The sequence below is a fragment of the Tursiops truncatus genome, chromosome 5 (assembly GCF_011762595.2).
Source record: "Tursiops truncatus isolate mTurTru1 chromosome 5, mTurTru1.mat.Y, whole genome shotgun sequence".
NCBI classification, from domain to species: Eukaryota; Metazoa; Chordata; class Mammalia; order Artiodactyla; family Delphinidae; genus Tursiops; species Tursiops truncatus.
Window position 1 is genome coordinate 9,518,060 of NC_047038.1, and position 72,089 is coordinate 9,590,148.

A 72,089-nucleotide genomic window follows, 5' to 3' on the forward strand; every position below is an offset into this window, starting at 1 on the left:
TGAAGAGTGTTTAAGGTTTGGATTGGCATCACACTGTGTCAACACTGGGAAGAGTCAGCAATGTGAGTTATGTGCAGAAGAGGAGAAGCCTATGGAGAGCGTAGTCTGAGTTGGCCATATAGTCAGTCATTTCAAAGGGATATTTCTGTACACCTGTAGAAAGCATTCTGGCATAAAAGACTGTCAACAAGTTTCTTTTTCTCTTTCTCAATCTCTCCCTCTTTTTATTTACTGTCTCTATTTCATTCCTTCCTTCTCTGCCTCAGTATTTTTTAAGCTTCTATCTTGGTGGGTTTTTTTTTTTGGAATGAGGTCATTGCACCTGAATCAAATTCTCTAGATAATTCTTAAGTTTGGTTCTATGTTTCAGGAAAACAAATAATATTAACTTTTAGGTTCACATTTCTAGTGGTCACGCATAATGCAAACATTGTGCCATTATTTATCACATTCATCTCCCTGAATGAATGTGATAAATCAATCACTTTTAATAGTTTTTTTTTTTTTTTTAGATGTTGGGGGTAGGAGTTTATTAATTAATTAATTTATTTTTGCTGTGTTGGATCTTCGTTTCTGTGCGAGGGCTTTCTCTAGTTGTGGCAAGCAGGGGCCACTCTTCATCGCGGTGCACGAGCCTCTCACTATCGCGGCCTCTCTTGTTGCGGAGCACAGGCTCCAGACGCGCAGGCTCAGTAGTTGTGGCTCACGGGATTAGTTGCTCCGCAGCATATGGGAATCCTCCCAGACCAGGGCTCGAACCCGTGTCCCCTGCATTAGCAGGCAGACTCCCAACCACTGCGCCACCAGGGAAGCCCTCAATCACTTTTAAAATAATATCAGAAGCAAGAACTTATATAAGTTCTAAATCCTAAATCTTTAATGCTCCTCCTACCCTACCCGCTCTGTTATACCGAGTCAGGCCTGGTGAACTAGATCAAAGACTGCTCCAAACCATTGTCACTTCAATTTTTCTCCCCATTTGTCCACCAATCCACTGAGCTTTTCTTTTTTTCCCCAGGTGGTTCTCTATTGAGTTTATATAACAAAATTCATTATTTCAGTAAATCTCTAGTCAACACACTCAAGCATTTCTTCTCTTCTTCCATATTAATATAATATATGCATATAAAATATTCAATTAAATATAAAATAAAAAATTATGAAAGAGAGAAGAAAAGTAAAATCTTTCTATTTTTGATGATTTCCTACTTTCCAACTGGACAAGTCGAAATATACACTTAGGGTCTAGTCCAGCAATAAAGATCACAGGGGTGTATGTATGTATGTTTAAAATAATCTTGATAATTCACTTTTTGGCTGACATCATGTCAGAGATGATTAGATTAGACAATTATTTTTTCCAACCATTATTATATTGTACTTTGATCTTATGTTATTAGTAGTATATTCAATATTTTTGGAAAAAAGATTTTAGACCATTTATTCATTAATGAGTCTTAACTTAGCTAACCCTAGATAATGTAATATAAATGTATTTTACTGGGAGCATGTGAATTTCTAAATGATGCTATTCACCGTGAGAAATAAAAAGAGCAAACATGACACTTTTCCCCACTGTATTCTACAGAACTTCTTTTTTCTCAAGATATTTTACTTCATATATACTCTTCTTGATCTCCATAGATTAGAGAAACCAGTAATATATAAGAATTTCCCTTTCCTCATATCCCTAACAATAGTTAGCATTCTCAGACATTTTGAATTATATCAATATGGTGGATATAGGCTGGTGTCTCAATAAAGTGTTACTTTATACTTACCTGATTATTAAATCAAGTTACTTTTCATGTTTATTCACAAGCTCTTCAGCTTAATCTACGTCTTCACTGAGTAGAAGATCAAGGTCACATATCTTATAAACATGAGTGTGTTAAAACCCCATTCTCCATTCATAAGTCCTGTCTCTTGAGCTGTCATGTTGTCAGCTCAGAATTGCTATTCTGACTTGTGTTTTTGAATCCCCTCTTAGTTTCTGGTCGCTCCATAAAGAAGCCTTTCCTCATTACTCCTTCTGATTGGGCTAGCATGCTGTTTTTTCTTCATTTATTTCTGAAAACCATTCTGAATACATATTACGTGCCAGGCACTACATCTTTTCTACTTTCTCAGAGCACACTGAGAAAAACAGCTTTAAAATGTTATTATATAGCAATACTTATCATCTTGTTAAATTTCTTGTTTATGTCCTTGTGTCCTCATTGGACCCTATGCTACTTCAAGTTATAGTCATCGTCCTTTAGGTGTTTATCATTGTAGTGACCTAGTGAAAATCCAGTATTAAAAGAATTAGCTATAAAAAGAGATTCAATATATATGCACGTCATTTGGTGTAGTTAATAGTGCTTCTGTTTCTGACATGCAAATACTATTTCATATGATACTCAATAAAGCATCAAATTGTTTTAATTACCTTCCTTTCATCCCATTGTTAAGGGAGGGGTTTCCACCCTAGGGTTATGAGGATGGCCAGACCTGACACACTGCATGGGACAGATGAGACTGACAGCAGGTGATTAGTCACGTATACTCACAGGTCAGAGGAAGAGGACACCATGTACTAGGCAGGGCCATATGGGGTTGTACTTGAGAACAAGGTAAACCAGGGGCTATGGGAGGTTGCTGGCTTTGTAGTGTCAAGGGGGTGGGGTGCCCCTGTTTCCTATGGAAGGATGTGATTAGCTTGTCTGAATAATTCCAGAGACTGGCAGAGAACTGAAACTCACTACTCATGTATAAGCAGGAATTGTGTCTCACCCCTTAAATAAGGAGGGTTGTTTTTCTGGGGAACCTTATCCGTGGGAACAGAGTGGGGAGGCCTACTTGAAGTTAGGCCATTTGAGGCCATCCCAATTTTACTAACTGTCAAGGCAGCACATAATATTGACCTTAGTTTTAGGCCTTAAACATCACACAAATCCAGATATATAAACTGAGTTTATTCTAATTAATGTTATTTTCATGCAGAGATTAACAGGTTTTTGGTTTCTAGCATTGGTTAGAATTTTCAGTGACCACAAACTAGAAACATTATATGGAATTTTATTTAAATTTTGTTCCTATAGAAGGAGTGTATTTCCACAAATTAAAATCATTCATAAATAAAGTTTTCTTCTTCTTAGTTGGTCTTTACAAATCCACATGATTGTAGAGAAAGCTGCTCTCTGACAGTTGTTGAAAGCTGCCTCTCAAGGTGAAGAATATACACAAGCTAAAAAAATAATACCAGATACACATTAGTTATCAGAACGAACGCTGTACAGGCACTGAAGGAGGAGAAGTTCCCAATATCCACAACTGTTCCCTGAACACCATTCAATGAATAAAAGTACCTGTGAAATTGCTGAGTCTCTAGAAGAACTGAATATAAATAAAAGATTTATGCCATTTTCAGGGCACTACAGAAACATAGTAGAAAGAAAAGTTTGCACAATTCAAATTTGGATGATACAATGAATAGTCAGGGGAGCATAGTAAGAAGGCTACATACTTGTAAATTGATAAAACAATGTCATAACAATAAATGGGTATTGGAAATACATGAGCAAAATCCAATGGAAATAGCAATGAAACATTTAGTTCATTTTTATTTTTGTCAGACTCAGAAGGCAAGTTCTGTTCAGTCTAAATTGATTGCTATTTTGTTGGATTACATCTTACAAAGTTAACCAATGTGCAAAATATAAAACAAAAATATAGTATATTCAATGGGGAAATTAATTTGTGGGGATAAGGTACTATAACAAAACTCAAATTCTGAGAGGAACACAAAACGTGTGGAATTAAAATAACTGTGTTGAAGGGATAGAGGACATGACAATTTACACAAGATCATACACTAAATCAGATATTGAATAATTACTTTCTATAGAAATTCTAGATATATAATTAGCTTTAAGTAATATTTCTTGATTTTTTAAATTTGCTCAGTCATTTCTTCTACCACTAATTCATGAAGGGTTTACTATGCATAGACTTTCTGATTAAAAAAACTGCAAACAAAGTAGAGATGGTTTCTATTGTCATGAAATGTACAGTATAATATGAAATTTATGACTGTAGTTTAGGAATCAGATAGCTGTGGTTAAAGTTTCAGGTTACTTACTATTTCTATCTCATTAAATAGCCAAATAGAATCTTTGTGATGATGGAATGTTCTAAACCTGTTTTGTCCACTAATACTGAGCACTTGAAATGTCACTAGTCAGACTGAAACTTTAATTTTGTTTAATTTTAGTGGTTACTGACTACCACACTGGACTGAGCTGTAGAACTACTGTAAATATCAAATATGCATATAGCAGTTAATACAGTGCTTAGTACATAGTAAGTGCTTATTATCAAGTAACTATTAACATCCATGATGATAACGATAATGTAATTTGGGGGGAAAGAGTTTAAACAGTTTCAAAATGAGAAAACTTCTCACAAAACCAGCTAGATATTAAAGTTCAGTAATAGACATTGATTTCTGAGGAATCACAAGCTAAATATTTATCACTGATGCTTATAGTCACAGTACTGAAATTTCATATGCATACAATGAGTATATTAAAAAAAACACAATAAAACATAATCCTTGAGTGGCCAAAAATTATGTCAGATGCCAATAGCATTCAAGCATTGGGGCAGATACTGATATCCACAGATGGGAGTCCTGAAAATTCTTTTCCCATTCAAAAAAAGGGATATCTATAGAAACACCTCTCCAAAGAGCAATAGAATTATTCATCTTCTTCAAGTCTCAGCACTGCAATTTACATTGGTGTAGTGATGCAATGCCTCAAAATCTCCTACCATGTAATGAAAATGTTCAATAATTATTAGAAATAGGTCACACTGTGTGTGTGCTAGCTTTGTAATGTTTGGAAATTGTTCATCTCTTCAATGATACTGTTTCTTAGAGTATAATTATTCTATAAGGTAAGCAGATTTTCAAAACAGCATGATATCTAAACTGGCTCAAACTTGAACTAGAGAACATTCTTCACAAAATGGTACACACCGAAAAGGACTGTCACTTTCTTCATCCATACACTTTTCTAACTTTAGAAATGTATAAAGGACTTCAATCTTTCTCTTGGAAACCTTCTGCAATCTGCTCCAACTCCACCATCCATACATCACCATCATGGTCTGTGTCCCAGAAAACAGTTCTGTTCTGACTAAACTCCCTAATCCTTTGGTTTACGTTTGGGATTTGGAAAATAAGAAACTCCAGAAAGAGATCGGGGGGTGGGAAGAACGAATCCTTACCCTATATTTTCAGGGCTAAGGAAGGTAAAATTTCCCTTATTTCATAGCCTTAGGATATCGTATTGGTAGTCTTAAACCTTGTTCATAAGTTTTAAAACTTTTGCTTATTAAATTTGTCTCAATTACTTTACAAGTGTGAATTGTTTGCTGCTAAGCCCCTGACTGATACAAGAACCAGTCTTGGTATAAAATTGTGATTTTTAACTCATGGAGAACCAGGATAAAATATTGGACACATGTCTGCATGAACAGACCTTTAAGAATTTCTTCCAAATCTGTGCTTTTGAGATTATAAATCTTAACTGGATAAAGAGCACATTTTTATACAAGACAGTTTGCCAAACAGCTAGATCGTAAGACAGAGAACCAAAATATGGACAAAGAAAAAGAAGAAAGAGACTGAATAAGATCAAGTGGAGATGAACATTACGGCAGGGCCATCATCACGATAGGTCTAGAGCAGAAAAGTCATCGGGATATTGAGAATGAGACAGCAGGTGATTACGTGTAAAGGAAGACAAGGTAATTGTATCATTAAAATTTGTAACTACAGGCATAAATAAAATATAAGGAGACATAGAAGAAGAATAAAAGTAAAGCTTAGGCCTAGATAATTATTATTTTTATATATTCTTGTTTGTTCATATACCCAGAACTTCCATGTACAGTAGAACAAGTTGTGTGGTATTTCAGGTTAAGTGAAAAGTCAAAGTAACAATGAAAAATATTAATTTGCATATTGACCTATTTTGTGAACCACTAGAGTATATGAAAATTAATTTTAATTCCAGATATAGAATAAATAGAAAGTATGTGATGGTATATGTATATTTACTTTATCCTATGAATTAAAATAACTTTATGTCATAATTCTAATCATGACAACTCTTCCCATTCAAACCACTCCATCTTAAGACCCAGGACAACTGAAAAAAGAAATTTTTGGTCAATGTTGCAAGTTCCTCCACAAATTATATTTCCACAGGTTTTTCTCTCTTATACTGAACAACACAAAATGTAAGGCATTCTAGCAATACTATAGTACACTGCTAGAGATAGACTCTGAAGCCAGATGTTTTGGTTTAGAGATAGACTCTGAAGCCAGATGTCTTAGTTTACTTTCCAGTCCATAGTTGCTATGCTTCATTGGTAAAGTTACCTAAGCTCTCCATTTCCTTATTTAGAAAACAGAGATTATAGTAGTCCTAAACTCTAGTGTTGTTATGATTATTCAAGTTACTTCATATAAAACCACTATAAATATTAGTTATTGTTTTAATTTTGGCACCATTACAAAGGGCTGAATTTCCAGAGTCACGATACACAAGCCTTATTCAACTCTGAGCTTTACTCATAATTAGCAAAGTATGCTATTAATAGGGAACCACAACAAAGCTGCATCACTAATCACAGGGCTCTGAATTTGTCAAATGCAGCTTCCTAAAAGCACTTTTCTCCTCAGGATGTGTTTTGGGTTCACAGAGATGAGCACCAATCATGCATGGTACAGTCAGTGGTGGAATTTCTACTTTTTCATGTATTGCTAGTCATAGCTAGAGATATGATAGTTTCTTTCAGTAGTATGCTGTGCAGCATGGAAAATGAATAAACTATAGCAATATATGTCTTCAATGCATGAATCTAATAAATGTATAAGTTAAAGAATAAAGAGGCAAAAGCATACTTAATGTATATTTTCATTTATAAAAGGTTTGGAAGTAGACAAAATAAAGCTCTAATGTAATGCATATTCAGATATAATCTTGGAAAGAAAGAAGTGATTACTTTAAGCCTAGATAGTGATTTCCTTTAGGGAGAGTGATGGATTTATGTTTGGTGGGAGAAAGTAGATTGCTTCTGGGGTTCTATTTCTTATTTTAGGTGATAATGACATGGGAGGGGTTCTTTTTGGAGAAGGGGTATGATTTTAAGTAATCCATATTACACTGGACTTTCACATTTTCCAATTTTCTCTACATAGATCTTACTTCTCAATAAAAGAGCCAAAAATAATAGACTAAATTTATAAAAAGGAACAGGGAGGGTATTTTTTTCATAAAAATAGATGTATATTGAATATAATTCAATATACAACTGAATATAATTTTTAGTCACATCTCTGGTTGGTCTGGAAATCCACTTTTGAAATGTTTTTTTGACTTGATAGGGTAAAGGTTTGCATTGGAGTAAATACGCAGATTAGTTGTCTGCATTTGTGTGGTTTGTTTTGTTGCAATGGCCATTTATTGCTTTTGCAGTCTGAAAATAATCGACAATAAAATATTTAGAGAGAGGTTCTGATTGACAACTATCTCAGACTTTTACAGTGACTTATCTTTAAATATCGTGTCTCTATACCATAGGAAGACAGTGGATACTGTTGTCTGCTTCACTCATCTGCTACTACATCATTGTTTTGCAGCCTTGTAGTATGAGTGAGTTTGATTCCATCTCCCATCTCCAAGAAGGACCATGATGGCACATCTTTTCACAAAGTTTTTACTTCAGAATCTGATCCTAAATTATTCTAAATGGAATCAAGCCCAGAATGTTGGTTAATGGTTGGAAAAAATGAAGTTTTCTCTTCTGGACAGTGTGTAAAAGGAATGTGAGATCTTAAGTTGCAGCATCAATTTTACTACTAGCATATAAACCAGCCTGTGGATGAAGGTAGCACCTAGAAGAGTTCAGAGATGAGATAATTTCAGTGATCTTGAGTGGTCACTTGTTCTAAAATAATCTGGGTCTTTAGTGATTTGTAAGTTGGAAAAGATCATTTCTGTGGACCCTGTTCTTTGTGAGAATATGAGGCACATACCTAAATATCCTTTGTCATTTGTCAGTGTGAGTTGGATTTTCTGTTGTTTGCAATTGATCATATTTTACCTGATGTAATGAAGACTGGGTAGTGAACAGAACATCGTCTATTATGCTTTCATACATTTTAGATTTTATATTTGTGGATCTTTAAATTGTTTGAGAGAGACTTAGATTTTCAGTAAACAAACATTATTTTTTATTCACATCTGAATAAAATCACAATGGTATAGGATACATAATAAGTAAACAAATGCTAATCTAAAAACTCTCTGCTATAGGTGATTCAACTCCATAATCTTCAGATTTTGACCTATTTTGTCTTTAAGCTATGTTTCAAGTTTGAAAAAAAGAAAATATCTCTGAATGGTAAATATAAAATCCTTGATAAGTCCAAATGAATATAAAAGGCTTTCTATGAAACTAAATGATTTTTGGCATGTGTGCAGTTGTTCATCACAATTTTATAAAATAATATTTGTATTATGTGAAGCATAGATGCAGTTATTTATTCCTGCCAGCCCTGACATCTCAGACATTAAAAAATGTAACCATATGTTCCTGCCCCAAATCCCTTTCATACATGTCTTCATAGCTCTAGCCCCACTCCTATGACCTAAAAGAAGACTGTCTCATTTGAATTCACAATGGTATTTGTACAAAAATCTAACTTTTCAGGAAATATTAGAGATTGCCTCAAGAGACAGAGCTTAACAAGAATGTTTTGCAATTGTAGTAAAGTCCTGGTTCTTAAAATTGGCCACTGAGTGAAGCCAGAGTGGGCAACAAAGTGAGTAACTATAGGCATAACCTTGTTCCAAAATGTAGGTAAATAATGGAAACCGAACTATTAAAAAAGACTAGTACATTTCAGTAGAAATACATGCCTCAGTCTGAATTGAAAAATTAATTCTAGGATTTGTTAGATATGTTAATTGGTTCAAATCGCAATTAACATATGAAAAGGAAAGGAAAAGACACTGAAAATAGACTGAATTAAAGCAGCAAAAGAAGTAATAGAAATAAACCTTACATGTGACAGCTTGTCACCTCCATAAAATAGGGCTGTGTGGCAATATGGCAGCCATTGCAAAGCACTGTGACACTGATATTCAAGAACCACACCAATGTAGGTCACATAGACATTTTCTTTGCAAATATTCATGTCATTAATCTTCTTTCAAAAATCGCTGAGGTATAAACATGAGCCAGACTTGCATTTGTGCACAAAGAATGCGCACAAAAATGAGTGTGTTACACTCACTTTTACTGTTTCTGTTTTACATACATTATAGCAAGTATATGCAATATGAGATGAGGCCAGATGTTCTGAATAATTGGTTTACCTGCCATATACATAGAGCTCACAATGTATATTAAGAAATTCAGAAACTCATGATTTGGTATGTACTATGTCTTTTGTTTGTTTTACAAAGTCTTTCCTAGAATGGGATCTAAATGAGATTTGCATTATAGCAATCCCATTTATTTCTATATTGTGGTATAATAAACTATTCATTACTTATGTAAACATATACCCACAGCTATAGATGGAGGGAGGGAGAGAGAGAAAAATTATTCAAATAAAATTTAAAAACACAGCACACAATAGAAAACACAATACATATTCATTAATGTATACAGTTAGCAAATATCTACGTATATGCTCAAAGCACTGTGTAAGAAGCTAAAGAAGAAAGATGAATTCCTGCAGAGACTCATCATCTCGGATTCCAAACAAAACGAAGAAATCAAATGGAATCCTGTTGGTGCTCTTTTTGGGGTGTAAGCAAAACATTATTGAGGTAGAGAGGAGAGAATCTGTTTTAAGAAATGGCAAAAGGCTTTGTAGAAATTTCCATGAAAGAAAAGGCATGTGCAATTCAGGTAGAGACACAGTATATGGGGCAGATAGTCTTATGTCCAGGCTATTACGAGTAGCTTATTCTGGCTCTGATATAGTTTGCAAGATGATTCTGGACAGCTTTGCTTGACCCAATCACAAAGAGTTTTTATATCTCCTGGGGAGTCTGAAAGATCACAGTAGGTTGAAACAAGGGCAAATGCACACACTAAACTCATTTTAACTGCAATGCTAAAGACTAAATGCGGCAGTACAGGAAGGTGGCAGAGAACCTATTAAGACATTAGTGTTATTGTAAGTGAAACTTGACAGGGGCTCTGAGTAGGACAGGGGCAGTGGGGATGAAATAAATAGAAATGTTTGAAGAAGGTATTTAGAATTGAGCACCCACGGGATTTAAAGTTACGTTTAGGAGTCAAGGGAAGGAAAGGCACTCATGACCATCCAGGTTCTAACTAAAGTGACTATAGGGTGATGATAAGAAACACTAGACATGAAATATTTTTTAAGGAAAACTAAAATGAGTTTAGACTTCGGACGTACATATTGAGATTCTTATGGGACATATGTGGTTGTGATTGGTTTTCAGTTAGTAATAATTTCTGAAATTTGAGGCACAGTTTAGCTCTCATATAGAGGCATTAAAGTTATTACTAAATTATATATATAATATATATTGTTATATATTTTACTATATTACTATATAAAAATAAAATATCTTGTCAATCGAAACCAAGGATTCAGAGCTATAACTGATGAAAAGTTATAATGATTAGAAAGCTAAATTTAGAAACTATGCAAAGATAGTCTGATCTTTACTATTCAACTCGCTAGCTGACCGCTGTTATGTTGACCTTGTGTGCAGAGAAAGGACACTCAACCAAGGAGGGGGAAGAATGATATAAGTCATGAGTTAAGTGATTACTATAGTATTTTAGATTTTTCCCACCATCAGATAAAATTTATTTCACATAATAGGTAAGTTTACTGAATGTCTTGTTTCAGTTTTTAGGAATACCAACATCTTTTGCTAAAATAGTAATATACAAATCTGTTGTTTTTAATTTAAATAAGAACTTTTCATGCTAACAGACTCACAAAATCATTTGTCAACACTGAGAAGGATTGTAAGATTAAGGCCCTAGAAACCATGAATAGGTGTTCTTAATGGAACACTCACCGCAAAACTTTTAAAAGGATTTGAATGTAAGCACCTTAAGCCAAAACACATACTCCTTTTATGATTTTGTTGTTGTTGTTATCCCAAATTCTGTACCTGGGACATAGCATGCACTCAATAAATGTTTACTGAACTGAGCTCTGCAAAGTACCAATATTACAGTAATTTTACTTTGTACAGTTTATTATTATAGACACAGAAATTATATATGTTGTACCATATTATTGTTAGATAAATTCATTGAAATAAAGCAAACATGTTGTTATTTCTAATTTACTAAGTCAAGCCATGTAGAGTTAAAGAATTTGGGCATGGTTACATGGAAACAACAGTGCAGTCAAAACTAGAACCAGGGAAGTAGACGAATCTCAAGGAAGCCAGTTTTGGCCCTGCGGCTGCTGCCATCATCGCCATGGAGAAACCGTTGGAGCTGGCAGCCTAGGAATGAATCTCCTCTCAGCCTCTAAGTTCACCTGGTCAGAATCCTTGGATGAACCTGTGGGACCCTTCCTTCTAGCCCTGTGGTTTGGAGCAAGTGGCTTTGGGACTGTAAGAGGATCTACAAAGATTCTCAGGGACTGCTAGGTTCACCCCTGATGGCATCAGGCACTGCCAGCCGCTCAGAGGATGCGGATGGCACTGGCAGAAGCGGGCCTCCTCACAGGCTTTGGCACCATCCCTAAACGGAGAAGCACCTCCAGGTTCACCAAGAGAAAGAAGTTTGATGATGAGCTGGTGGAGAGCAGCCTGGCTAAGTCCTCTACCTGGGAGAAGGGGGCTAGTGGGGTGGAACCAGGGCACTGTTCGGGGAGTGAACCCTCCCTCCTCCAATGAGAAGAAGAAGGTGTCCAAGGTTCCCATCGTCCCTGTGCCACCCAGCCCAGCCCCAGCCCCTGGGCTCACCAAGCGGGTGAAGAAGAGCAAACAGCCACTCCAGGTGATCAAGGATCTGGGCTGCTGGAAGCCTGCGGACGACCTCCTGCTCATCGATGCCGTGTTGCAGACCAATGACCTGACATCTGTCCACCTGGGCGTGAAGTTCAGCCGCCGCTTCACCCAGCAGCACCGGTATGCCCTGCTCTACGATCCTGTCATCTCCAAGCTGGCCTGCCAGGCCATGAGACCCACTGCTGCACTCAGAGGCCGTTGCCGCCATCCAGAGCAAGGCCCTGTTTAGCAAGGCTGAAGAGCAGCTGCTGAGCAAAGCGAGATCGGCCAGCCAGCCCACCTTGGAGACTTCCAGGACCTGCTGCACAGACGCCCTGATGCCTTCTACCTGGCCCCTACTGCCAAGACTCTACAGGCCCACTGGCAGCTCATGAAGCAGTATTCCCTGTTGGAGGACCAGACAGTGCAGCCGCTGCCCAAGGGGGACCAAGTGCTGAACTTCTCGGATGCAGAGGACTTGATTGACGACAGTAAAGCTCAAGGACATGTGAGATGAAGTCCTAGACCATGAGCTGACGGTGGCTGACCGGCTCCAGAAACGAGAGATTCGGCAGCTGGAACAGGAACCGCATAAGTGGCAGGTGCTAGTAGATAGCATCACAGGCATGAGCTCTCCAGACTTTGACAGCCAGACCCAGGCAGTGCTCCGGGGCCGCATGGTGTGGTGCCTGAGGCGCTTGAGAAAGATCACCCTAGGCAGAGCAACCGAGGGTAACCAGATTAACGTCTGGACCTGTCTCTGGAGGGTCCGGCCTGGAAGATCTCCCGGAAGCAAGGTGTCACCAAGCTGGAAAAAAGATGGTGACTTCATTGCCAATGAGGGCCGGCGGTCCATCTACATCGATGGACGACCTGTGCTGTGTGGCTCCAAATGGCGCCTTAGCAACAACTCCGTGGTGGAGATCGCCAGCCTGCGATTCGTCTTCCTCATCAACCGGGACCTCATTGCCCTTATTCCGGCGAGGCTGCCAAGATCATGCCACAGTGAGAAGTGGTGGCAGGACCCATGGGCTCTCTCTGGCCTCAGTTTCCCCTGCCATCCCAGACCCCTGGAGCTGGGAACTCAGGCTCCTGGAAAAACCAGAGGGGGCTGTGGTTGACTCAGCTCCTGGCCCCTCGATCTGAGCCTCTGCGGGGGGGGGGGGGGGGGCTGGCCCTGGGGAAACCCCTAGAGGCTGGGACCCTCAGGCTTCCTTGGTGTCGGAGCCCCTCCCCTTCTCTCCCTGCAGAGGACTCTACCCTTTTCCCCAGATTCCCACCTTTGCCCCGTGTCTCCAGCTGATTAGTTTCAGACTTTTCCTTTATTATTTTTCTTTTGTAAATACAAAGCACTGAGTTCCAATAAAAAAAAAAAACTAGAACCGGATATGTTTACCTCTAAGGTTAAATTTCATTCAACTATAGTTACCACATTTGTGACACTGCAAATGCATAAGTAGCCTTATTTATACCCTTCAATGAAGAACCTATATAATAGAAAACATATACAAAAATTCAGAAAGGGATATAATAATTTACTTCATTTTAAACTATTATTATGAATGATACACTTTTAAACCCTCATGTAAACTAAAATATTACTCTTCCACTTTTAAGAACACATTATTGAAGATATATTAAACAAATAGTAACATATGGATGATAATTTAATGAATATAGAAATTTGGTTAAATTGTTTAAATTTATAAAGAAATAAGACATTTTACATATGGTTGGAGATTCTTTTGCAAACTTCCCTAGCATCATTCTCCTCTCACCCAAAGGTAACATTAAAATATTCTAAAATTAGTATTTAAGATCCTGAACATATTAGTTAATATGATGGCAGCCACAGATGGTAGAGTGCATTGTTATTTTTCCTTTACAGTAGTAAATACTTATTAGAATACATAATAGAAACAAAAACACTGCATAAAATTATCAAAAAATGATAAAGTGTCAAATTACTAATAGAGCATATATAAAAGTTATGGGAAAAATTTAAATGTTTTATTAAAATATATGAAAATGACCATGTATAAATGGATGGGATATATTTATGAAAAGGATACATCTATATCATGATTATTAACACTTTATAATTTGTTCCACTTAAAGGGATTCTAATAAAAATTTTAATAAGTGTTTGTGTCTGTAGTTGTGGGTGTGTAAAATTCAAAAATCTTTTATAAATCTTTGACGTAAGTTCTTAAATTAACAACAATTAAAAGAAGAATTATACTGAGAAAATTGCTTTACAAAATATGTAAAAAGATATATAGTATAATATTAGCACAGGGATAAAGAAAACAAAGGAACATATTAGAAAACTGAAGGAATTGTTCCACATATATATGGAAATATGTAGGTCAAGAACAGCAGCATTAAACTGAGAAAATTCATCCCTTAGAAGGAAAATAAAAGACAGATATCTTCTCACACCACAGCTAGATGTACATTCTGTGTGGATTAAAGATATAAATGTGAAAGCTAAAACTCTAAAACGTGACAAAGACAACTTCTGCTCTTCAATCTGTTCTCACTTTTCATAGTAAACAGCTTAACAACAACAATAAAACAATAAAAGACAAAAATATGGCTCACATGTGGGCACATAATAAAGAAACATATTCAAAACTAAATTGTGTTTAGTTTTGAAGTTAGAAATTAGGTGTGACCATGTAAATACATTTTCTACAGTAGAAAGCAAGCAAAGGTTATGTTCAGAAATTCTGGGATAAGACACTTAAGACATCCTGTGTGCATGTCTCTTCTCGCCTTTCATTGGTTGGACAGAGATGATAGATGCTCTGCAGGGGACGATCCCAGGATGACTGCTGTACAGCACACTGGCTGGATCTGAGCAGGCTCAAACATTATGACCAGCAGTAGTGAGTAGTGTAGAACTCATTACTCCAGAAAAATGGTACAGATGAACCTATTTTCAGGGCAGGAATAGAGACGCAGACGTAGGGAACATGTGGACACACTGGGCAGGGAGAAGGGGTGTGGGACGAATTGGGAGATTGGAATTGACGTATGTGCACTGCCATGTGTAAATCAGATAGCTAGTGGGAACCTGCTGTATAGTGCAGGGAGCTCAGCTCCGTGCTGTGTGATGACCTAGATGGATGGGATGGGGGGTCGGGGGGAGGTCCAAGAGGCAGGGGATATATGTATACATATAGCTGATTCACTTCGTTGTACAACAGAAACTAACACAACATTGTAAAGCAACTATACCCCAATTTTTTTAAAAAGTATATCACTTTGTTAAGATCCACATATATCATGGTGTTTGCCTGAGGCTGAACGTTGAGATAATAAAGGAATATATTCCTAATATAAATGGTTATGCAGGAATCTGGTGCCTCTTTTTAAAATAGCACCTTGGAAAGAGCTTTCTCATTCCAGTTCCTGCAACACGAAAGAAGTACAAATACGTCCAAATAAGAGGAATTAATCTATATACCCAAACTTTTATGTGTATGTAGCTGACAAGTATGGCTGCCACAGGAGAAATTACTGTGTGAATGAGTAAGTGATGTGAGCTAAATCTACTTTTCCCCATTTACCTTCTGTACTTCCTAAATTTTGAATATGTGCATATAAACCTTTCAAATATATACATTTCAATATTTGCATGCATTACATAAACACACACATTAAGCAAACAAAACAAAAGTTTGAATTCACATTTTGGCAAGGGAAGGTAATGAGGAATTAGTAAACTCAAGCATTGATCCTTTGATATATATTTGTAAATTGATACAACTTTTATAGGGAGCTATTTAAATATTAATCTCTTTAATTATAAATACACTTACCCTTTGACCCAGAAATATATTTCTAAACATATATTTTATGGATAATCTTGCACATACATAAAATGATTTTTTCTGTTTAAGATGATTCTTTTCAGGATTATTTGAAAGTTCAAAAAATGACAATCTAATCCATCTATAAAGACCTTGTTAAATAATTATGATAAATCCAACAATGATACACTATGTACCTATATCAAAGAATAGGTTGTTTATGTTCTAAAGTAGAAATTTCTTCAAGTTAAATTACATAGTAAAAAAAAAAATAGTGCAGTATGGAACAATGTGTTTAACGTGCTACTATTTGAGTAAAAATGTAAAGAATCTGTACTTGCTTGTGGATACAAACATCATTTTAAAAGGACTCAAAAGGAACTAATGGTATTATCTTCCTTATGGGGAAAAGAAATGTGAAGCTGAAGGAAATAGCCACAATGCAGACTTTTAAGTGTTGCCCTATATGAATATATTACCCAATAAAACAGTAAATTAAAAAAAATATATATATATATATTTATGGGATAGGGAAGAGATGGGAGGCAATGAAGCAAGTCTTCAAAAAGAAAATGGAAAGCGTGTACTCTATGACCCAACAATCCCTTTCAAGGTATATACCTTTGAGAAAACTAGTCACAGGTCTCTAAGGGGATATGGAGCAAGATGAGTTATGAAGAATTCATACTATAGGATGCTTTTCTGCATTTAGAGAAAAATAATACTAATTATAAGCAAAATTGGTAGGTCTTAAAAACATGTTGTGGAAAAAGGAAACAGAATGACATCTGTAGCACAACGGCATTTTTATAAATTAAAAATACATGCACAAGAAGCAAAATTATATATCTCTCAAGGATATATACTCACAAAAAAATCAAGGTCAAACACATTAGCATGGGTGACTAAGGCGAAAAGGAAAGTATTAGTGATATATTGCTTCTTAACAAATAACTCCAAAGCTTAGAGGCTTAAAGCAATAATGATTTTTACTTCACAGTTTCTGAGGGTCAGGAATCCAGGAATGGCTTAGTAGGGTGATTCTGGTTCAGGATTTCTCTTGTTGCAGTCAAAAGGTGGGTCAGCCCCATAGGCATCTAAAGGCTTAACTGGGATTAGAGGACCAACTTCCAGAATGGCCTGCATAGCACATGGCTGTTGGCTGGTGACCTCAGTTTCTTACCATATGTGTATCCTCACGGGGCTTGCTTGAATGTCCTCAAGACATGGCATCTGGCTGTCCCCAGTGCAAGTGAATTCAGAAAGAAAGGGAGCAAGATGTAAACCCCAAGGTCTTGTAAGACAACATCAGAAGTTAACATAACATTACTTCTGCAATATTCTCTAGGTCACACAGCCCTACCCTGGTAGATGTGGCAGGGGACTACACAACAGTTGGTAGGAATCATTAGGGGCCATTTTGAGTCACAAATAATAAATAATAAAAAGAAATATCAGAAAAAGGGCAAAAATTAATATACAACCAAATAAAACAGAATTAATCATATACTTCCTGATGATCATAGTGCCATGAAATGATGTGGTTAGTTTAACTTTATGTACGTAGGTACAAAGGAAAACACACATACCAATGTGTTATTCATACATACGCACATAGGTATTTATATGTTCTCTTGCTGATAAACATATTTCCAATATGTTTTTCTATTACAAATAATGATACAGTAAAAATTTCTGTACACGTCTTCTTGTGTACATGTACAAGAGTTTTAGTGAAAGATATATAGTTTTAAGTGGAAATATCAACTTTTGTATGTACATCTCCAACTATACTAGTTGGTGCTAAATTTCTTCCCAAAGTGGACATAATGATGTGCAGTCCCAACAGCAGTAAATGAGAGTTCCCATATTTATTATCCTTCTTAAATTATGGTACATACCAACTTGAATCTGTTGGATATGAAATGGAATAATAGTATTGTTTCAACTTAGTTTTTCTTCCTGATTAATACTGAGTTTGACACTTTTTCACCTTTATTTCATATTTCCACTTTTGTGGATGGTCTTTTCAAGCCTTTTTTTATTGGAGTTATTTATTCTTCTATTATTTGAGAATTATTTTTATAATCTGATTACAGATCTTTGAGTCTGCAATCTTTCTATAATTATCTCTAAGTCTGTGGGTTGTATTTTTTATTTAGTTTAGAGTTTCTTTTGACAGAAATAATCATTGCATGGTAGTCAAATTTATACAGTTTCCATTTATGGTTAGTACTTTTGTATTTTGCTTAAGGAATCCTTACCTAAGAGTATAAAGATTCTTCTCTACATTTCTAATGTAAATTTAAAGAATTTATGTTCAGTTTAAATTTTTAATATGACCGAAACAAATTTATATATGTTGTTGTAATAGCATAGAATTATATTTTACTTTCTAAGGTGACAGCCAATTGCCCTAAAATAATTTTTGTAAGTTCTGACTTTTTAATGTATGGTAAATACAGCAGCCTAGACGTATAATAGTAAAAACAACAATGACAAATGTACCTACTCACCAGTCAGACTCATTAACTTTGGACTTTGCGGTCATTGGCTGAGTCACTAGAACTTGAGCTCTTGTGGATTCCTTTTTTGGTCTCTCACTTCAAACCATTTATTGTCCTGCTGAAAGAAGAAACGTAAGAAATAGGGCTTAAAATTTCTTGAAGTAAATGGTTCATTCTGTCCAGGACTGGCCCGGTATAATGTTTAATTGTATATGTCAACTTGGCTGGGGCAAGGTGCCCAGACATGTGGTCAGATGTTACTCTGGATGTTTCTATAAGGGTGTTTTGGATGAGATTAACATTTACATCACTGGACTTTGAATAAGGCAGAATGCCCTCCATAATGTGGATGGGCCTCATTCAATCAGTTGAAGGCCTGAATAGAACACAAGACTGATCTTCCCAGAGCAAGAAGGAGTTCTACCAGCAGACAGTTTTCAGAACTGAACTGCAACACTGACTCTTCCTAGGTTTCTAGCCAGCACACCCTGTAGGTTTTGGACTTGCCAGCCTCCAGAGTCACATGAGCCAATTCCTTAAAATAAATTTCTCCGTATATGTATACATACATCTCTTAAGTTCTGTTTCTCTGGAGAACTCTGGCTAATACACCCCGTGTGCTTTGGTCTTTGCTAATTGACCATTTCACTGGTGCTACTGGCAACTATCCTATATGTTCTAGTCTCACTGTTTAACTGGTATCACAGTTAAACCCTCCCGCCCCCATGTCCTGCAAGAAGAGAAATAATGTGGTGGAATTAGTTTCGATCATTTGCCTCTTTGTTAATTGTATTTTATGCCTTAGAAGATCAACAACACCTTACCTTTCTCAAATGCATTTGGAGACCCTCAGCTGGGAGGTCCTCAGCTACCCAGTTCTAGCACATGCCTCTTCTGAATACCTTCTCATGCATATGTATATAACAGGAAGTACCTTTCTTTATACTGTCCATATAGTGTCACATTGGGGCAATTCTTGACGTCCATACTCCACTAAACAAACATGATAATGTCCAGTCCCCAGGACTACTTCTGGGACAACTCTTTATTTTTTTCCTGTATTATTGAATTATAATAATATTATCCTTAAATTATAGGATTTATATCCAAGCAAGGTCTGCTACTAGAGGAAACTTATTAAGTATGATCTTATTGATACTATGTCAAATATTACTCTAGCAAAATTAAATTTTCATGGGGATATTTGTTAAGTTTTACTTGTGAAATTTGTTAAATTATAGATTTATATTTAAGAGTATTACTTCATGTTTCTCCCTAATAAAAGCCTGAAACTGATAAACTATTTTGATCTTTTTAGTTATATGGCATGGTATGACTTAATGATATAACTGTTTCCACATTTAACTCTGACTACTTTTTTGGAATACATAATTCTTATGTTTATTAATCCTACCCTTGTCAAATAATGTGTTTTGTAAAATGTCAGTTCACTAAAAAACACAATTACCTGAATTTTATATTTTACCTTTTTTTTCCCTGTCTAGTTAATGACTGACACATTGCTTTCTTCCAAAATGGATAGAAAAGAAAAATGCATAAAATACAACAGTCAGCACTATTAGTCAAGATAAAGAAAATGAAGTGATAAAATAAGAGGAAACAAACCTGAATTTGATAATTCAGCCTAAGAACTTGTTTACATTGTGGAGTTTGACCACACATCTGTGCCTCAGTTTATTAACAGAGCAAAAAACAAACTTCTTCACTTTAGAAAAAATTCAGTTGCTAAGAAGAAAACACTCAATTCTCACACACTGAAATTGAGGCATTATGAAAATATACACCCAATTATGAATACTGGTTTCTTTTGTGATTTAATTTAAGAAATGTGAAATAAAGTTCCAAAAGTCATGTAATGCTGTTGATTTTTTCTATTAACACCTCTGTCACTTTTTATATTAATATGGTACTGAGTTCCATAAGTTTGTAAGTTCCATAAACTTAACTTTTGTTTTGGACATTGATGTTATCATCTGCTAATCTGAAGATGCGTGTCTCTGTGTGTGTGTGTGTGTATGTGTTTTGAATATACTTATGAATTATTCAAATATTTCTCAGATTCATTAGAATTCATGAGCTGACTTCCTAGTATTACTCGACAAAGTTTTGTAATGTTTTAACATTTATGAAAAATTTAATCTCTAATAATGAATAACTCGAGACAGATATTTCCTATTTAATAATTACAATTATTTATTTCAAGCAAATATCATAAAAAGAGAAACTCCTCTTAAGGGGAAAATACAAGGACACTCAAAATGCCATTTTCTGTTGAAGGCATATCAGTATAGTTAAATTTGATTCTATTCAATAAGCACATATTGAGGAACTAAATCAGGAGCTTTAAAAGCTATAAATTTGTTTTTCATCTTCAAAGAGCTTACTATTACGGACCAGTAGGTTGTGAAAACTGGCCTGGGACACAAAACTTGAAGAATGAATGAAAATTTAACAAATTGAATGAAAATTTAACAGACAAAATGGAAAATGTAAGCTCCTTGCAGGCAGTAGTTATCTGTTTTATTTACTCTTGTATGTAGTGCCTGGAACAGTGCAGAAAAAAACAGTTGATTCTCCATTAATGTCCATTAATATCTTAACTGAATTTAAAAAATTTCAAGAAAATGCCTTTGTTAGCATAGGAAACAGCACAAATGGTTTGTGTATGATTTTTACATTTTAATTTAAAAAAGATCCAATTCTTCCACATAATAATTTCCTGGAAAAATACCACCATATTAAAGATATCAAGTAGGGCTTCCCTGGTGGCGCAGTGGTTGGGAGTCTGCCTGCCGATGCAGGGGACGCGGGTTCGTGCCCCGGTCCGTGAGGATCCCACATGCTGCGGAGCGGCTGGGCCCGTGAGCCATGGCCGCTGAGCCTGCGCGTCCGGAGCCTGTGCTCCGCGGCCGGAGAGGCCACAACAGTGAGAGGCCCGCGTACCGCAAAAAAAAAAAAACCAAAAAAAAAAAAAAAAGATATCAAGTAACTTCTCTTTTATTCAGTAATGTTTTTATGTCTTTAACATGATAATTGACTTGAAGGGTGCATTAGAAATAGGTTATAAATGATATAAATGATTCACAGGTTAAAGAAAGAGAAAGTAATGGAGATCACAATGGAAATTTAGCAGATACATGTCCTATTTATTTAGCTTTCATTCTTCAGCTTCTTCTATGTGGTCAAAGGATAGCATATCTGTTTTGCTGTGGAACAAATGACTTCTTATACAGAATTCACATATATATTGGAAACTCAAACACCTCGACTTTCATTTCCAGTTTAAAATGTCATCTGGCTAGTAGGCCTGAAGCAGCCTCCTCTACATTTTCACTAAAGTAGTTAGGAAGAGACTTAAGATGAAATTGCACACCACTGTGAACTGGGACTCACTGTCAACTTATTGTTAGAATATGAGAGGAATTTCCATTAACTACAAAGCTAAGGGAAGTGGATTAAATACATGATATAGTACGATGCTGCTAGTGTGCCTGCCTGCCAGAAAGTAGATAGAAAGACCTTTATTCCTTCCCTCTTTCTCTAATTCCTGGATCAGAAACAAAATCTCAACAAAGCAGAAAACTGAATAGCCATCCTTCTACTGACTGCATGCTAAATTTTAGGCAGTGTGTCAGTTTCCCATGCCCCCTGCCCTGACCCCTAATACTATGTCTCATTCTTTATCTCTTCAGATATTATAATTTCAAAAAAGTGGAACAAGGGAGGGAAAAGAATTATTGAAAATGACTTGAAAGCTGAGACTGATTCTTGTGACTAGAGTACTAATTGAGGAGGGGAAAGGAAAGCATGGTAAACCCTAATAGGACTCTTTTCTGTATTTGCTCTCCATCTGTTAAGGCTGTTAGACACATTTAATGTAAATGGGAGAAGACCCACATCAACAGATGAAAACACTCATCAAATAAATGGCAAATATATGTTGGAAATTGGGCTGGGAATTATGTATACTACAATCTGTAACTTTATGCAATTATTTGCCTAAGTTGACAGGATTTGGACATCCACCTCCCTTTTTAATGATAGGAAAACATGAATAACGATATTAATAATAACAACATCTATCTGAGATGCCCCTCCCCTACACACACACACACACACTGAGTCACTCAATTTCCTATTATCCTGCAATATTTTTCTTTATAGTACCTATGACCTCTGAACTATGACTTATTTATTTATTTCTCTGTTAATAGTGATTTTGCTGACTAGATTATATGCTCAATGAGTGCAGAATCCTTTTCTGTTTTGTTCACTGTTCTCTTCTCTGTACTTATAAGAGTGTCTGACACCTAATAGGTGCTTGACAAATATTTATTAAATGAAATAGTGAAAGAGAATGAATGAATTCCAAGAATTCAGAGGAGAGAGCCTCACTGAAGTGATCTACTCTAAAAATATAGTATTTTAGACAGTTTAGCATCCTTGATAGGAAATGAAAAGTAATGTCATATATTAAATGGGTACAGGAAGCGCAGAACAGCTGATTAAAAAGCCAAAAACAAAGTTAAAATGGAGATTGAGGGGAAAAGATTGCAGATAGCAAAAATGCATAGATAGGTAATTATCTCCTGCTAAACCTTAGATCATGAAGTAAACTTATACCTATCAACATTTACTGGAATTTCTAATGTCTTTCCTAGCTGTACTCAACTGATTTAGTTAGGTAGTAATACCATACAGACTTTAAAATAGAAGGCTGTTCCTAAAGACTATCAAAATATTAAAAAATGATACAAGAAACTTCTTCCTCAAACCTTGACCCTAATTATAAGCTACTCCGTGCAGACATATTTCTGAAGGTATATGATTAAATCCCATTTCTCTGAGGCAGAAATGGTGATTATGATGCTTCTGATGAATCTTAGAATGAATATAGGTCAGGGCCTCTTGTTGGACCCTGATTTTTTTTTTCTTTTTTTGTCCAGAGAGTCAGATCTTCAGGATCATCATAGAACTCCTAGCAAAATTATTTAGTGCATTTATCTTGGCACTAAAACCAATATTCTGGATTTTTTCTCTTTATTATGTTTGTCATAAATGAGACATACTATAGCATTTGTATGCCATATTTACACATAATATTATATGCTTTCAGCTAAAATCTTATTATATGAATTAATATAAATATTTAGTAGAAGCTAGAACTTATATCTTTCATAAGGTATATCAACAAATATAAAGATTTTAAATTATATCCTATTTTGATTATCATAATAAAATTAATATTGGATATATTTAAACTAAGATATTATGATGTGGAAAAACATATCAATGATGTTGATAACAAACTTAGCGTTTTTTTCCAGAATGAAGAGAAAAGATATGAGAGGGTGAAAAAATTGGAAAGAGCAGTTATAATTGAGGACAGAGAATCGATATCGAATATAAGAATATAAAAGTGTTTTTGACAGAGAAACCTGACAAATTTTTGGAATATTATCATATAAAACATAGCTGTGGGGAGTTCACTGGTGGTTAAGACTCCATGCTTTCAATGCAGGGGGCACAGGTTCAATCCCTGGTCAGGGAACTAAGATCCCGCTAAATCCTGTATGCTGCATGGCACAGCCAAAAAAACAGCCGTGAATTTACTGGTTTAAAAATAATATATAAGCATTTAAGTTGAAAGTCACACTGCATTCAACAACAAAATTAATGAAAGAGTCTAAATGCTAACACACTTCCTGGTCACATTTTTGTTGTCTTCATCAACTGGGGACAATAAAAATGCTAGAAAGAAAGTAATCAATGCTTACAAAATTTTAAAGGAAGACAATCATGTTCCCCAAATTTTATATCCTGGGAGCTTTCTTTCCATGTATGTTATCAGTCCCAAACATACAACTCAGAAACTATTCTACTCAACTTCTCTTATTCTTAAAAGCAAGCATATATACAAACAAAACCACCTAGGGTTCTTAGAAAAAAAGTAAAATCCACAAATCAAATCTGGATAGTTTAATCAGTAAATTGATTTATTAAATGATAGTAAGCAATTTTCAGAACTGCTTGGAAGTTTGGAGGAATCAATTCTTTACTGCACCTGCTATTGCTGCTAGCATTGATATGGTCCCTTTGCTGGAACCAGGTTTGCTAACACTGAGAATTTGTGGTCACTACAGATAACTCTGCTACCACTGAGTGTTGATATTCTGCCCCCCACTTTGCCAGCAAAAGTGAATGTCCTATAAAAGCCTATTTCATCACATTGGTCACTTCCGAATTAAATTCTTATGCGGGTGTTCTGATTGGGAAATGGAGTCACATAAGCATAATTTTACTGTGAAGGAGAACGGATACTTAGCTCTGACTTTTCTATGTGAGGAGCATGTCAGATTGAATACTTAGGAATTTCTCCAAATATTGAAAAGATTATTCAAAAGATGAGAGACAGTCATGAATATGGAAAATACCCATGACAACACCACCACAAACAGCAAAATAACACAGGAAATCTAACTAATCAACCCATCAACCAACAACTAAATGCTAATAAACAAGATTTATTCCTGTTGGTGAAGGCATGAAACATTAACATCTCGAGAATGGGCATGTCATGATGCAAAATAACTCCACCTTTTGGGCTGAACTATAAACTTAGGAACCTTGAAGCATCGTGTGTTCTCAATACATGTTGTGCAACCAGGAAATGAATACTAGACCTACTTCCCAGAGCCATTTCTTTTCTGCTGTTTCTTTGGAATTAGGTGATACATGCCTTGCTTCACATCTTTCAATCAATAATTTAGAATACATTTTATTCCCAGGATTAGTAACATCTGAAAATGAATCTTCCAGGACTTGTTAAAAAGTGATTAAACCATTGACTTGTTTGGGAAAATGGTACTAGGAGAATTACTGAACAAAAGATTCAGGTGCTAGAAGAATTAATGAACAGAAGTTTGTTTCATCTTCAGAAATGCAGCAGTGCATAAAGCAATTGCCCTCTGCATTTCCAAGAAACTTGAAAATTATTTCCTCACACTTAAAACTCTTATTAAGTATGCAGTTATTGGATAAAAAATATGTGAAATTGTAGCTACACAACACAGGCATATAATTGGAAGGGAACCCCCAGCTTCTAGGAATAACATACAGCATCAGTTTAAATCACGTGTGTAAATTAGCTTAAGATATGGAGGGATATGGGGCAAAAGCACCCAGATTTTTAGTAAATATAGTATAAGATTGGAATAGTGATGCTGAATAGCTTATAGTTTTTCTGTAACCCCCAAACCATTATTTTCTCTTACTGAGGGAAAATAGAAAATAACAATAGTATGACAAAGGAAAAACTAAACATGCTGGTTAGCTAGTGTCTGTCAAATTAATTAACAGATATTGATGACAGTGGACATGTGGATACTAGTTTTGGATAGGACATTAAACATTAAACCGCTTTAACTCTCAATTTCCCCATCTGTAAAAATGTAATAATGGTACTTAACTCACAAGATTTTTGTTAGAATTAATTGACATCCTTTACAAATAGCAAATACTACGTAAATAGTATATCATCATTATTATTATCTTTATCGTTGCTAATAACCCACCTTACCACCTGTATTAAAATAATGATGAATACTCTATGGAGAAGAACCAAGTGAGTCATATCTCAGTATTCAATATGTGATAATTGAATAAATCAAATAGAATTTCCCTGACCCCTTGACATGGGCATGTAAAATGAATAACTTCATTGACACATTTCTTGTTTAAAATTAGAAATCTGGAATGAGAACATTTTGATGTGCCAGACTACTGTAAGATAAAATAGACTCGAGTGTGTGTGTGTGTGTGTGTGCACGCATGTGTTATTATTCCTCCTAGTTAATTGTTTATGAAGTATTGTGGTCAGGAAAGAGTGGTTCCCACTGATTCACTAGAACTTGATATATCTAGACTTTATAGCTAAAAAAGTGTGATCCTTGCTTGTGTCATGTACATAAAGAAAGCTTCAGCCCTAAATAGGGACAAAACTTCTTGAAATGAAAAGTATAACAATGCAAGGAAGTTTTAGAGTAAAATAAAATATGAATTCTCATGCTAAAATTCTAAGGTTTGCAGCTCCAAGAGTTGTATTTTAGAAAATATGTCCATATAGTTGCAATAAACAAATTATTTCAACATTAATCTGCAACTTTACATTTTAACAAAACAGCAACTGTGTTTACCAATAGGTTAGTATCCAGGCATTCCCTACACTTCAATCCTCATTATGAGGCTATGAGGAGTTATCAGCCCCCTCATTATATTAATGAGGAAACTGATGCTCGCAGGAGCTGACTTAACCAATAGAACACAGAGAGTAAGTAGAGAGGCAAAAAACACCTTAAAATCTGGCTGCAAGCAGTGCCTTGGCTTTGATGCCATTCTGTATGCATTCAACAGTGTCACCAACCTTCTCATCAGTCATTTTGAAATGTCAATTTATCAACTAAAGTACCATGCCTTAATTGATGAAGCCACATAGAACTGAAAAGTTAAGTATCTAAGCTCCAAAATATTTCAAGTTGCCAGGCTATGAATCCTGGCTCTGCCCCTCATATCTCTGTAAATTTGGCCAAGTTTATCTTTGTGCCTCCATTGATTGATTAATTGATTGATTTATACAAGTCAAAGTGTTGATTTTAGTTTTTGTTTTTTAAATGAAGTATAGTTGATTTACAATATTATATTAGTTTCAGGTGTACAACATAGTGATTTAATATTTTTATAGATTATACTCCATTTAAAGTCATTACAAAATAGTGGCTATATTTCCTGTGTTGTACAATATAACCTTGTTGCTTGTCTATTTTACACATAGTAGTTTGTATCTCTTAATCCCATACCTCTATCTTGCCCCTCCCCCCATCCCTCTTCCACTGGTAACCACTAGTTTGTTCTCTGTATCTGAGTCTGTTTCTGTTTTCTTATATACATTCATTTGTTTTATTTTCTAGATTCCACATATAAGTGATAATATAGAGTATTTGTCTTCCTCTTTCTGATATATTTCACTAAGCATAATACTCTCTAGGTCCATCCTTGTTGCAAACAGCAGAATTTCATTCTTTTTTAAGGCTGAGTAATATTTCATTATATATATATATATATATATATATATATATATATATATATATATATATATATATAAATCACAACTTCTTTATCTATTCATTGTTGATGGACACTTGGCTTGCTTCCATATCTTGGCTATTGTAAATTATGCTGCTATGAACATTGGGGTGCATGTATCTTTTCAAATTAGTGTTTTTCTTTTTTTTGTTGTTGTTTTTGGATACATATCCAGCAGTGGTATTGGTGGATCATATGGTAAGTCAATTTTTAGTTTTTTGAGGAACCTACATACTGTTTTCCACAGTTGACTGCACCAATTTACCATTACACCAATAGTATACAAGTGTTCCCTTTTTCTACATCCTCACCAATATTTATTATTTTTAGACTTTCTGATGATAACCATTCTGACAGATGTGAGGTGATACCTCATTGTGGTTTTGATTTGCATTTCTTTGATGATTAGCAATGTTGAGCATTTTTTCTTGTACCTGTTGGCCATCTGTATATCTTCTTTGAAAAAATGTCTGTTCAGGTCTTCTGCCCAGTTTGCAGTTGGGTTGTTTGCTGTTTTGATATTGAGTTGTATGTGCTGTTTACATATTTCCTGTGTGCAAAACTTTTAAGTTTAATTAGGTCCCATTTGTTTACTTTTGCTTTTATTTCTTTTGCCTTAGGAGGCAGATCCATAAAAGTATTGTTACGTTTTATCTCAGAGAGTGTCTGCCTATGTTCTATTCAGGGAGTTATATGGTTTCAGGTCTTACATTTAGGTCTTTAATCCATTTTGAGTTTATTTTTGTTTGTGGTGTGAGGAAATCTCAGACTTTTACGTGTAGCCGCCCAGTGTTCTCAGCATCACTTATTGAAGAGACTATCTTTTCTTAATTGTATACTCTTACCTGTTTCGTCATAGATTAATGTCCAAGACTGTGTGGGTTTATTTCTGGGCTCTCTGTCCTGTTCCACTGACCTATGTGTCTGTTTTTGTACTGGTACCATGCTATTTCAATTACTGTAGTTTGTAGTATGGTATGAAGTCTGGGAGCATGACACCTCCAGCTTTGTTCTTTTTCTCAAGATTGCTTTGGCAATTCAGGGTCTCTTGCGGTCATTTATTCTTATTTAAAATAGAAAATAATAATCACTCAGTGCATACATTTTGGAGATAATTCAATAATTTAGTACATATAAAGAACTGACAATGCTCTTATATGTAAGAAGTGCTGAACACAAGTTTATTATTAAAATAATTATTTATTTTTTAATATTACTTTTTGCCATATTTATGGTTTTTTTGTACAGTCATTAAATTATATACAATCAATTAGTAATATAGAACATCCATTCCATACCAGGAACCATAATCTGTTATACAACTTTTAATAGAAAATTTTTACATTAGTGCAAACTCTCTGCTTGTTAATAGTATCCATAATTATTAATATAAAACATTTCTAAATTTCTATTGCCATGTTTTTATAAATAAATCAAGTAATATGCTTATATTCACAGTATCTGTAAAGCTAAGGAAATCTAGGTATGTAAATAATTTTACAATTATTACAGTGCAGACTTTTCCTTCCCCAAAGTAAATGACACTGTGCCAACCACCCTGTAGATAATTAATATATGTTTCTTAAATTACAATGAGATATTAAAGTGTTTTCTGTCACTGTCTAAACCTAAGTGGCAACAGATTGTTAAAATGTACATCCTGTACTTCCAGAATACATTACCCAGTTGCTTTGTGTACTTGGAATCTACACAGTGAAGATGCATTTGGATCTACTACTACTCTTGAAGGGCTTTGCCAATTTGGGATCAGAGATTATTATTATTAATCTGTGTCCCTGCTAGAAATAAACCTCTTCTTGGAAAGTTTTCCTTTATATTCTTCAATTGTGATTGTGCCAAAAGAATATAAATTAAATAATGAGATCACTGGAGCTCCCCAGATGCTTGTCTTGTTACATGATTTTCATGGCCACGATTCAGACCCTATGTATAAACAATAGTTCTGACAATTTTCCCTGTGGGAGTGCCAATAATTGTGCATCGGGGGAACTAAAGCAAATAGAAAAGCTTATATAATCAGAAAGTTTGCTTTCTCCAAGATATTCTTTCAAATATCTCTAAGATATTCTTTCAAATAAATAAATAAACCTTAAGCCAAACTAATTTTTCTATATTTCAGTAAATCATAAAATATATGCATTGTAAGAACGGAAAAATGAAGGAACTGGTAAATTAAAAGTGAAAAGCAAAGGGCAATGCAAATGAGGGAGAAAATTGTAGCCATAAAAATAAATTCTTAAAGTTTATCTTGAAGTATAATTTTAGAAATAGATAATTTTGTTGATAGAAATATATTGCTACACTAAGAAGACAAGTTTTGATTTAAAAGAAAATAAATAAATCATTTTCTAAGTCTCCAAACAGTTTAACTATGAATACTTCAACAACAGTTTAGCACTGAATTTGAAAACTATATTTTGTGGTTCTTGAGAGAAGAAATATTTAATAAATAATTAAAATAAACAGTCAAAAAATGGAGGACCTATTAACCTCTAGCATATATAATAAAAAATAAACTTCCTACTATATACAGTCAACAGTTATCAAAATACAGAGATTTACTAAGTTCATTTACATTATACTACCAGTTTTTATAAAATTTGATAAACTTCTTTAGGAATTTAGAGAGTAGTTTTTAACACATTTTAAAAACTACAGTTGTTTTGGTATTTATTCAGAAATAATCTGGAAAATGCATATGTTTTAAACTACACCAGGACAAAGTACTACTTATTTCTTTTTTTTCCTTTTCTTTATCTTTTATTTTATTTTATTTTTTGATAAATGACTCAGAAAAGGCCTCAGCAAAAAGATAACAAATCTTAAAATTTATTATTGTCAATAGTCTGCATGACCTTTACTTTAACTGCATTGTTGCTGTCAGTAATAATCCAAGGCTGCACTTCCAATGATAAAATGAAAGACTTTGCATACTGAATCTCTGGATCTCCTTGAAAGTGTTCAGATATCACAGTCATTTATTCCCATTGTCAGAGCAAGGTCCATTATGAAAGGCCATCCGTCTTTACTTGAAGATGAAGAGTGGAGAAACTCCACTTCTGCCTTGAATCAAGTACTAACTACTTCAGGGCCCTCAGATGTATCAACATACTGACCCGCTGTAGGTGTGAGATCTTTCTCTCTCTCTTTCTCTCTCTGTGTATGTGTGTGTGCCTTCCTTTTTTGGCTCTGAGCACAGTCTTTAAGAGTTTGCTTTTCCTTTATAATACACAATTTCAGTGGCACATAAAATAATGCTTTATCACATCCCTGAGAGATTCTTTCGAACAGGGCTTTTCGTTTGTCTAGTTTGTTTGTTCTTTTGTTTTTCCCAACTTAAACTGGCAGCTAGATTACTAGCAGAATTTTGAAAAAAAGCTGGCTTTGCCATCTTTAGTAATAATACCAACAGGAATCATAATAATACCTTTTATAAATATGCAATTTCAAAATTTTACTTTGAAATAAGAACACATTTTATGTATTTATGATTAAATATTCTTATTTAATAATTGGCCAGAAGATATAACAATATCTAAATACTGCACGGAAATAATCATCCCAACTTATAAGAAAATGTAGGAAATATATACAGAATAAAGATAGTAAATACCATGATACACATACTATTAGATGATGCATTTGCCCCAAACTCTAAGTCAGATAAATATCACAACTAAGTCTGTCATAGGGAATCCCTATTTTCCTAAAATTGTCATGTCTGAATAACTTCAGACCAAGATCTTAACTTTGGCTACTTCACTCCCTATTCCAACAGAAAAACTTGTGTCTCGGATTTTAGTCTCAGACTTCTTCAAGGTAGGGAAAGTAAAGAAAAGATTGAAAGGATTTTAATTTGTCAACATACCTGAACCTTACCTAGCTGGACACTTGACACTCAGAAGAATGTAAAAGAGAAGGAAAATGTCCAGGCCTTTGCAGAAGAAAACAGCCAGGGGATGAGACTTGAGTTTTCCAGGGCTGTTGTATCAAATGACTAAAACCAGGGTGGCTTAAAACAAACGAATTTATTCTCTCGTAGTTTAGAGGCCAGGATTCCAAAACCAAGATGTCAAAGGCCATGCTATCTCTGGAGGCTCTGGGAGAGAACCCAGTCCTTGTCCCTTCTAGACTCTGGTGGCTGCTGGCATCCTTTGGCTTTTGGCGTCATCACCCCAATCAGTACCTCTGTCTCCACATCACCTTCTGCTTTGCGTTTGTGCCTAATCTCCTTCTGGTTCTCTCTTATAAGGACACTTGTGGTGGCATTTGGGGACCATTCTGATAAGCTAGAGTGTTCTCCTCATCTCTAGACCCTTAACTTAATCATAGTGGCAAAGACCTTTTTTCCAAATAAGACCACATTTACAAGTTCCAGGGATTAGGACATAGACTTGTCTTTGGGGTATGGGTGGCATTTTTCAATTTACCCCAGGCTATTTACCACTATTGGCATGGAAGCAAAAGGAAAATGCCACCTCTAAATGGTGATCTTTTTACACACCTTCAATTATGGTGAAATACATATCCTCACATATGACCAATTCTTCAGGGGGTAAAAAGAGGTTTTGGAGAGCACTGACAACTCTTTTATGCTATAGCAAAATTAATATTGACCATTTCCAAAGTACTAAATAGTTTAGAATAATATGGAGGTTTTTGGACAACTTCCAAAAACTCCCTTTAGAGTATGAACATATTTACTTGGTTCTGATTGATACAAAATAAGAACTGAGAAAACCACTATTTTTACTTACTTAATATTTTATATAGAAATATTGCAAAATAAATAAAAGTGAGATCGCATAGATAAACATCTAATACAATTGAATGGCTAGTATATGTCAATGGCAGGAGTAGATAAGAGGTGGAGTTTTTAGTGGCTTTAATGATGTTTGAATTGATTCCTGGGGAAAAAAAGGACTTACATTCATTTTCTGTATGTAATGATAACTCTTTAAAAATGTGAATTAATTTAATTAGCCAGCGGTCCTTGATTGTACCTTAAAAAAAAGCACTTTCTGTAATGCTTTTGTATTTCTTTAAAGAGCTGAACTAACTTACTTTGATGCAGAAGTCGGCAAGGAGAACTCATCTGCTAAAATGCAAACTAGGGATGCTTTTCTATAGCTATTCTTGGGTGCTCTCAAATCAAGCTTCTTGAATCCTAGATCAGCTGCCTCAAACACCCCCTTATTTACATAAACTCTGGGGCTTTTGCAGTCATCTCCATTGTGCAGTGGAGTTTTTCTGCATGCATTCCGATTAGACTTGTGTAAAAATGCATAAATTTCTCATCCACTCAAAGGCTGACCTGGTGGAAATTGGCAGGGAGTGGGCAGAGTGGCAGATTACTAAATTGGCAATACCTTTTTAACTCTAGTTCATTTGGATGAAATGAACCAGATCTTACAGAGGGCAGCAGTATTGGTCTAAATAGGATAAAATGCCTTTGAATCCTGGAAATGTACTGCTGCAAGAAACATACAAAGAACCATCAGGAATAGAAGATCAAAGATCAAAATGGGTATTTTTCTAGAATATGAAACAAGTAAGATAGCCCAATGAATATGTGAATTCTTCATATTCTATAATAACGTATTTGTTATAAAGTAACTTACCAAGACAATAGATTCATTATAATTTATCACTTCTTCTTTTAATTTCTATCAAATTACATTGGAGAAGGAAAGGTTTGACAGTAAGGTTAAGTATTGTAGATTATTTACAGTTTTTGTTATCATGTCAGATGTTTGGATAGCACTTGATAATAGAGCACACTCAAGAAGAAGGTAAAAATCCCCATGCATTTCTCTGTATTCTATTTCAAACAAATATGAATGTATTATAGGGCATCTTGAACTGTGGAATGTAAAGAATGATGAAAATATATAAGATATATTAAGAAGAATAACACCCTTATAATTATCATGACTACTTAAGTATTCTAAAATGACTCTATATTACTTCATTTATCGAGAGGAAATACACATATTATAAAAGTTTTCTCTTAATCTGATAAGAAAGGGTGTTCCTTAATGACTATGATTTTTATGCAATACCAGCAAGAATTTTTTTTATTTTCAAATCTTACCAAAGCTAGAAATATCTAAGGTCAAATCAATCATATAACATTATCAGTTAAAGGGATATGGGTCGTTGCAAACAAAAAGAGCAAGGTGAGGGATATATATTTTGGAAGCAAATTTATAATATGCCTGAATAAAAAGTTATTGAATAGTACAATGATTATTAAGTGAAAGTTGGAAAATGTTAAATTATATTTTAAATTATTTTATCGGTAATACAAAGGCATATACAAAGGCATATGTGAACATTTATGTGGTATGTCCATGAGCCTCACTTTAGATTATGGTACAACTGAAAGAGATGTTAAAGAAAGTCAGAGCTGGACAAGGTTAAAGAGGTAAAACGAGATTTTATTCAGAAACTATTGCAATAGGGGAAAAGAGACCTCAGTATAGAACTAGGCTCAATTCTGAGTATGACAAAAAGCAGTGGGGATTTATAGCCAAGGTACAGGGTTGGGTGGCGGTCAGAGGACGGAAAATTACTAAAAGGAGACATCAGAGGTAGAGGGGATTCTTCTAGACCTACCCAACAGGATTCTTGCTGAAGCCAGGCCAGAGGGATCAGATATCACCTGGGTGGATGGTCGAGGATGAGGAACTTGATGAAATATGGCGAGTGATCAGATAGCAAGGGTGGGAGATTCACTCTAACCTGACTTAGGAGGATTCTGGCTAAAACTGGGCTGTCTCAGACCTGTACAGCCTGGCAAGCATGAGGCCTAGTGGAGCAGAGCATCAGAAGAGCCTGACTAAAGTTTAGTCCAGGAGAGGGTCTTTGTCAGGGGTCATCTACATTTATACTGACCTTTTTTGAGCTATCCTGTGTGTATGAGGAGAGGGAAGGAGAGAGAGAACCCTATATGTACATATACATATATATATATGATTCAGATGTTAAAAGGTCCTTAATTTTCAAGTGGAGTCAGTCAAAGTACAAAGCGAGTTTTCTAAATAGGAAGCCTGCATTCAAATTGGAAACGCTACAGAGGAAACAATAGAACAATAAAACTAGCTTCCCTGGAGTAATTGGGCCATTAGATGCTCACACATAACCTGAGGCCCTAATTACCTCTGCTTTGCATAGAAATTGCTGCCTGAGAAGGCATCAGTGGGTTCCTGATCTAAAGGTATCGTTACAAAATATTTAGCTTGTATGAAGAAACGTACTCGTCTTTTCCAGAAAGAAAAGTAGATAGCCGTGCAGAATATATTATGCCTTCTGTCTGTGCTCTTCTGCAGTGATTTATTTTTTAAATTTTCGTCTTCTTTTGTTTTTTACATTTCCATTATATTATTCCTTTCCTTCCTTCCATTCTTTTTTGAAATATTTCAAGTTGAGGAGAAAAACCGAAAAAGGATGACATGACTTTCGGTAATTACAATCTGTCATCATAAAGTGTCAGTCTAGAGATCTTCCAAAATTTTCTCTCACCCATGCCTTCAAACCCCAAACCTACACCCCCCTCCCTATTAGCTTATCAGTACACTAATATTACTGCCAAATATTCACGGCAATAAGAGCACAACAAAACCTTTTTCTTCCTATCCACCATCCTTCTCTTATTTCTCTAACAGCAAAAATTTTCAATATATATATTTCATGATTACTACTTTCAAGTCATCATTTTCCACTGCTTTTTAAATCCAGTAATTATTGGCTTCTATTTCAAGCTGTCACTGAATTAATAGTCATCAAAGACCTCCTACCATTAATTTCAGTTCCCAGCTGACACGTTACTCCACTGCAGTAGCTTTTAACATGGTTGTCTAATCTCTGCTCTGAAACCTGATTTTTTAATTTATGAACACTACTCATTCTCAGTTCCTCTGTCTTATGGGCCTTCACGTCTTTCCCTATGTTCAAATATCACCAATCGTTAAAATTCGGCCATCTTTTCTCTTCCTAATCTGGATTTACTCCATGAGTGATTAGAGCTACTGCTACAGCTTTAGTGAATGCCCGTTACGTTGAAGAGTGAAAACCCTGAAGCTCTATTTGAGGTTCCAAAATCGTATATGCCACTATGTAGGCAGAATCTTCCACAGAGGTTTCTCACTCATTTACTCTCCATAGAGGACATGTGTCATTGTTTAATTATTTTATTTTTCAGCCAGCTAACATGAGAAAGCACTTTTTATTTGAGCAGAACACCCTAGATGTTTTCCTGGGTGGCAGAGCAGGATTTTGTCTTCTAGGCAAGTAGCCAGAAACCTCTCCCCAGTGCCAAACTATGACATGTTATGTAGGCTTGGCTGGTTACTTAGCTTTTATCTGAGACTTGAATCCATAGTGAAGGGCAGGGAAATTCAGTACAAAATTGTCCGTAGTTAATGGTGCAGGAGGCTGTGGTGACACCAAGAGACCACCAACTGGCATGCCACAGCAATGCCTACTGAACGCTCTTCCTGCGTGGCACAGTGGTGTGTAAACTTTCACCGCCTCCCATTCAAAGATTTCTGCCAACTTTGTGAACCTAGTTCTGCAGACATCGTTGATTTTGTAACGCATTCAGTAAGATTCGAATAATTTCATTTTTCTGTTTAAAAATAACCGTTTCTATTTGAAACGTTTGAAAAAAGAAGGTCTGATGGACACCATCCCCCAACTTCCCTCTCAGGCTAGCTACACACTGAACATTTCACATCTTCACTGTTTATTATTGTAGTGATTTGCACTTTCACCCAAAAGTCATCCACACCAGAAATATGAGTGCAATCTTTGTTCTTCTTTCTATATATCTAATTATTTGCTGAGTGTTATTAATTCTATAGATCTTACATATCTTTTATGCCCAATGCCTCCTTGCCAGACTAATTAATCCCTTCTTACTGAAGGCCCTAGTAATATTTCAACTAGAGTGTTGTGAAGCTTATAACTACATTCTTTGTTTTCCTTATCCAAAACATATATTACTGCTGGCAAAATATTAACATTAATGACAGACAAATATTTCTAAAATACAAATCTAATTATTTTATTAGTCATCACCTTTCTATACGTTTGTCAATGGCTACCCATTGCTTTTTTTTTAGTGTAATCTTTTTTTTTAATTTATTAATTTATTTTATTTATTTTGGGCTGCATTGGGACTTCGTTGCTGTGCAACTATCTCTAGTTGTGGCAAGCTGGGGCTACTCTTCATTGTGGTGTGTGGGCTTCTCATTGTGGTGGCTTCTCTTGTTGCAGAACATGGGCACTAGGCGCACGGGCTTCAGTAGTTGTGGTGCGTGGGCTCAGTAGTTGTGGCTCTCGGCTCTAGAGCACAGGCTCAGTAGTTGTGGCACACAGGCTTAGCTGCTCCACGGCATGTGGGATCTTCCTGGACCAGGGCTGAAACCCGTGTCCCCTGCATTGGCAGGCCGATTCTTAACCACTGCACCACCAGGGAAGTCTCTACCCATTGCTTATTGGATAAAAATCAAAACCAGAATAAGAACCAGTAACAACCGTAGCATTGTTTTGTTACATGTAATACAGTAAGTACATAGACATACACTTGTTCTCTCATTAACACACAACGTATGTGACTTACATCCTTATCATAATCATGATCTTGTGTTGGACAAAGTCTCCAAAGTCTTCAAGCAAGGCCTTCTATACTGAGCTCAGAAGATTTAGATTACCTATACCACCACTTTATTGGAAGTGTACTGCTGCAGCCTCTGATTAAAGCATGGAGCTAGGAGGCCAGATGACCAAATGTTTTTTGAACACAGCTTACTGACTCAAGGGTGGGCATCTTACCCAACCTAAGCCAACTGATTTCTCTCAAATTTGAATTAAGAAGCACATGGTTAGGTCTATAGTGACAGCCACTGGATTTAAGAAGTTCATGTTGAGTCAAGGACAGAACTGGGCTAGTGATAACCAAAACCGCTTCGCCACTGTGAAAGAATAGACATAGCAGCCTTTAAAGAACAAAAGCTGACAGAGAGAGAGAGCGTGAGAGGGGAGAGCAGAGAAAGGAGAAGGGTTAGGGAGATTAAACAGAGAAAAGAGATACAGAGCATCCCTTAGCCCTGCTGTGTGAAGATTTTCCTACAATTAGGTCCCATGGGGTGTTCTGATGCATTATCATATTTCCTCCTTTATGTAAACCCATTTCATGGGCTCTTGTCCTTTGCAACTTAGTTATCCCCAGATGAGATGCTATGCCAAATCAGTGTTTCCTAAATTTAAGGTATGTTCTTTATCTTCTCTTCATCTCAAAACATTTCAAATACTCTAACATTTTATTTTCCTTTTCTTCTGTGTTGGCGACTATTAGGGGATTATTTCAATATCAACTTTGACTTCAAATTTAAACCTGTGCTTTTCTTGTGTGTGATGTTTATGTTACTGTAGCACATTATCCTGTGAGTATATTTGTGCTTATTATTTTAAATTAAAATAATTTTTCTAATATTCTCTCAGGGTGCAGCTTTAGTTAGTAAGACTTTTCTTCACTTGCTGCTCTCATAATATTTTTTTTTGCTTCTATCTTGACCCCTTTGAAATAACATAGTCATGTTTGCTGCTTTCAAATCCTCTAGAATCTCTCCCAAGTCTAGTGAACTTTAAAAAATGTCAGTTAAAGGTTCACTGGTTTTCTTGTTCACTTCCTTTAAAATTCATGGATAGCCGCCATCAAGATTGCTGCTCTGTCTACTTGAAACATGGTGCCCTTAGCAGTTCTGCTTTTTATCTATACCTTTCTCGCTCTTTTTCTTACAATTTTATGAAATCTATTCTTGGTTGAAAATATCTTATTTCTTATTTTTTCTGAACACAGATTTAAATAAACATTTTCACTTCCTTGACTGAAATGATAATGATATAGTCCTGTTACTGTGGAAAATGATTTTTAATATCTTGAAATTAAAATAGCAGCAAATACAAGTAGTTTAAAACTAAGGGTTATTAATTATTTTCTAGATGTTTTAAATAATTTATTGAAAGTTATGCTTATGTGGAAAGTTTCTGGGGAATTAAAAACCTATTCTTTTATTCCTTAGAAATCACGTGCAAAGCATTACTGCCTACTTTAAGATAAGCTTTTTTCTTGAGGTAAAGGAGTTCACTGAAGCAATAGGTGTATATATATATATATATATATATATATATATATATATATATATATACACTCCCCTAAAAAGGAGACTCTACAAATCAGATTTCTATTATCCAAACACTATACATTTAGTCATGTTACCTATGGTTAACCAAAAATTCCACAGGTGAATATAGAGAACTATGTTGATATTTTAATAAAGATATATGTGTATATATATATAGACAAAATAAGAGAAGAGTAATTCTCTAAAGAAAGATTTAATACACACTGTCATGAATATAATTTTATAGTTTCAGTAAATAGTTTTAACTCTAGGTACATATTCAGAGACTTACTGTCTAGGTCTTAATCATTTACTTGGAACTTGAGAAATTTTATATTAGGCAGTCCAAACTAATATTTATCTCAAAAGATTATAAGAAATATTTAATTTTTCATGTGACTTTATAGTAGTATATTCGTGGAATAATATAGTCAAGTCATATTATGAAATATCCCTAAACTTTTAAAACTCCTTAATCAGATAACATAGGCCACATAGACAGGCCTGAGGTTTATTGAAATGTTTGGTTTTCCATGACAGTTTAGATTAAAAACACCTGTTTATTTTTGTGGAAATTGTTCTACTCTCTGTGTGTTTGTAGGTTGTGTACAATTATACAAAGAAAGGGCTAGTTTTTGTATTATGGACTCACCTGCCTGGAAATAAGTTACCATCAGAAATGTCTATTGGATACTGACAGATTAGATCCTTGCATTTTATAAAACATAATGTGACTCATGTTGTCAAGAAAAAATGTTTTATTTAACATAATTGCTTCATACTATATATATTACAAGAAATCAATGTGAATGAAACATTGTTTATATGGCATGATAAAGAATTCAACTTTCTTAAATATGATACCTCACATTTTATGATTTTTTTAATATTAAAAGAACAACATTCCCATATTTTATTCTTCACCTTCTGGGGAGGTTTTCAAATTGAAACTTTCCTTGGTTTTGAGGAAAGTTGTCATGGCTAATGATTTAAGTTCAGAATTTAATAGACATTAAAGAGAAGGGGGGAAAAAAAAAAAAACACTGGCTTGGGATTGGTAAAGGAGTGGCAGAAAGGAAGAGTGTTTGGTGGGAACTAAGGGAGGAAAAGATGGTTTTCCCCAGCAATAAATTGGGTCAACAAGTTGAAGAAAAATGTTTCAAAAGGTTTTGAGCTATTGAAGGGCTAAACCTAGTGATTAGCCTGGAGGGGAAGCCCAACAAGGGGGAAGGGCTGGTGAGAAAGTGATTAAAGGCCCTGTTTGTGACAGTGCTAACTCACAGAAATGCACTTGAATCATTATCTACACTGCCCCATCCGCCTCAAGTCGACAACACCAACGGCTGTGTCCTGGGCCTGGGAACAGTATCACCTATTCCATTCCTCAATATCCGCTTGCTCAGCATTCTTCAGCACCTCCAGAGGGATCCAAGCCTTCCATGATGCAAGAATTTTGCAAATCACATTCGGCTTGGAAACCCTGCTTACAATTACACTGGGATACCCATTCTTGCCATTGTTGGTTCACATCCTCCTTCAGAGATTCCTGGGTGAAATCTTAAAGGGGCCCTGTCCTCAGAGAGGGCAAGGAGAGGCCAAGGAAAGAGGCCAATCACTCCAGATTGGTAGGTGGCAGGCTTAATAAGCAAGAAAACTTACTCAGGAAGCTTGTCTTGGGCGACCTCAAGATAAGTAGATTTCCACACTTGCCTGCCAGAATCTTAAAAGTTTCTCTAGAAGCTTCAACGGTGTTCAGTCACATGTGCCTTACAGATGGTCGCAACACCTCACTCTCCCAAGGTTACGTCCTTGGAACAGCTTACACTGTGGGAAGTGTAGGGAGAGCACACATTCCAAGAACAGGAGAGGGAGGGAGGAGCCTCCGATTGTCCAGGTCCATTTCTCAGAACAATTAGTGATCACACCCTCACAGTTACCTCCTCTAACACCCTTGATGCATTATTTTTTAATATACACTGATGGATTCAGTTTTCTAATACTTTTATTACAGATCTTGTATTCACATTGACAAGAGAGATTGGCCTACAATTTTTCTTCTTTCTTTATCCTTATGTTGCTTTGGAATTAGGTTTATCATAATGTATAGGTTTTAAGGAAAGTGTCACTTAAAAAAAATTCTCTAGAGGGATTTTTTTTGTGAAAATTATATAATGTTTTTCAGCAGTTATAAAAAAATTCTCAATCTTTTCTTTTTAACCTTGGAAAAAATTAAACTACTGTTTAATGTTTTTAATGATTACAGAATAATACAAATTTTCTTTAAAGTTTTCTCTTTAGTAAACTTTCACAAGTTGCATATTGTAGAAATTTTCCTTCTCCCAACTGATTTTGTTTATTCGTGTCTTTTATTTCTTGATAAATTTTGCCAGATATTTATCAATGTTTACAGCCTATTTCAGAGAAAAACTTGTTGGCTTTGTTGCTCCCTTCATTATGTTTTTATTTTCAAATGGATTCATTTCTACTCTCAAGTCTTCATATTTGTAACTTCTTTTTTCTATTTTTTGTTCTTATTTTTTTTAACATCTTAAGTGGTGGGCTTAAGTAAATATTAGCTACTTTTCTTTTCTGATATAATCATTGAATGCTAAAAATTTCTAAGTACTATGTTAGTTTCATTCTTTCCAGTTAAATATGTAATGATATATAATTGTTTAGCTCTAAAATTTTTAAAATTATTCTTATGATTTTTGATGCATGGTTAATTCAGAAATATTTAATATTTCCAAATAATCATAGCTTTTTAAAGCTATGATTTTGTTGCGTTATATAAAAGCATTTCCAGGCTTTTCTTGTCATCCTTCTCTTCTTTGCCTTCATTTGGTTTATGTTTTTATATTTCTCAATTCATTTTTATTACCACTCATTTAGGAATTATTAACTCTATTACTGTCTTAAGTGGTTAAAACATAACTCTGATTACTCCCTTAGTGAATTACATAATGTTTTCTGATATTTAAACATTCTCTCTCTTTTTTTTTTTTGCGGTACGCGGGCCTCTCACTGTTGTGGCCTCTCCCATTGCGGAGCACAGGCTCCGGATGCGCAGGCTCAGCGGCCATGGCTCTCAGGCCCAGCCGCTCCGCGGTATGTGGGACCTTCCCGGACCAGGGCACGAACCCGGTCCCCTGCATCGTCAGGCACACTCTCAACCACTGCGCCACCAGGGAAGCCCAAACATTCTCTCTTTTTAACCCAATAATTGGTGCATTATTTTTACTAGTTTATATGGTCAGTGTCTGTTTATATTTACCTATAAAATTACTGTTATATTTTGATGACCATATTTTTCTTACATCTCAGACTTTATTCCAGAATGATTTTTCTCCTTATTAGAATCCCTCCTTATGAATATCATTTAGAGTGGATCTGCTGGTGGTAACCTCTATCAGTTTATATTTATGGGAAACATCTGTTAGTTCCATACATTAAAAAGAGTTTCACTGAACCATTCTCTATTGGCAGCAATTTTCTCACTACGTTCTACATGTCTAATCACATTGTAGTCAAACACGAATACCAATGGCAATGAGAACCCACAGTATTTTGAAGAGTATTTCAAATAGGTTTGTTTTTCTTGTTTGCATATCTGCTTTTTCTTGAATATTGATTGACTTTTTACCACTTCTTATTTTGTAGTTTTATAATCAGATTATTTATTTTATAACCATTTCCCTCCCTATTCCTCTCAGTATCTGTGTCATCTTTATTTTCTTATATTTGGTTCATAATATGTAAACAGAAACTTTATATATTGATACTTTTTAAAATGTTCCCTGGTAAATAATTTCATATTTTTATTATTTCTTTGATTTCTCATAGAAATTGTTCATTTCTCTTATGAAGCAAATTTTTTATTGACCCTAGAATGCTTGTGTGTGTATATGGGGGTGCAGGAAGCTTAGCTCATCTTTGAACTTGGAAAGATCTTTACAGACTTATTTTCAAATATGTAGGTTATGTTCTCTCTTTGAAGCTCTCACTTTACACTTGGGTGGTGATGGAGTTCCTGTCTTAGACTTTTAATAGATTCCAAAGTGGCGTGAAAACTCTTTGGTCAAGAGTTTTCTAACCAAGTAGATTGGTTGAAATCTACTAGGCATTTGTCTGGAATTATTTCACTTTCTTGCCTGAAAACGTCCTTTCTCACTCTCAAATTTATTTAACTCTGAGGAGAATATTTGCTTTTGGTTAATTTCAGGTAGTCCCTATTTTTAAATTTATTAGAAATGATGCATTGAAAATTACAGAACCAGTTGCTCAGTGTAGTGGGGCCTTTTTAGTGTCTCCACACATTGCCCTACTATCCCTTGTTACAATGGGCCATAATATACATCTTCAAATCACAGCCCTATAATATTAACTAAAGATTTAAAATAACTTTAGAAACAAAGGATATGTGGAATCTATAAAACGAACAAACAAGAACTTGAGCTCATAGATACAGAGAACAGATTGGTGATTGCCAGATGTGGGGCGAAGGGTGTGGACAAAATGGGTGAAGAGATCAACAAAAAATAAAAAGTAAGGCAAAAATTGGAGATTGGTCAGCAATGGAAGAGTGAATGGAAATGGCCCTGATCTCATCACAAAGCTTATGCTCCCCATAGAGATAATGACTAATTTTCTGGCAGAGACAGATGCTGTGTTTTTGAAATAGGAGCAGTGCAGGTAGCTAAAAATCTTGTCCAATCCACTATCTGTGTTATTGTTACTTTCTTTCAGAGGTCAAAGTTCTATTTATTTAGAAGATGCTTATATTTCTTTTAAATCTCTTTTTTCCTGCTTTTTTTTTTTAATTGGGGTATAGTTGCTTTACAATGTGTCAGTTTCTGCTGTATAACAAATCAGCTATATGTATACTCTGCTTTCTCCTCATTCCTTCGCTGACATAATTTTCTGGTCTCCCTGTTCTTGTAAACATTTTGAAATTTTATGCTCACAACATCATGTGACATCCTTAGTATTTATTATGTTTTATTTGTCCAATTACCTATTAATATAATAAGCAAAATTCAATGAGCAGCCATATATTGAATCTGTTTGCTATTTTATCCATAAAATCTATCAAAGTGAGTTGTATCTAGTTGTACTAACTTGATTTTATGAATAAATTGATTAAATAGTAACCAACTAGACTCTGAGATATATTGTATCTTGTTATCACTAATGTTTCTTTGTGACATCTTTCAAATTTTAGTTAATTATTTGGAACTACATTTCTTGATGTTTGTTTAAAAATTGATCTGTATGACAAAAGAGATTGAGTCTGTAATACCATCCTTGAAACATTATAGGTGCTCAATAAATATATGTTGAATTAATGAAGAATGGAATACAGGCATACCTCCTTTTACAGCACTTTGCTTTATCGTGCTTTGCAGATACTGTGTTTTTTTCAAACTGAAGGTTTGTGGCAACCCTACGTTGAGCAAGTCTATTGGAACCATTTTTCAAACATCACTTGCTCACTTCCTGTTTTTGTCTCACTATTTGGTAATTGCATCAATAGTTCAAACTTTTCCAGTATTATTATATTTGTTATGGTGATCTGTGATCAGTGATCTTTGATGTTTCTGTCACAAATTGGGTGCTCCAATAAACTGCTCATATAATAAGTTAATTCGTAAATGTGCGTGTTTTCACTGCTCCGCTGAACACGTGCTCCTCCAGCTCTCTCCCTCTCCTTGGGCCCCCCTAGTCCCTGAGACACAACAATATTGAAATTAGGCCAATTAATAACTCTACAATAGCCTTTAAGTTTTCAAATGAAAGGAAGAATTGCATGTCTCTCATTTTAAATCAAAAGACAGAAACAGGGGCTTCCCTGGTGGCTCAGTGGTTGAGAGTCCGCCTGCCGATGCAGGGGACACGGGTTCGCGCTCCGGTCCAGGAAGATCCTACATGCCGCGGAGCGGCTGGGCCCGTGATTCATGGCTGCTGAGCCTGCGCGTCCGGAGCCTGTGCTCCGCAACGGGAGAGGCCACAACAGTGAGAGGCCCGTGTACCGCAGAAAGAAAAAAAAAAAAAAAATATATATATATATATATCACTGGCTTCAAATAAGATTATAATTTCCCCAGGTTTTAGTAGAAGTTTCAAATGATCTCAACTGAAAATGTGTTCCTATTATACTTACCAAAGAAAATCTCAGTGGAATAGAGTGTAACAAAAACATTAACCTCTCCATAATTTATTTCTATATTGCAATTTATATTTATATTTCACTTTTAAATGGACAAAAAGATTGCTTTTATTAAATTAAAATTTTATGGAATTATTTTACTTCCAAATCAAGCAGTGAAAATACAATTCATATCTTACCTAAAGGGGAAAAGCCACATGCAACAAGTTGAACTAGTTTTTTTTAAGTTACAACTTCAATACAAGTTTGTACAGCGTGCATCATAAAACAGCTTAAATGTAAATGTACAGCCAACATTCCAGGGAAATTCCCAGAAGTCAAGAATACAGTCACAGGGCTTCCCTGGTGGCGCAGTGGTTAAGAATCCGCCTGCCCATGCAGGGGACGCGGGTTCGTGCCCCGGTCCGGGAAGATCCCACATGCCGCGGAGCGGCTGGGCCCGTGAGCCATGGCCGCTGAGCCTGCGCGTCCGGAGCCTGTGCTCCGCAACGGGAGAGGCCACAACAGTGAGAGGCCCGCGTACCGCAAAAACAAAAACAAAAACAAAAACAAAAAACACAGAAGCAATTAAGTTTAGTGAGGAAGATATGTCAAAAGCTGAGATAGGCCTAAAACCAGGCCTCTTGCACCAATTAGTTAAGCCAAGTTGTGAATGCAAAAGAAAAGTTCTTGAAGGAACTTAAAAGCGCTATTCCAGTGAAAAAATGAATGACAAGAAAGGAAAACAACCTTATTGCTGATATGGAGAAAGTTTCATTGGTCTGGATAGAAGATCAAACGAGCCACAACATTCCCTTAAGCCAAAGCCTAATCCAGAGCAAAGCCCTAACTCTCTTCAATTCTATGAGTCTGAGAGAGGTGAGGAAGCTTCAGAAGAAAAGTTTGAAACTAGCAGAGATTGTTTCATGAGGTTTAAGGAAAGAAGCTATATCTCCATAACATCAAAGTGCAAGGTGAAGTAGCAAGTGCTGATGTAGAAGCTGCAGGAAGTTATCCAGAAGATCCAGCTAAGATAATTAATGAAAGTGGCTACAAGAAACAATAGATTTTCAATGTAGATGAAACACCCTTCTATTGCAAGAGGATACCACCTAGGACTTGCATAGCTTGTGGGGAGAAGTCAACACCTGGCTTCAAACTTCAAAGGACAGGCTGACTCTCTTGTTAGGGGCTAATGCAGATGGTGACCTTAAATTGAAGCTAATGCTCATATACCATCCTGAAAATCCTAGGGCCCTTAAGAATTATGCTAAATCTACTCTGCCTGTGCGCTATCAATGGAACAACAAAGCCTGATGACAGCACATCTGTTTACAACGTGGTTTACTGAATATTTTAAGCTCACTGTTGAGACCTACTATTCAGAAAAAAAAAAAAGGTTCCTTTCAAAATATCATTGGTCGCTGACAATGCACCTGATCGCCCAAGAGCCCTGATGGAGAGATACAAGATAAATGTTGTTCTCATGCTTGCTAACACAACATCCATTCTGCAGCCCATGGATAAGGAAGTTATTTTGACTTTCAAGTCTTATTATTTAAGAAATATATTTTGTAAGGCTATAGCTGTCATTTATATTGATTCCTCTGATGGATCTGGGCAAAGTCAACTGAAATCCTCTGGAAAGGATTCACCATTCTAGTTGCCATTAAAAGCATTAATGATTCATGGGCACAGGTCAAAATATCGACATTAACAGGAGTTTGGAAGATGTTGATTCCAACCCTCATGGATGACTTTGAGAGGTCCAAGACTTCAGTGGAGGAAGTAACTGCAAATGTGGTGGAAATAGCAAGAGAACTGGAATTAGAAGTGGAGCTGGAAGATGCGACTTTGTGCAATCTTATAATCAAACGTTAACGGATACGTTGCTTCTTATGGACGTGCAAAGAAAGAGTTTTCTTGAGATGAAATCTACTCGTGTTGAAGAAGCTGTGAAGACTGTTGAAATGACAATGAAGAATTTAGAATGTGACGTAACCTTAATTGATAAAGCAATGGCAGGGTTTGAGAGAATTGACTCCCATTTTGAAAGAAATTCTACTGTGGGTAAAATGCTCTGAAATAGCACTGTGTGCTACAGAGAAATCATTCACGAAAGGAAGAGTCAACCAATGCACAAACTGCATTGTTGTCTTATTTTAAGTAATTTCTACAGACACCCCATCCTTCAGTAACCACCACCCTGATCCATCATCAGCCATCAGCATAGGGGCAAGACCCTCCACCAGCAAAATGTTGAGACTCGCTTAAGGCTCAGATGATTATAACATTTTTTTTAGCAATAAGATTTTTAAATTAAGGTATATGCATTGTTTTATTAAACATAAAAAGGTGTGCTGTCACACACTTAATAAAGTACTGTGTAAACATTACTTTTATATGCACCAGGAAACCAAAAATGTGCGGTTTGCTTTATTTTGATGTTCACTTTATTTTGGTGGTCTGGAACCGAACCTGTGATATCTCCAAGGTATGCCCATGCTGTGTGCGCACCTCTTGGATAGTTATCTTAAAGTAATATTAATCCTAAAATCTTTGATTTCAAATTTAGAATTTAATTCTAACTGTTTATCTTGAGAGGTCACAGCTTGAATAATCTTAAATGTAAGTTGACCATTTCTTTACAGTTACCAAAAGAAAAATGTGGGGTGAAGTCTAACAGAGGTGCACATAGACAATAGGTCAACAGCAAGAATACATTCCTACAGAGGTTTGTAGGGACCCAAATGGGCCCACCCAGAATCAGGTCAGGTGTCCCAGTGGTGGTGGTTTCAACCCCCAAGGCAGAAATCATTATTTCTTTTTCCCTTATTTTGATGTCAAGCTTTGCCAGGACCACTGTCACCTGTACACCATTATCTAAAATGCCTGAAAAGTGCAATTTTCTTTTATTTCCCCACTTAACTCTAAGCTTAGCACATGGCCTCTGGTTCTCCCTGGGGACAGAGGAATGTGGGCTTAAGTTCTACTTCAGTTTACTTCTGAAAGCCCATAGGGGATGGGTGCAGGAAACAGAGCCCTTGTCAGTCACAGGGCTGCCCAGCAGGATTTAGCCACTGGTTCTCTGGGTTGGGGCGAGGAAGGTGGAGAGCTGGGCAGAGCAGCCAGCAGGAGTGGGCAGCTGTTTCCTGGCCCGTCTCCAGGAGGCTGTGCAGGGCAGGCTGGCACCGCTGCTGCAGCTCATGTCATTTCTTGGTAGCACCTGCTCTCTGGGTGCTCTGAGGAGGGAGTTTGTAGCAACTGCCCCACACTTGGCCACTCTCCCTTCTTGGCTTGGGCAAGATACCTCCAGAGAAGATGCAACTAAATCTCGAAGGTGTCTTTGCTACTGGACAAATCAATACTGAACAGCTCTATACTCTCTCTCTCTTTTTTTTTTTTTTTTTTTTTTTTTCTGAAATGTCAACAGTTTGCTGCACTGCTGAGTTTTTATTGGCACCTGCTTGGAGTTACTCAGCTCCCGGGGGTCCCTCGACCATCTCTGGTCCTATTGTTTGAAAGCCACAAACAGTGTCTAGGGAACTGCTTCCCTAGTTTTTCTCAAACTCTTCTTTTGGATCTCTAATCTGACCCACTAAGTGAACTTAGCCAGGAGTCCGGGTCAAAAGAGAAAGATCAAAGATTCTCCTGGGAAGAAAAAAAAAAAAACCAAAAACACTTATATCAACAATGCACTAGCATCCCCCAAGAATGCTACACTGTTCTGTTAGCACTCCCCATCACCAGTTGCCACATTACGTGAAGTGTCCATGAGCTGTTCTAGGAGTTTCCAAGACCTATTGGTGAAGTCTTCATGGGACCCTCAGACTCTTGCAAATAACCCATAGCACCCAGGTAGAATGTGCCCCAGACTCGGAGAGGTGCCTTGCAGGATTTTCAGCCATTTCGCTCTTCACGATGGCATTATGCTTAATGAACTACCCTGCTCGCTGAGCCAACTGGTCTAGAGTTCATTTGAGCTAGAAAGAGAGTTAAATTGCCAAGTGCTGGAGTAGTGGATTAAATCAGCAGGTCAAATGGAAGTAAGAATCAAGACTTTAATTATTTACTGTTATAGTGTAAGCAAGAGACTCAACCAGGGAAAGCATCAACTTCCCCGGTTCCATTTTCCCACATAGAACAGTGTACCAGTCAAGACTATATATACAATAGATAAACAACAAGGACCTACTGTATAGCACAGGGAACTATATTCAATATCCTGTAGTAACCTATAATGGAAAAAAATCTGAAAAGAACTTATATATATATATATATATATATTCTTTTTCAGCTGTAGCTGAATCACTTTGCTCTGCACTTGAAACTGACACAACTTTGTAAATCAACTATACATCAATTTTAAAAAAAAGAAAATTAAAGAGTCAGGTGAATCAGCACAGATCTGAAAGCCATCTCACCTCCAAGGGAGCCCAGAACAAAAGGCTTCTAAAATTTTATGGACCCAGCAGTCAGAGGAAGGATAAAGGGACAGGGCTAGGAATAGAATACTTCTAGATACTGAGAGCGGAGAAAAATATCTTCAAGGTACCACCTACCCCCAGCCCTCTGGCCCATAACGAGGCTGCAGCTGAGGTGCCTGAAGAAGATCTTAGCCGCAAACCTTACATAAATAAATCTAGGAAGGTAGGTGCCTGAGCCAGGAATGCAAACTTCATAATAGCGTGGCTGGCCAGGGGGGTCTGAATCCTTGACTGCAACCCCTCCAGAGACTGTAATGCTTGCATCAGGGGTAGTGTGGGGAGGGCAGCTTCCCCCCATGAGGCCTGCCAGGTAAAGCCATTATAGTTGTCCATGGTCTGGCCTGAAAAGTCACAAATATATTTTTGGCCTCCTCAAGTCGTAGAGACAATACTTGAACATGTGTAGTCTGACTTCAGCTACAGGGTGTGTAACCATACATTGTGATGCCTCTGTGTTACATGCTGTTAGGGAGTGAAAACTGTTTGTGAGACATTCTCTTGGTTTTGGGTTCTTAGTAGCTTAAGTTGTGGCCAAGAGTGGTTTTCTTCAAATTTAAGCCATTTGAGTTTTGCTGAGATTCTTGAATTTATAAATTTATGTCTTCCAGTATTTGAAGGTAATTTTAAACTATTAATTTTTCAAGTATTTTTCTGCCTCATTTTCTTTTATTTTTCCTTCTGAGATTTTAGTTACCCACATGTTAGACCTTCTACATTGTCCTCCAGGTCTATGGGATTCTGTTCATTATTTGTCCATTTTTTCTCTCTCTTATTGGATAATTTTCATTGATTTATTTTCGAGTCCACTGGCCCTTTTCCCTTTCAACTCCTTTCTGCCACTTAATCCACCCAGGGATTTTTTTTTTTTTTTTAATTTAAGATCTTGAGTTTACAGTTTTATAATTTCCTTTTGTTTCCCAATATTTTTTATTTCTCTGAAGTCTCTTATCTTCTTATTTATGTTAAGAGTAAATTCCTTTACCTTATTCCCCTTGGTTAAGATAGCTTCCTTCAAGTTCTTATTTTATATTTCCAATAAAATATAAAATGTATGTGTGAGCCATCACAGGGTGAACTCTATTGATCATTGTTTCCTTCGAGAACATTTTCATGTTTCTTTGTATGTTGAATGATTTTGAATTATACTCTCAACATTAGAAATGTGTTGTGTAGATTGTTGATTCTACTATATTTCTTTGCAGACTATTGCTATATTTGTTTTACCAGGCAATTAACTTTATCAGACTCACTTTGCAAACTCTCTCTTGCCTACCATGGATGGTAGCTCAAACTTCAGTTCAGAATGACCTCAGTTCACCCTTCAAATGCATGGTTCAGAGGTTGTCCTGAGATCTGGGTAGAATTTATCCATACATTTTCGAGTTACCTTTCTCTGGCTCTCTCCTTTCCGGGTAATCTTCCCCCCAACCTGTCTAGGAGACTTAGGTGCCTTGACTCCTTCCCCTGATACTGCAAACCCGAATCCAGAAAGTCTGTGGGCTGGGCAGAGCCGCTGAAGTCACAAACTCACCCCATGCTGTTTGCTTCCTCCATGTACCATCTCCCCTTTAAAATCTGCTTATTTTATGCACTCTCCTTGAGCTCTCTGTGGATGACTCCATGTCCGTTCTGTTTGTGTGCATAAGTTTTGATAAATTTTAACTTTTTATAGTGGATTTGTGTATATTTTATGGTAGCTAATGATAAGACAGACTAGTATCTGCATATATTTTATGCAGTCATGACATACTTAACTTTTTCTTAATTTTTTCAATATTTATAGGCTACTTTGTTTGCAAGTTTTTTCAAGTTGTTTCAAATCTCAAAAAAAATTCCAATATATTCAGTTTAAAAATCCACAGATAAGTGCACCCGCACAGTTCAAACCTGTGTTGTTCGAGGGTCAACAGTATTTCTAAGGTAAAGTTGAGAGAATTTGCTAAGCAATTTGATTTTTGATGTGGAAAAACAAGCTAATCAAGAATTAACTTGAGAAAATAAATATGTGGACTTGTTATTAAATGTTATGGGAGAATCTGAGAGAAGAAGCCAGTTGGGATTCAGGTTTGACTTTGGGTATATTAATTTTACATGGCCTGTGTAGCATTTAAGAGATCATTCAACTGTGAAATTTAGCCAAGATGATTGAATTGGAGATATCAATTTGGAGTTATTGGTGTATAGATAGTATTTAAAACCATAGTGCCAGATGATATCACTTAGCGTGGAAAGTAGAGAAAGGCCCTTGGACAAACACCAGTCATAGCCACATTTAGAGGTCAGGAATAAGAATAATTCATACTAGAAGACTGAGACAGAAATGCCAGTGGGGTAGGTGGGTGCAGAGAATTATGTTACCGCAGAAGCCAAGCGAACAAAACACTTAAAGAAAAAGAGAACGAGCCAAAAGTTGCTAATATTTGTCAAATATGTGGGCTTAGAATTGATCACTGAATAGTACAATATTAGCAGGTGACTTTGACAAGAGTAATATTGTAGAAATAAAATGGAGGGCTTCCCTGGTGGCGCAGTGGTTGAGAGTCCGCCTGCCGATGCAGAGGACACGGGTTCGTGCCCCGGTCCGGGAAGATCCCACATGCCGTGGAGCGGCTGGGCCCATGAGCCATGGCCGCTGAGCCTGTGCGTCCGGAACCTGTGCTCCGCAGCGGGAGAGGCCACAACAGTGAGAGGCCCGCGTACCGCAAAAAAAAAAAAAAAAAAAGATAGAAACAAAATGGTTCTTAGAAACATGATACAGAATGAGGATACCTCCCTTTTGTGCACTTTCCTTTAATCAACTTCATCTCTAGTCTAAGTATTCTTCCCCCTTTCACATACCTGTAACTCTTTGGCCTACTTTCTGAGCTCGAAGGCCTCAGCATGCATTTTGAAACTTTTGCAAAGTATGGGTTAAAGAAAATGTTACGTTCTCCATGAAACTTACTGCAATCTTTCCCATTCAAGGAACTTTCCCCCTTTTTAGGTGCCAATGGCACATCAAAATCCCATTCTGAGACTGTCATTTTCTACATTGTATTATCTGTCCTTGTAGACTGAGGACCATAGCTGTGTTTTTTTCTAATTCCAGCTCCCACTAGTACCAGGCATGCCACTGTTTGTTAAATCAGATAAAAATGTCACTCAAAGAAAGTATAATCCACAGAGAACCTGAGCTGGATCAGGATTTCCGTTAACTCTAAGCTTTTTGCTTATGCAGAACATTTCCTTATTACCACAAAATTTGTTCGGAAACACTAAAACTGAAGCATAAATCCTGAAGGTAGCTAATAGGTATCATCCCGAATTGATCGTATTTAAAAAAAAAAAAAAGAAAGATAGTTATACTTCTTTTTTATTTTGGGGTTTATTTCTCCATTCATGTTTTCTGTACTCATTAGGAAAATAAGAATATAAAAGTGAAAGAAATAGGTAAGTTGATCAAAGGTTCCCAATTCCTTAGATTGTGGTAATATGATACACAAGTTCTGAATAATTTCTATGAATGTAGATCAGAGTCTGAACTTCTTCTGTGTTCTTTGAGCTGGAAGTTAGGGAGCCGGAGCCTCCCTTCTGAGTCACTCCAATATTACACAAAGATTAGGAAATATTAAGGCAACAATTTTTTTTTAAAACTTTTTTTTTGCGGTATGCGGGCCACTCACTGCTGTGGCCTCTCCCGTTGCGGAGCACAGGCTCTGGACGCGCAGGCTCAGCGGCCATAGCTCACGGGCCCAGCCGCTCCGCGGCATGTGGGATCTTCCCGGACCGGGGCATGAACCCGTGTCCCCTGCATCGGCAGGCGGACTCTCAACCACTGCGCCACCAGGGAAACCCTAAGGTAACAGTTTTTAATGCATAGGTTTGCTGGAGAAGAAACGGAAATAAACACTCTGGGGGGGAAAAACCTCTATTTTATTTATAGGCAGATACCCTCGGCAATTAAAACATTGTATATCCATTTAAATTGTGTATCATTTATTTGCAAATTAATCTTGTTGGGTCATGTTTGTCATGAATTAGAATGAGTAATAATTAGATGTGCTATTCTATTTACTTTAAAATGTAATTCCATCACAGTCACAGTTTGTCACAGAATTGGAGGAATTTAATATCTCAGTTTGCCACTGTGAATTTAATATCTCAATTTGCCACTGTGAATTCTCTATCATGATAACCAGGGTAAAAATTGCTTTTATTCATGTTATTTTTGAGGCCATAAAGGCTGGCTCTATCAAATATGTCTAATAACGTTGAGTCACATTTAGTAAACGTAGTCTATTAGCTAATTGTAGAACAGTTAAACTCAAATAGAAACAATAGATCCCATTGTAGATCTAGAGGACTTTTATGCACACTTGTTTGTTATCCCTAAACATTCCTGGATTCTTGCTCCACATCGGTACAATGAGTTACCTGGCAAATGTACAACATATTTGTCAGATTTCTTAATTGGGTAGAGCTAATCTAATGAAAGGTCACAAGCATAAAGGACACAGGAGCCACAATGCCTAGATTCAAATCCTGGCTCTGCCGTTTACTCACAGTATGACTTTGGGCAAATAAAGACTTTCCTCATCATTAAAGTTGAGACGATAATACTAATACCTATATTATAGGGTTTTATTGGGGCTTAAAATAGTTAATATATTTAAAAGTGCTTAGAAGACTGCTTCTAGGTGTCAAATGGCCTGACCCGCTGACCAGGTACATGGAAAAGAAAAAGACTGGAAGATGGTAGACAAGGAGGTCTAAGTAAGAGGCCCTGTGGATGAATGTGGACATAGAGTGTGAAGATTTTTGTGTCACATATTAGTTCTCATGATAAAGCATCTGCCATGGAAAAGGCATGAACAACCAAACAGACAAAACGATTCGGTTTACAAGCCAGACTTTGTCACTGTTCATCCTAGAGCTAGCCAGAGAGCACGTGGATATCATAGCCACAGTGACAGAGAAGGAGGCTGTAGATGGGTACAGCAGCGAGGTATCCTGCTTACCAAGGCTGTTTTATCTGCTGTCAACTGATTGCCCATCTTGCCAGCAGAGAGACTTCCATCTCCCAGAGGTACCAAGAGTCACACCAATCTAACAGGAACCCTCACTCAGTGTGTTGTCATATACAAACCAGATATAAACCACTCTCTCCTCATTGCTGTTCTTACAGTATAAATTCTTCCCTATACATTGTGTGGCTAAAACTTCCCTTGAATTTTGAATGTTCACTTCTTAATTCAGTCATAGGAAACACTCTGTTAATCAATAGTCATCTCTGTTTTTTGTGTTGAAACTCCATCTCTCTGTTAAAGCAATTTAATCCGCATCTAGACAGTAATTTCAGTAATACACCCCTAGTAATCCCTCAAAGTGCTCCGCTCGTATAAAGTTTTGCTTGTATTTTGTTTCCATTTTCTCACTCTTTTCTCTTTCTTTCACTCCTGAAAACAATATAATCTGGGTTTTGTGCCAACATTCCTCTGAAACAGCTAATCGCAACTAAATACTCCATTCTACTAAAAACAATGAGCATCTTTCAGTTAGTACCTTACTTTCAGACTGAAGAATTCAACCTCCTGTATGAACTCCCATGGTGCTAGTTCAAAGGTACCTTGAATTCAATGTATTGAAAGTTGAAGCCTCGCGATCTTTTTCAAACTCAGCCATCTTCCACTTTTTTGCCTCTCGATAAACGACCTTACCTTCCATTCTATGGTATCCGTCAGTAATATAAGACTTAGCTTTAATGTCTCACATTCCCACCATTTTATGTTGAGCACCAGCCCTGTTGATTTTAACTTCTGTCACTTAACTTGCCCTTTACTCAGAATCTTCATTGCACTGTCCTTTTCTAATTAGCCTTCAGCTTTCGACACTGGAACAGCCTCCTAACTTAATTTCTTTCAGCTCCTCTAGCTTTCCTTCAAGCCATAACGATACTGCAGCAAATACGATTTTATCAAAATATAATACAATAGCACTGCATTCCCTTCTGATAAAATTCACCTCAAAATATTACCATTGCTCTTTGAACTGAAGAACAATAACAAAGTGGCCAGCAAGGTCCTCCAAGTTTGCCCCTATCTGCTTCTCCTTCTGCTTTCATGCTATTCTCCACCCTGATGTCTGCATCTAAGTCATTCCAGGTGTCCTTCAGTTATTCAGCAGGCCAGGCATAGATTACCATGGTTTTTTCCCAGGTGGTTTTACTCATTATTTTAGCTCAAAATATTGAACATTTACTTTTTTCTCATTTAAAAATGTGTGTGTGGGCTTCCCTGGTGGCGCAGTGGTTGGGAGTCCGCCTGCCGATGCAGCGGACACGGATTCATGCCCCGGTCCGGGAAGATCCCACCTGCCGCGGAGCGGCTGGGCCCGTCAGCCATGGCCACTGAGCCTGCGCGTCCGGAGCCTGTGCTCCGCAACGGGGGAGGCCACAACAGTGAGAGGCCCGCATACCGCAAAAAAAAAAAAAAAAAAAAAAAAAAAAAGTGTGTGGAATGAATGGGACGGATGTATACCTTAAATTATAGGTTAGTGGGAAGTGTATCCAAGTTCAAAAGTCGAGTCAAAATTGTGAATCAAGCAATATCCACAAAGAGGATAAACAGATATTTAAAGAGAAAAAGGGGCATGGTTGAACAAAGGATTGAGATACATTGGGAGATGATAGATAATTTAAGAAATCATGAATCTTGTACACACAGCACTTTGTACTCTTTATTTAGAGCCAAGCATATACATATTCAGAAATCTATTAATCATATATTTCCTTATTTTTTGTTCTATTCCTGAATTTTCCTCTCCAAATACACATTTCATCCTTTCAATATGTTTATTCAACTATTTAATTACCATTAATAATTATTAATCATTTGATAGGAAATAAACATGGTATCACTTCAACTTTCTTGGAGTATTTTCTTTACCTGTTGACAAAATTTGTGTTTATTCAACATTAAGGAGGACATTTACCATTCAATGTATATAACCACTCATATGGTTGCTTATACCAACACTACAAGCCCACATACAGTATGATAAAATATTTACGGAGAGTGCTAATATATATTTAGTGAAATTGTAGCCTATTTCAGAAACATATACTGAGTTTTTACAAATACTGGTAACATTTTTTTGCTGGGAATTTTCATGCTTTCCCCTCTTCAGGTGCTACCTAGCAGAAAAATTACTTAATTCTATTTATAAGAAACATACGTGATAACAGGAGTAGTAGTGAGTAAAATATATATTTTCCAATTAAAATTTTTTTAGATGTTTATTTAAAATTTAATCTTGAAATGAAGTTGCATTTGTTTACTTGTTTTGATATTATAATACATATTTGTTCATTCAGATGGTTAGGACATTTTAAAGCATGTTAATTGCCATTATAAATGTCAGTACAAAGAGGAGTGAATGTGATAACACTTATAAGTGGATTGATCTGGTGGGTGCTATGGAAAAATGGGTGGGTACTAAAGGAAAATGCATTAATCTTAAGTAGATACCATTGTCTCATTTCAGCCAACAATGGCCATTATTTGTACATGTTTTGCACAGGTCTCTTATTCTTCCAGAGAAACACAAAATATAGATATGTATTAATTTTCTGATTTTAAGTGTTGGCAACAACTTAATTTCAAGATGTTCCAAAGTATGTATGCAAAAGTATTTATCACATATATAAATTAAGTACAATATATCAGATATCAAATGTTATATAAATGAATATGCAAAGATATATGAAACACACATGATGATAATTTTAAAATACCTTTGCATGTCCACTTACTTAAGAATGGGATTATCAAACAATGGTTTGAAGCCTCCAGTGTGCTGTTCCTTCATTCATATTACTTCCTTCTCCCAGTTCCTCATCTCAAGTAAATTCTATTAGGATCGTAATGTGAGATTATCATTCCCTTGTTTTAAATACAAGTCTAAATAAATTTTAATGAACATTGAGAAATATTCATAAGCTATGTGAAAAGCATGAATCATAATGATAAAATGAAAATCTGAGCACTCATAACAAAGCTTAAGCGAATAGTTCTGCTGTCAAAATTTGAAGTACACATTGTGTCCCTCCTAGATCCTCATAATCCAGAATTTTTTGTTTAAATTTGTTTATTTTATAGTTTTTATGTATGTGTATGTATCCTAAACCTTATACTTTTTAGTTTTGGATTTTTGTGTGTGTGTGTGCGGTACACGGGCCTCTCACTGCTGTGGCCTCTCGTGTTGCGGAGCACAGGCTCCGGATGTGCAGGCTCAGTGGCCATGGCTCATGGGCCCAGCCGCTCCGTGGCATGTGGGAACTTCCCGGACTGGGGCACGAACCCGTGTCCCCTGCATCGACAGGCGGACTCTCAACCACTGCGCCACCAGGGAAGCCCTAGTTGTGGATTTTTAACTTACTATAAATTTAACTATATGATATATTCTCTTCTAGAACTGTTTCTTTCATTATTATATTAAATCAGATTTATCCTCATTAATATCTATATTTGTATTTTAGTCATATTAATTCTTCATAGTATATATTGGATTAAAAAACCAAGTATATATAGCTATAGGCATTTAGGTTGTTCCAAGTTTATTTGTTTATATATTTATTATTACAATATTGTTATTTATATTCTAATTTATGTCTCCTTAGTTAGACAAATATGCAATAGTTCTCTAAGGTATGTGCTTGTATGTGGACTCACTGGATCTCACTGTATAATCTGTTACTTCATCATTCACCCATATTTTTCTTTACTTACATGAAAAATATATATTTTATCATCTGTGTATGGCAATTCCAAATGTTATAGTCTCCTTCTATTAGTTCTGGTAGGGATTGATCTAGTGCTGATTCCTGAACAAGGTTATTTTCCATTCTGAAATTAAATTTTACTGGACAATAACCTATAGAGAGTAACATGCAGAGTTATTAAGTATATAATTTGATGTACAAATGTATACACCTGTATAACCATCACACAGATCCAGGTATGAAACATTACTTGCATTTTAGAAGCCTCCCTCTTGCTTTGAATATACTCTCAAAAGTTATTAGTATTCTGACTTCTATCAATAAATACTAAGTTTGCCTGTTTTTGACCTTCTTTTAAATGGAAAAGTATAGAATACATTTTTTGATGTCTGACTTCCTTTGTTTAACATTTTGTCTATTATTATCATCCATGTTATAATTATTATAATAATTCCTTATTTTTACTGGGATATGGTATTATGTTTTATAAATAGACCTCAGATTATTTATTCTTTCTATTATTGATGGATAATTAGAAGGCTTCCAGTTTTTCATTTTGAATCAAGTCAGTATGAATAGTATTGACCCATATGTTGCACAGACACCCGTTTCCCCTGAGCATATAGTAAATAATATACTATTTAATGAACCGTAGGGTATGTGGATTCCAGTTTTAGTAATTTCTACCAAATTGATTTTCACCATGGTGGTAATCCTCTAGTTTTGTATGAGACTTCCAGGTGTTCCTCTAATTTGTTAACGCCCAGCTTTTAATTATTTCTTTTTCAGGGATTTTGTTGGATCTGTAGTATTATCTTGGTGTGATTTTATATTTACATTTCCCCATGTTGCTAAATAATTGAGCAACATTTCATGTGACTATTGACAATTTGGATATCCTCTGTTCTGAAGTGATTGTTCAAGGCTTTGCCTATTTTTTAAATGATTGGGTTATCTACTTTTTACTTATTGATTTGTAGGAATTCTTTTTACAGTCCATTCACAGTCCTATGTAAATTGTTAAATGAATCCTTTTATGGATAAATTTTACAAGTATAAATTTTTTCTCTCTCCTCTCTACCAAACAGAAGGTTTTAAAAAATTAATGATATCCAAATTGTCCATACATTTTTTTGATGGTTAGACTCTTGTGTCACATTTAAGAAATTGTTACCCCTAATATGATATACAGAAAATATTTTCCTGTACTACCTTCTAGAAGATTTATTCATTTACTTTTTGCATTTGGGTCTCAATCAATCTGGTCTCAATCAATTGAAAATTAAATCAATTAATTTTCATACATGATGAAAAGAATGGGTCAAAGTTTATTTTTTTCCTTATGGAAATCCAATCAATTGAGTATCTATCAGAAAGGCCATTCTTTCCCCCTTAAGGCATGTTTGCAGACTCGATTGCTAACGCTTTTTCTTGTTGCTGTGTTTGTGGAATTTTTGTTGTTTTATTTTATTATAGAATGAACTCATGTTTTATGGTATACTAGGTCTTGGAATTCTTTAAGGTCTTTTATCATAGTCTATTCTTTTAGATATTACTTTTTTTCTTGCTGCTGCCAGTTTTCTGTGGGCATCAATAGCCTTAAATGGCTTTAAAGAAAAAAATTTTCTTGTGGTTTGTGCCCTCCCCCATTACCTTCTCCACCCCCAGCAACACAAGTTGTACAGATTCCACCTTCAAACCCAGTTGAAGATGGGATTATGTTTATGTTACACATTCTCAGATTGGGCTTCTTTCCTTCCCACCATCAAACAGAACCAAAGCCAAGAAAATTAAAAGTTCTTATTCATATTTTTTTTCCCTCTAATGTTTGGTTTTGATTTTTGTTTTTCCTAATCACACATTGAGGATGACAGTTTCTGGAGTCAGAGCTTTATGCAGGAATCTTTTTCTGACCTATGACCAATAAAATCAAATATCTAGACCAGCAAGTATTGACCGATGCCAAAGGCCATTGCCAGCCTCAGGACTCACTCTTCCTTCTGACTTAGTCATTTTCAGTTTTCTTGTTGTTTTTAGTCTCTAAGATTTTTCTTCCTTTTTTTTCCCCTACCAAGTCAACAAAGCATTTAAATCTTGTTGTTTTGTTGTTGTTGTTATAAAATATATTTTACTTGTGTTGTGTGCTTCTTTACTGATAACATTAACTAAGAAGGTCCAGCAGCAGGTGTCACGACTGATTTTGAAGCAGCAGACATGGAGTAGAATCCATATTATCTGCAACAATTGTAGCATGATACAAAAATATCTATGGTTTAAATTGGCAACAGTGTCACAGGCAATGCAATCCTGCTGTAGTATCACTATGTTTATTTCATAAAGAAAAGAACTGGTAAATTTCAGTTGGAGATAGATTAGGAGAACAAGGATGAATTTTTCCCACCCAAATTCACAGAACCCAGATGAAGAGCCCCTGCTCTAAAGTAAAGAGAAATAAGCAATTGTGTAAAACATGTTATTTTAATACTTAATCTAGTCTCTCTCTGTGTCTCTGTCCCTCCCTCAAAACATATTTTTAAATTAATGATATCTAAATTACCCATATTTTTTCATGGTTAGACTTTTTGGTGTAATATTTAAGAAATTATTTCTTTCAGTATTGTTATTGCAGATATCTTGTCTGCTATATAAATCAAAACTATGACAAGTTTGGCTGAGACAATACCAATAAGAGCACAGAAGAACCAAACAAAACATGTCTTTAGACCATATTTTAATTCTATTTTGAAAAAGACATAGCCATATTGGAAGAAGTTTATATTTCTGTGAAGGAGTACTTATAAGCAATTCTAAATACCTCCTTCATTATCAAAACAATTATTAAAATTACAATTGTTATATTTAAACAAAATATTCTGAGCCTTGATGAGATCATATTCTGCATACACACAATCACACAATTCATAGTCTTGAATATGAATCTTATAGAATTTACATAAGTATTAATATTTTAAAATATAGTGATATATAAACATCCCCTATATAAACATAAAAGATAATTTTGTATTTGTTGCTGTCTTCAAATTTTAATAACAGAAACATTAAGGCCAGTTTGTTTCATATTACTTAAAAACCATCTTCCTCCTATTTCTTAGTGATACCAGTAATAAGTGTGGGTATGATCACAGATTATTTTATCACTCAAGAAGGAAAAAAACTAAAAATTTTATGAGTTTTAGTTTTTCTAATATTTTCACAGAACTTAAATGAACATAAAGTAATTGCTGACAATATCTTGTTACTCACTTTGGAATTGACGTGTATCATAGTTGTCTGTGAAAAAGGATAAAGTGACATCAAATGATTTATCTTTATTTTTAATCAAAGGTAAAACTTGGTAATTCTATTCTAATATTTAATAAAAGACCATTCTGGTATCTTTGGGAAAATTATACAATCATTTAATTATTATAAAAAGTACATGTAAATTATTCTAAATCAAAGTTAATGAATCTAATGATCATAAATATTTTCTCATTCTTTTTAAAAATACTATTCATGGAAGAATCAAAAACTTCAGATTCTCATGGTATTCTTAGATTAGTATTATATAAATATTACAGAATCTAGCATTTTTAGGCAAGTATATGTCAAAACACCAGGCAATAGATTTTATAATATAGTAACAAAGTGAGAGGTTTTTTAGTATAAGAAATACAGAAACAAATGGAATTTGTATTTATTTGCACTAAACTGTTCATTACAGAATTGATTTCATTGGTTGAAATTTATTTCCCTTGTCTTCAGAAGCCCTGTGCTGTCCAAAGATAGTAATTTGCAAGTATAGAAAATTAAGTGCAGAGCATATAAACACTGACTTTTCAAATCATTTTCAGAAGCTATGCCTATACACTTGTCAAATAAAATGTTTAAAAAATAGGTAAAAGTGGAAAAATTGCCTCATTCATTGATACAATTGCTATAAAATCATCTAATTCTACTGATTTTTCTATTCTCTTGAACAGACTACCTATTGAGATTTTCTATTTGCTCTAGTCCAGACATGATGACAGTGAGCTTTCAGAAAGATTACAGCTGATAAGACCTTGGAGAGCATCTCTTCAGGGGTCCAGATTGAACTTGTGTCTCGCTTTTATACCTGGCCTAATAGTCTGAAGAACTCTTTTGATGCCATTGCAGCAGCAATTGCAGCAACAGCATTAGTGGCATTGCCCCAGTGGGTAGTAATGCATCAGCCAACCATTACTAAAGAAACAGGAATGAAGAAGAAGCCTAAGGATGCAATGGCAACGGTAGTAGTTACTCAATTTCACTTCAGGGAGCAAAACACTGTAGCCACCCTTTGCTTTAGAACTTTCCATTTGTCAGTTTCAATTGCTTATTCATTGGCATTATTATCTGAAAATTTATTTATAAAATAAATAACATAAAATTCTATTTGTGTAGCAAGTTTATTCCATGTTTACCCATTTATTACCTGTATACTCATATTCAGAAAATGGTGATTTAGTGGAATCAGAAAACTCCATTGTTTTTCAATACCAAGTTATGTTTTGTTTTGTTTTGTTTTGCTTTTGGGTTATCCAGACAATGCCAGTAAGGTATATTCATGTATTTGCTTTAAAATTAAATTGCATATAGATAACTTGGCTAGCCTTAACGTCTTAAAAAAATTCTTTAAGTACCATATTCAAGCAAAAATTGCCCATATCCTTACATCTGCACTAACTTTTGGTATTCATGTGATTCGCCTACAATTCACAATTTCTGTAAGTGAATTTTTTATGCTTTATTTATAAAGCCTGGCCTGAACACTTGAAATTTGAAATAAAGACGAAGTACAATTTATAGAAGAAAAAGAAACATTTGAATATTATACATTAAGAGAACATGTGGCTTCAAATAAAATCTAAATATTCTAAATACTCTAAACAGAGTCAGGAAGCAGCTTGAAACCATCTTCACTGTGTTGTAATGTTTTATGAAGAATTTTATATCCCATGTGTTGTACTGTCATATTCTTCTGATATCAATTTGGATGCGATGCAGGAAACGGTTCATGAATTTAGAGTGTGTCACAAGATACTACCTGGATGATATCTCATAAAACTTATGTCAGAAGGGTAAGTCAGTTCTGTTTTATTATACATTTACTAGGGATATCAAAATTTATCGCATAATTCATATTCTTTGTCCAACAGTTTTTAGCATTTTGTTGTATACAGTTTAGCAATATGTCACAAAGTATTCAGAAATTGTTTCCTGATTGCTCTAAAGTACAATTTATAACTACGCACTTAGAACATATTTATTTCTGTATACGTAACTATTGCAAACATTGCAGAAACTCTAGTAGACTTGTTAATATTTGTATTGCATTGAAATGAATTTAAGAATAAGTCATAGTTTAAAATGGCAGCCCAGATCATTTATTCAATGAAAGTGAAGGACATATGGTCGTAGATATCTGTTTTTATGTTTTCTAAAAAAACTTTTTAAAACATCTAAGTATATTACAACGGAAACAGACCATCAAATCAAACTATTTTGGCAATAAGTATAAAAAGTCAAGAGCTAAGTCCCCAAATTACTGAAATAAGCATATAAAATATAAAAAAACATCTTGCAAATTCATGTATGTCAGAATTTTGCATTTTGCATATTATGTAATACTCTACCAGAGTCTGGACAGCTCCATGTTATTATTTCTAAGTAAAATATATGAATGTTCATTCCAACCAGGAGTAATGAAGTCTATAAGTAGCCTATGTAAGTTTAGGTTGACACAGATTTCACCATACTTTGCTGCCAAATGAGCTACAAAGTTTTGATTTTAAACATTTTTCCATTTCACATTTATGAATAAAACTGTCAGAACTGAATTGGGTTGTATGAAAAAGAAATAGTCTCAAAGTAGCTTAAATAAAAAAGCAAAATTTACTGTCATAAATAGAAAAGGATTATGGAAACTAAAGGGCTATGCATCAAAGAACAGCAAGAAGGGAATCTTACTTTGGTGCACTTTAAGTATCTTTATGTTGCAATGCTAAAGAACAACATTCCCTTGTGTCTTTTCATTAAAAATCCAGGGAGAGAATTCAAGTGTGTCACATGGAAATAGAGCGCACTCAAAAAAGATGTTCTGGTTTTTGATAATCTACCTAAAAAAATCCTCTATTTCTGTTTCTCTTACAACTATTATATTTTGGGGATTAATGTACATACATTTCTAAAAGAAAGCATCAGGCATTGTTAATTTAGACCCAGAATCCATAATCTGGTGAATACATTACTGTTTGTCTTACAGAATCATGAGATTTATTTCTGTGTGACATTTTGTAGATGACCTGTTACCAGAAACATTCGAAAAAAAGTGGTAGGAAACAAACAAACAACATGCTGTGATATTATCTTATATGATGTGTTAGTGTACAATAATATTTTATCTTAATGATCAATCTTGAGGGAACTAAATTTTATATTTGTTATGGACTAAAATATATCCTGAGTGTAAATTACTTATTTGTCAAGGCACAAAAGAATAGTCATTAGTCTAAACTACTAGTATGAACAACTATTAATATAATGATCAGTATAAGACTTCCATCATTTTTAGAATAATAGATTATTTATACCTAGAAATATCTCTATATTAGCTCAAATTACTAACAGCAAAGTAGATTTTAGAGAAAAACACTGTTAATTTGTAGGTAAGGATGTAAAAGTAGATGTTTCTTAAGAACACTTCATTTTAACAAGAGGCATGTTACAGAATTAATTAGAATGAAGACCAGATCTAGCCAATACAGTTCATATTACCTGACATCAATTGATCCTGATGACTTTTAAGACTGAAAAGCCAGATCAGATGCAAAAAGAATTTTTGTTCAAAATGCCATTTAACACTGAATGTATTCACTTAAATACATTTTATATTATCCCACAGAATTTCATATGAAGAGTCTGAAAGTCAGAGTAATAAATGATTTGCCCATTGTCACATAACTAAAAGTTGTAGAGATGACATCTAAACCCAAGCCTTCCAGATACAAGTCATTACTCTTTTTGTAAAACAACATAAGCCAATATTAAACACAAATGCCTCTTGTCTTTGGAAAGAAACCTGGTTAACATTTCTTATAATGTCATGGAGATTAAACATAAAAAATACTAGTAAAGTAGTAACTGATATTCACAGACTTCATCCTCATCAAATTCCAGACCTACAGAATTCTTGTTTATTCAGAGTGAAAAAGAAAGGTGTATTTATTAAAGGGTATTTGGCAAAGATATTTTTAAGTGTCAAAAGTATTGGTTACCTATGAAGTACCTTATATAAAATAACAGTTAAGTAAAATTATTGCTTTTTTCTGTTCCTAGATAAGCATACAAGTCACATGGAATTACTTGTACATAAGAAATGGAGGGATTAAGATTCAAAGCCAAGCTTGCTTGACTACAAAACCAGGACTTTTGTTAGTATTTACGTTATTAATAAATATTCATTTTTTATATTAACTTAGTTAATGTAACATCAATATTTGATGGCCTGAAAATAATTATTTATATAAAGAAATTTAGATTATGTCTTCACTTTAGAATTCTGGTTGCTTTTGAATTTTTTTCTAGTGCTTTTATGTGGGCATTAAAATATAAATCAAATTATGGTATTATGTGCTAACAGTGGTTTGATCATGGGATCAGCAGGAAATGGCACAAATATAAAGCCATCCACATTCAGATACAAATGAAAGAGAATTTCCAATCCTAGTTTCATTGGCCTCTGTCTGCATGCTGCTCACCCCATTCTATACAAATAAGTTACATTTCGATACAATTTGTTATTCCCTCCTCTAAATTCACATCTAGGATGTGAAGTGTGCTTTAGAATAGTAAATGACTGTTATGTTTTTTCCATGTTTTAAACAACCATCTCTAAGTCACTTCTCTGATTACTTGAAAAAAAGTATTACATTACATTGAGATTTTCAGTTTAAGAACTATTTCTGCAGAGTCAAGCAGCTATTTACTTAAGTTCAACAAAGAGTTGTCTACTGATTCCTGAGTGTAAACTAGCACATCATGATGAATAGGTTATTGTTCCTCTAACATTTATTACAGGTAACCCTCAAACTTATGATGTTGGATCTGTGTTTTAACTATGTCAAGAAACACAAAGATATCAACCACTTAGTACTCCAACATAATGCAATTTGTAAATTAAACAATGCACAGATTGACAAAGAAATCCTTCTGTCGTGGGAGTCAAGAGGTTCAACAACTACTTCTATAGGTAGGTCTGACAAGTATATTGTTCTTTAAGGATAGACCTATGCTCTTAATCATTTCAAGTATATGCAGTGCTGAAGTCTATTGCTGAATAAATATGTGTATATGAATATGAAATTTAATACAAATTCAGCTTGAGTGAATCCCATATTGTGTTGTACTGCTTCTATCAAACGTTTTTATATTTTAAAACCTCTCTGGTCTAGCTCATCTAACTGTTCGTATTTTATCAATAGATATTCAGGATCTTCAAATAATTGACTTCTTGCTATGGCTATGAAAGTATACCTGGAAAGATGCTTTTTGAAGAATTCTTGTCATTTACTTGTCTAAGCCTAAAATATAGTATTACTAGCTTAGTGGAAGGAATGGATGAATGAAAAAATCATTAATCAATGGTTTAATAAATGAATAAAAGAATGAAATATTGGGCACCACTGATTTATACTGAACATTCTTCATGAAGCCTATTTCTACATAGCTCTCATTACTGTATTGATAAAATTTATGAGTGCTGGCTTGTAATACTTCTTGCCTTAAAATAAAGAGAAAATTGTGTGTTCATATATATACTAAGTTTACTACACTAAAGGAATATGATAATTGTCTTATAATCTTAGATCTATAATCAGACAGAGTTTCAAGGATCATTTCAATATAGTATGTTCTTTTTCTTTTCAAAATGGTTACAAGCATTTAGGTTTTGACTATAAAAATCTTAGATAACAATATGAGTTACGTTTCTAGTATTTTCAGTAACATATGTTGTTAAATTCATTTTTCCCCCAGAAATAGATTTGCCTTTAACTCAGGAATAAATGTAAAGGAAAACTGACTATCACCATAAGAAGCTTAATTTTCTTCAAGCAGATTATTTGATTTTAATAATAAATTTTAGATAATAAAACATTTTTAGAGATTAAAATTAAGTATTCATTTTGTATCTGCAAAACTGATAGTTTAAGCTGAAAAATGTAACATTTTTTGGATGCTTTATTGATCAACACACAGTGCTGGATTTTAATAGTTATTATCTCTAGACAAGAAGAAATGTCCTCAGTCAAAGAAAAAAATATTGAAAAACTGTTTATTCCAATTGCATAGACATAGCCACCCTACTTTATACCAGATGCATAACCTTAGACAGCTTGCTTTGCTTTTTTAACCTTCAATTCCTTCTTCATGTGAAATTGGGCATAATACTCACCTCACAAAATAAGGATTAAAAAATTTAATAATGTGTGTGAAGTACCTAGCATAAAACCTGGGACATTGTAGGCTCTCATTAAGTTTTAATAACTATGGAAATAAACTAAAATGGTTTACTGACTAATTGGGATCGTAGGCCTTTTATCATCAAAAATAATTTGAGCTAATTTCCCACAGTATACCAACAGATTCATGTTGACCACTATAAATAAAATGTTCAAAGGATGATTTATCAAGAGACTTACTAAAGCTATCTTTTTGAAAACCACATTGTGTTGATTTTTGTGAGTAAAAGCTCTCGTTGACTTATGGGGAATAAAAATAAAGGAAATAAATGCTTTAATTCAGCCACAATGCTGAACTAAAAGCATCAGGTACATTTAGTCCTACAATGGAATAGTCTCTATGATAGTTTTTAGTATTGCACTGGATAATAGTGTACTATACTCTCATACATAGGCCTATCTGGCACATAGGTAGATGAGATTGCTCCTAGAGCTGGATATCTTCTAGTTGTCTGTCAATCACCTAGAAAAGAGATTTACCCTCATATGGCAAACTGGATGTAAAAAACCAGATCTATGGCTTAGAGAGATGTCTTAGGTTCTTGGGTCAATGATACAACAGTGGGAATTATTGCTATCCCAGTTAGCTAATGAAAGCAAAACAGGGAACAGCTAGTAGACCAGAAAATATATGTTACTTTCTTTGTTTCTACTTTGGTACTCCTTCTTTTAAATTCCGGCAAAGTTTTGTTCAAGAACTCCAAGCTTCCCTCAGCTATGCTGAAAAGCAAATAGGGAATAGGCATCTAGGTTTGGGGAAATGTATTATAAAAATGAGTGTACCTCAGACCAGCAGGAGAGTGACAGCAATAATTTTCCTAACAGCACTTCGAGTCAAGTTTATTTCCTGTAAGATATAACTAAATCAAGATGGAAATTTTTAATTTCCATGTTAGAAATTTGATTGTTTTACTGTTGTTAGATTAACTACTTCTGGAATAAAACAACAACAAAAAATCTTGTTAATAAAGATTGTGTTGAATAAATACAAAAGTGTTGCATATTCCAGGGAAGGATATACAACAGAAGTATAATATCCATATTAGAAATTGTGCTAAATCTCTAGGCCTCTCTTGAATTAGATGGGATTTTAAGTTTATCTTACAGAAATCATAACTTTTTTCAATTATGCCCAGTGCAAGCATAACAAAACAAAGTAGTTCACAAGTCACACTGAAGGTCTCTTGCTTTCAAATTCCTAAAATAATGATCAGTGTTTTACATAAGAATAAAAAATCATTTCACCTAATATAGTTATTCTTTGGAAAAAATTATTTATTTAAAAATATTTTTAAAGTATTTCAATTTTTGTCAGAAAAAACAATTAATTTCTTAATGTAGCAAATATGAGGAGGATATTGTAGAGGAAAAATATAGAATTTCCAAATACGTAAGCTTATAAACATTGATGAATAAACTGAATATTAAGACTTTTAAAATAAAACTTTATTAATGTAAATAAAACTTTATTACATGTAAATATTACATTTAAAACTTTATTAAATGTAAGCTTATAAACATTGATGAATAAACTGAATATTAAGACTTTTAAAATAAAACTTTATTAATGTAAATAAAACTTTATTACATGTAAATATTACATTTAAAACTTTATTAAATGTAAATAAAACTTTATTAAATACAACAACTTATGGCAAGATAACATGAAACATTGACTTGTGAAGTGATTCTAAAACAAAAATACTTGAAAATGTATGTCATTAATGTGAAAATTGTGGGTAGTATCTTAAAACAAAATATTGATATGTGCTTTTCAAACTTCTTTCATAAATGATAATAATAATATAACTCTCAATTTCCTTCTGCTTAGTTAAACTTATCACTTAAGGAAAGATAAAACATCAGTTTTTTCAATCACTTCCCCCTAATTCTTGACGCAAAAATTAATATAATTTCCCTTAATTTATTACTTATATAAGTTTGATAAGAAAAAATATTGTAACAATTTATATAAATATGTATGTCATGAATATCTAACACACACATTTAGTATAATTAATTCTAGTAGAAGCAAAGACTTAAAGCTACCTAAAATTAGTGGGAATTACTTAAAAGGTATTTGTTGAATTATATTTCTAAAATAACTATCCAATGCTCAGTCCTCTAATCAGTAAATTTTTTTAAAACATAATGTGTGAAGAGTTAGAACTTCTAGATATTGTACTTCCAGGCAACTGCAGACCATGAAAATCACTATTATGCTAATCCACTTTAGTTTCTTCTGTCTAATTAGTCAAATAAAAGTTAAAAGTTAGACAGCAGGCTTGGGAATACTGAGAATTCAATGTCTGGCAGTTTATAAACAGAACAGGTAAAAGTAAGTTACAAGTATATAATATGTCTTCATTACCAAGTCTCATAAATCAGAATTTTATGGCTAAGGAACAATAGATATCATTTAATCCAACTGTCTGATTATAAACATCGTACTATGACATCCTGAAAGGTTAAATAATGTGCCCAAGGGCCCTCTATTATTAGGTACAATGTTTCATTTCCATGGCTGACTTCTTTTGCAATGTTCTTTTTCATTATAGCATATTACCTCTCCATCTTAATCAATTATTTTGAAATTACTTTTAATCAAATTCTTGGAGACATCTGCTATTTCATCAGATTTAGGTTAAAATATGGTACACACTCAAATAGCAATTTAAGATTTTTAATATTCCCTACTATCATACAATAAGAAAGGAAATTTGTAAAATAAAATTTTAAATAAGAAAATTAGTTAGTAATAAGAAATATTCAAAAATGTTTTTTTCAAATGTCCCAATATTCACATTAAACAGCAAAGCCTAGGGGCAAGTTGTTACATAGAGCCAGTTTAGAAAATACATAGCAATACATAAATTTTAAAACTAGAAAAAATGAAGGTACATTTTTTTCTTCCCAGTACATGGTAGGTTGACATGTCCTCCCTCTTTTTATAGTTAAGTATGGTCATGTGACTTCTTCAGTCAAAGAAAGATGAGTGGTTGTCAATTGTGTCAATTCTGGGCAAAGGTTCTATTCACCAGAAATATCTCAGATGTTTAATTCTGTCACCCTGTGAGTCTCAATAAAACTCAAATGTATCAGAGCCCTCAGACAATCATCTGTGAATGTGAATAAGTAGTGGAGGATATTAAGATTGGGGGATTGTTTAATTATGTAATATAAATTGGCATATCTTGATTAAAGACCTATTTGTATTTAAAAGATGAAATAAATTAACAAATATCTAAGCCCAAATTAAACTGAGTAAACCTATAACAAAATAATCACTTTTAATATAACTATCACTTACTTTTAACTCAGTTCCAAAACCATTTACCACTATCGAATGTTGAGTTAATATCAAGTGTTAGAATGATGAATAAAGATGTAATAAATATTCTCAAAATACTTGTATACTATTCAGCAGGAAAATACAGTAAACACACAGTTTTATTTAAAAATTGATATGGACAATTATTGGAGTAATGTACAACTTCCTAAGGAACAAGATAACATAAATGCATATTTATTGAGACAGAAAAAAAGAGGCACTGAAAAAGCTCTTACTTACAGTTTCTGGTCTGCAATGTAAGGAATTTCGAAGTCATCACTTTGTCTTAAAAACAAATAAAAGCCTAAACAAATGAAAAATTAGCAACTCTTATTAGATTTGTCAAAGGATTGAGTTTACAGGATGAATCTCTACGAGGCCCCCACAGCCCACAAACTGGAAGACACACAGGAGGATGCAGAGAATCACAACTTACCAGAGCAGAGACACACAAGCAGAGAACCTGCATGGAATCAGTACCAGGTTCCTTTTACCCTATATATCATGTCTGGCTTTGAACAAAAAATTACAAGGTATACTAAAAGACTAAAAAACACAGTTTGAAGAAACAGAGCAAGTATCAAAACCAGAGTCAGATATGGCAGACATGTTGGAATTATCAGATCAGCAATTTAAAATAGCTATGGTAAATGTTCTAAGTTTTCTAGTGGAAAAAGTAGACAACATGCAATAACAGATGGGTAACATAAGCAGAGAGATGAAAATTTTACAAAAGAACCAAAATGAAATGATAGAGATCAAAAACACTATAACAGAAACGAAGAATGGTTTTAATGGGCTCATTAGTAAACTGACGTGGCTGAAGAAAGATCTGAACTTGAGGACATGTTAAGGGAAACTTACAAAACTGAAAAGCAGCAGGAAAAAAAGCCTGAAGAAAAAAAAAAAAAAACCCAAAATGGAATATTCAAGAACTGTGGAACAACTGCAAAAGTTGTGACATATGGGTAATGGGAAAACCAGAAGGAGAAGAAAAAGAGAAATATAAGAACTATTTGAAGCAATACTGACTGAGAATCTCCCCCAAATTAATGTCAGACAGCAAA

General features: G+C 35.0%; 1 protein-coding gene across 1 annotated transcript; it reads left to right on the forward strand.

The window, feature by feature from the left end:
• The first annotated feature begins 11,698 nt into the window (after window positions 1–11,698).
• Window positions 11,699–13,071, forward strand: LOC101323258 (microspherule protein 1). The gene is given in 10 exon segments (XM_019928081.2): window positions 11,699–11,774; window positions 11,777–11,800; window positions 11,803–11,951; window positions 11,953–12,261; window positions 12,263–12,368; window positions 12,371–12,555; window positions 12,557–12,811; window positions 12,814–12,873; window positions 12,875–13,037; window positions 13,040–13,071. Coding segments are annotated over 10 exon segments (1,326 nt in total). The 5' UTR covers window positions 11,699–11,731.
• Window positions 13,072–72,089: the final 59,018 nt, after the last annotated feature.